The sequence below is a fragment of the Equus asinus genome, chromosome 18 (genome assembly GCF_041296235.1).
Source record: "Equus asinus isolate D_3611 breed Donkey chromosome 18, EquAss-T2T_v2, whole genome shotgun sequence".
Taxonomy (NCBI): domain Eukaryota; kingdom Metazoa; phylum Chordata; class Mammalia; order Perissodactyla; family Equidae; genus Equus; species Equus asinus.
The window spans coordinates 16067539-16139627 of NC_091807.1; the positions used below are offsets into that span (position 1 = coordinate 16067539).

Genomic DNA, 72089 nt, shown 5'->3' on the forward strand with positions numbered 1-72089 from the left:
AGCTGCTGCGGGGTTCAGGATGGCAGTCTGGGGGACCTGAGGGTATAGTCAGCGAGAAGGCTGTGAAGGGGGCTTTGCTCCAATCGTCTCCATGGTCTTTCCTGTAGAGCAGCAGCTCCATTTTCACATATATTACTCTTAGTTGTTTTTGAAGGCTTTTTTTTTTTTTAGGAAAGGACTCTCCTAAAATAAAACAAACCAAAATCAAATCAAATCAAAGCTGAGACTCTTGAAAGCCCCTTTAGCGCCACATATTTCATGGTTTCCTATGATATTTATATATCTCACATGCTGGTTCACATTGTTCTCTGAGGTGAGATCAATCTGTGCCAACCTGGGACAGAAATCCCACCTGGACTTTGGTGAGAAGCAGTGTCGCCCTGCGGGAGGTGGATGTCTATTGGCTCAAACTTTGTTCATATAGGTGTGAAGGTGAGAAGAGACGGAGTATGCAAAGGAAATGTGGTTTTGCGCGTCACTAGCTCCACTCCCCTGCATTTCCTTGCCCGTGAAGTGAGGGGATTCCCCCCAGTCTCTCTGTGGGGCAGCAGCAGTGCACGGGGCCCCCAGGTGTTGCTGATGCTTTTGTGAGGAGCAGTGTGGTGGCAACAACAGAGAAGCTTCGCGGAGACCCGGATGCTTCCTTTTCTAGAGCTGTCTGATTAGGACGGAAAGGAACAAACTCCCTACAGCGATAAAGGTGACAATATTTACCCAGTTTGTCGTGGGGAGCTCCAGAACTCTTCTGGCCCCCAGGACTACGTAAATTTGTTTCCCGGACTTATGCTTTGGACTGGTGGTGGTCAGGACTGAGTGCTTTCTTTCTCTGACACAAAATGACTCTCTGGATAGTTATTTGTGGGGTGGGAGTAGGAGGCAGCAAGCAGAATAAGAGAGGAACAAACCAAACATTCAGTATTCTAAAACCTTCCATAATTTATCTAAAATTATTGGGCATTGAATCTAAAATTATTGGGCATTGAATTACCTCTTGTATAAAACCCAGTCTTCAAATAATTTAAGACCAACACTAGACTAAGAGAAAAAAGGATAATTAAATAACTGTCTTTGTTACACGAAGGATTATTCAAAAAGATAAGGAAAAACTGCTTCTCTAGGCCCTCAGGGAACACAGGGAAAAACTGAGAATAGTGTGATAGCCTCTTGAGTGCGGTTCCTTCTCTGGAGGTCATTCGAGCTGAGCTGAGGAGTTTCGGGGAGTGCTGCTTCGAGGCCGCTGTCTGGGTGAGGTAATGCCAGATCCGTGGTTTCCGGGCTAACCAAATTTATGGTGTATTAAAATAAAATTAAAAATAGAGATCAACTGTAATGGTTAATTTTATGTGTCAACTGAGCTACCTACCTATGGTGCCTAGTTGTTTGGTCCAACACCAATCTAGAGGTCGCTGTGAAAGTATTTATTAGATGTGATTAAGATTTAAATCAGTAGACTTTTAATAAAGCAAATTACTCTCCATAATGTGGGTGGGTCTCATCCAATCAGTTGAAGGCCTTAAGAGAAAAGATGATATATATATGTTATATATAGGATATATATATATATATATATATATGTGTGTATGTATGTATGTATACCTCCTATTGGTTTTATTTCTCTGGAGAACCCTGAATGATACACCAGCACAAGATTGTGGTTTTATTTTTTACCAAGTAAGGACTCAAAACTAAACAAAGAAATAAAAATGAAAATCTACCATCTACTATTATTATCACTTCATGAAAGAAAGAACAATTTTCTATTCCCATAATAGGAAAGATGAACTATCAGAGTAAAGGACAGTTCTAGTGATTGAATAAATTGTGTCCCACTCAACAGCTGATCACACTGCCATTGCACTTTTCATTTTCCATGCACGGGGGAAATGTCTGAACTAGGCTTCAGGAGCTGAGCTGTAGGTGACCCAAGTTCTGATTGTGCAGGAGAACCATCCCACTGTTAATCCTAAGAAAGCAGCCTCCTCAAACATTTTGATATGAGAATGTGGGAGAGTGATAAGGTGTCAAGACTTATGGTCCCTTTATCTTTCTGCAATCTGGGCGCTCTTCAGCAATACACAGAGAAGCGTACAGCTGTTTATGAGCCAGGAGGATTCTGCGGTCTCTTCTCTTTTGTTACAGATGGTCACAGAAACAGCTTGCTGTAAAAGCGCCTCACAGGTTCTTCTTAAATGAAGCCACACTTCCTTTATGTCCTCTCAGCTCAGTTCTGCTGTTCATACAGCGGCTGGGAGATTTTCCATTACAGGTTTCTCGAAATTTATTATCCTTACAGAGTGTTAGAGCTGGAAGTTCTCCCAAAGATCATAAAGTTCAATTCCATTTTTTACAGAGGAGAAAACAGAGGCTAAGAGCGATAGATCAGCGCCCAGGAGTGGCAGAGGAGGGGTGAACCCAGGTTCCCGAACGTTGTTTAGCAATCGCCTTGCTCACTGTGACTTCCTCTTCTGCCTTCATCACTTTCAGTTCAGTTGCCTCGTTCCCCTGAAGAGCCCCGTCCTTTTACGTTGCCTTTTCTTGGTTTTGAAGATACAGATCCCAACCTCTGTGTTCAGCCATGCCTTGGCTTTCTTCCACATTCTGAGTCCTGCCTGTCCTCGCACAGACCTCCTTTACCTAGGCTAGACACTTCCCCACTTCCCGCTGCTGAAGCTTGACGCAACTCACCTATAAGGGCTTGGCCCTCAGGGCAGAGTCTTAGTCCACTCTGACCTGTAGGACCAATTCCTGAGAGGACAGATGACAATAACTGCTTGGAAATTATTGCTTAAGTTAAACCTACAGAATTCATTTTTGTCTTCACTTTACTTGCAATAGCTTTTCAAATGTCTCATTTTTCCTACACTTGAAGTTTTACCTGTTAGGTAGGGTTTCTGTGAATTTTTGAGCCACAAATTTATCTGAGTTTCAGCTTCTAATCTATTTTCAGTAGTGCTCTCAGTTTAATTTTACTCCAATTGCAAAAATACTCCTTCTCTGTATGTATTTCTAGCAACAAAATCTGAGTGCAAACTCAGAGAAACTCAATAGGTGGTGAGTCACGGACCCCAATCTGCACCTCTTCTAAATGCAAGTCCAGCCACCCCTCCTGGTGTAGCCAGGGCCTCTCTCATTCCTCCGGAAGCATCTGGTTAGCACTTCACCACTTCCCTCGAGCCTCTGACCTCATCATCTTTTCCTTCTCTCTCATAGAAAATAGAAGCAGCCAGGTGGGGACTTTCCTAGGCGTCTTCAAAGACAAATCATTCTAGCTATGCTATCCTGTTCCGCCTCTTCAGTATTTTACTCCTTTGATTACTGCTCTCTCTCCATATTTAGTCTTTCCACTAGATCTGTCCTCTCAGTATTTATTCATGTTCAAGTACTTCCAAAAAATAATCTTGTGCCCACATCTTGACTTCAACTTCACTTTACGGTTAAACTTCTTAAAGCTCACATTCCAAATCCACTATCCTACCTCCCCACTCACACCTCAATTCATTCTGATCGATTTTTGCTCCCATAGGTCCATTAAAACTGTCCTCCTTGAATTCCTAGCTGCTAAATCCAATGGACATTTTTCAGTTCTTATTTATTTAATCTCCGGGCAGAATCCTTTTCGGTTGACCAACAAAGTCTTGTTGGCTTTTATCTCTTGGACTCAAAGCCTACAGGGCTTGTTAGAGTTCCTGGCACATAGCAAATTCTCAGTTTGATGGAGAGATTAAAATGGAAAATAGGTAGGTGGGAGCCAAATGGTGAGGACTGATTTTTATTCTCTGGGCAATGGTAATCTAGAAAAATCTTTGAGCTGGGAAGTAGTATTATCACATCTTTTGGGAAGTAACCTCTGTGGCAATGGATTGTTTGGAGCAGCGGTTTGCAAAATGCTGTGTAGACCAGCAGCACCAGCATCACTTGGGAATTTGTTACATGGAAATTCTTGGGTCCCACTCTGACCTATTGATTCAGAAACTTCTGGGGTTTCATGAAACTCAAAGGTAGAGAACCACCGGTTTGGAGGAGAAATGGAGACAGAACAAGTGCAAGTTAGCAAAGGCCTGAAATAGAATCATGGAGGTGTGTGGAGTGAATGTGTAATATTCAGTCACTGGATGTGAACCTCAGGCATTTTTTTAGGGTAGCTACTGATTTACTTTGAGAGGACAAGCAATCCTGGTGCTGCCTCTCAAGTTTCTCATTCGTTCAACTGATGTTGACTGAGGCTTGGGAACGAGGCAGGAACGAAGGGGATTCATCAGCCGGAGGTCATTTAGTATCAGCAGGGAGCACCCAGGCCAAGCCCAGAGCTACGTTATGATCACCTTTTCAATTAGACCACCTCCTCCAAGATCCTGGTAGATACAAACTGTGAGCACTTTCAGTGATTAGTGGTGGGTAGTGGGAAGTGCTCCAAAGTCAGCCCACCTGTGAACCATGAACACTTCCAACAGAACTGACATCTGTATTACTGAAAGGTTTAATTTCTCTTCAGAATCTTACCTATTTGTTTCAGCTCACCCACCAGGCAGCCCGTGTGGTCCTGAGGGATAGTTTAGATAAGTGGTGGCTCTTAGCAGTTCACTTTTGGAAACCAATTTTGTAAGATCTCTGAGCAGGAGAGCATTGGATGTGGACCCGGGCATTAAGTGAGGTGTAACATTGACTTAAGCTGAAAAGAAATTTATTCAATGGGCAGAGATGGCCCAGAGGATTGGAAACCAGGCAGGAACGAAGGTAATTAATCAGCTACTAAGTTCACAGCCAAATTCACAGAGCAAGGGCTGCTCAACACCAGATGCCAGGAACTCATCCATTGCCCCCACCAGATGCGGGATATGGGATGTTTCCCCCATCGATCATTAGACTCTGCTGCCCTCAACACGGATCCTCTTCTACCCAATTTCTTTGCTTCACCTAGCAGGGTGAGGTGTCCCAGGTGCAAGGGAGGTTAAGATGGTGAGCATTTGCTTCTAGAGGTAAAGGTGGTCTGTGCCATTCAAACACTGGAATGGGATTGGGATTGAGATTTAGAGCACCAAAAAAAAAAAAAAAAAAAGAGAGAGAGAAGAAAAAAAGCCACTGGGGTAAACTGCACTTGCAAGTCAGGTGAATTTGAGATAGAAGGGATCTAGGACATCATCTAGATCAGATTCCAAAAGTAAAACCTAAAACCTTTTTACGAATAATTTAGAAAACCAATATATAAATGATATAAAACGGGGTTGTCTTGCCTGCAGCTCCCTTTCCTTTCTATCCAACACACTTGCACCTGCTTGCCAGTCTCTGTGACACCTGCAAAGAATTCAGAGTCCTATAATGACATTTAAAAATAAGGGCGAGCAAACCATTTTACAAATGGTTTGAGAATTCCCCAGAAGGCTGGGAAACTGGGCAGGCACAGAGGTGATGCAGCAGCACCAGGCTTCCATTTTACCAACTGCTCCGGCTCGGTGAATTCAGGCTTAGAAGTGACATATTTCCCATAACGTCACACAGGAGTTACAGCTAAAAAGGAGAACCACCTCATTTGTGATCTGGTGCTCTTTCCGGCACTTTCTCCAAACCAGACGCTCTTGGCCTTCATTGCCTTTTCTGGAAAACATAGTGGTCTGACTTAGACTGTTAGACTTTGAAAAGACCTTCAAGGACGATTAAGATTCTCTTTGCAACCTAATAAATGTTTCAATTCTCACATATCTGTTATTTTGTAATCTGCCGCTGACCTTTTGCATAACCGTCTTTCCTAAAATTTTTTATTACAAAATTATAAAAATTACCTTAAAAATCATTCATAGAAAAAAATGGTAATTTAATAAATATTCAGAGTGATAATGCTAACCACAAGTGACCTTGAATACTCTGTTATATTTCTATGTTTAATAATCTTTTGGAAGCCAATTTAAAAATACTCATAACAGCTTTAATTCATTTTAGCCCCAAACTGGGAAGTCAAATGTTCATCAAGTGAATGAATAAATAAATTATAATATATTCATACAGTAGAATACCAGTCAACAACAAAAGAAGGGAACAGAACTACAGATCATTGCGCTAATATGGATGAATTTCAAAGCATCCAGTCGAGTGAAAAAAGCTCGAGGGAAATGAGTACATCCTGTCTAACACTTATATAAAGTTCTAAAGCAGGCAAATGCAAAAATGGAGACAGAGATCAGAGCAATGGATGGAAGGGAAATGGGGAGTGAAGAGACTGGAAAGGGGCACCAAGGGGTCATTGTTACCAGTTGCATACATTTCTTAAAACTCAAACACCACACTTACAATCTGTATTTATTGCATGTGAAGTATACTCGTTAAAAAGGTGCACAGACATCCAGAAAGTCACAGGAATCTCACTTTCTGCTTCTGGACTCTTGGGACAGAGAGAATATAAACTTAAGTATCAAAGAAATTTTCAGAAGAAACTATTAGGATAAGAAATTGTTAGATAATTTTAAGTACAGGCTCCTTAAATCTGCAAAACAAAATGCTTTATATAGGTCAAACTATTTAAAAAAATATAAGTACACTTAAAATATTCTCTGAAGCCAACAGATAACAAAATATTTATTTTATTGTAAAAATTAAAAATAGTAGACAAGCGTATGTAGTTACAGTTTCAAAGCAGAGCAATACAAATATATAAATTATTGCAGTTTTAAAGGAAAAGTATAACACCAAGTAATGTCTAAAGAAACTTTTTTGAAACCAACTTCGTTTTCACCACCGCAGTTTCACTTTATTTTTCCAAAGGTCTTAGCGCAACTTTGTAAAATAAATTTCTAACACCAAAGAGAGATTAAGGTCAATGACCATAGTGTACTCTACTGGGATTTAAAGCAAGGTTAACCCCCACAGACAAACTGTTAAAGAAGGAATGGCATTGAACAGGGCCCTATTGAACACTTTCTAAACTGCCTCTTCTGGAGGTAGCAGAATGGAAATAAACATTCTACATGTTTGAAAGAAGAAACATTTACTAAACTTCCCTTCGCTTTATGTGCAGATGAGGGAAATTCAACTTTTTCGGAGGGAGGTTAGAAGGCAATGCTCATCTCCATGATTGTTTTGTCTGACTTCGGTAAGCTTAAAATTGTGGACTAATTCAGTATCACTAAAATGCCTTAGTCATGTGGACTCAAACTGAAAAGAATAAGGAAAGCATGTTACAAACTAGGTGCTAAAAACATCTTAACGCTAGACTTGCTATGATATGGTTCCCGGCAAGGTGGCCAAGTTGTTTACTAGGTTAGACTAGATTTTAACAAGGGGGAATGCGAAAGGATGAAGTGAATGAAAACACTGGGACACAAGACAGAACCTCATTACTCCAAACCCAGCGCTACAGCCTTCCTCTGGTAAACAGACTCTCTTACCCCTCCACCACAAAATGTAACTTGACAAGAATAACCTGTGGAGTTTTACCTCCTACTTATTTTTTCACCACAAATTTCCTCAAATAATTATTTTCACCAACCTAAAGTTAAAAATGCAATTAAACACTGAAATGTTATCAATTATCTTTGCTTTACAGCCACATCTGAACAAAGATATTTAAAAAATTTTGTAGAGTACTACACTTTTTAATAAGTACTTCAAAATACTCAAATGTCTTACTTTAGCATGAGCCATAACATCCGTCAGGAAATCAGAAAAAATAACACTACAAGAACTTTACACTGTACCATGTACATTTTCATGTCATGTAACCTAATTTCATGGTCACTAGCTTGAACCTCTTACTAAGCTACACAAATAATTTATTCTTTAAAAAAGTTCCTACTTAAGTTTAGAGCATACACATCTTGTATTACATTTTATAACATTTTATAACACAAGATTTCTTCTAAAACAAAAAACAAAATCCCAACTGGTAAACATTAACACACACAAATAGATCCAAAAGAATTATTTTAAAAAAACTGGCAGAAATTGACTGACAAGCCTCAACAGTGTAAACACCAAGGTAAAAAATACACAAACAGAAAGAAAGCACTTTAAATCATTTTCAATGAGAAAGAATATGGTTAAAATGAAAATCTCAAGAAATCTCAAGATGCTTGTCAAGATGCCAACAAAACAAAATACATTTTGACTTTATTTCTTAAATCACTTTCCAACATGAACTTATTTTAAAAATAATCCTTAAATGTAAACAAAAATGGGCACTTTGTGGTGAAATGAACATATAATTTGAAAAACTAAGAACATTTTTTTGCTCTAACATTGTGCATAAAAAACTACAAAGTGGAACAAAACACTATTCTGCTGCCTGTATCATCTATTATTGGAGTCTTAAGTGCATTTTTTTTTCAAAAAAAGTCTAATTTTGATATTAAGTACTAGGATCAAAGGATGATAATCTTAACCTAAAAACAACTGTTTTTTAGCTTAATTAAAAGGCTGAACAGATTTTAAAACTTTAATCTTTAAAGAGAACAATCTTGTGTGGTCAAAATCACTTTCAACTTGAAGCTGATTTTTTAAACTCAATTCAACTCGTCTAATTATGAAATCTAACATGAAAAAATATTAGTCTTATTTCACCCCCCTTAATCACATAAGCTCTGGAAATGTGAGCAAGAGCTTGATTGGCAGTCTCTTTTTTGCCATTTTTGAAACTAAAGCTATATATGAGATTTTCTTCTGAGCTTCCTCAGAAAGTACTAACAATTGTAGAGAAAAATAGCCAAGTATGGTAACCGGTATTTGCATCATCATAAATACTTGTGTTCTCTCAAGTTAGAATCAACTCTGTCCCTAATGCTTATTTTAACATATACAATAAATTGCATATTCAATCAAGAATACATATGAGTATATAATAAGCTTACCAAACATTTGGATAAACTGTTGTGCAAAATACTTCAACAAAAGTTTTTTTACTAGAATATTCATCCAAATAGAGTACTAGTGAGTACCAGCACCACAGATATTTTTTAAGAGCACCCTTCCTTTGACGAGCTTAAGTAGAAATATCTAAATGGAATAAATCAGACTCCTGGGTTAAGACCTTGGTACATGCTCAATCCCACCCAATAGTTCCAAACTCATTAGCAAAACTACACATTTGCCAGAAACTGTTTAAGAAATAAGCAAACACTTTCTTTGGATAACACTGTTGTCTTCAGGACTGCACCATATGGCTCATATTCTGGAAATATGCTTCCACTGATATCAAATGCAACACATCCCCAACTTTTATGACTGTCCCTAAGTGATCTAAATAGAAGCACAAATGTGTGCAAGCACACTGGCTGGTAATGTTCTTAATGAGTTATGCCAAAAAAGAGTAAAGTCAAATTTGAAGATGTGACCATAACAACCAAGCGCTAAGATACTTGCTGGCATATGAGGAAATGTCTGTATTCAACTTGTAAATTTACAGAGATTTTGATATTGCACACATTCGACTCAAAGCTTCTCAAAACTAAGGCAACGCATCCCCACTCTCTGGATTTTAAATTCATTTTGGATGACTCAAAAGAATCAAGAGTAATTGAAAGCATCTTTCAAAAGCTCCCTCCAAAAAGGAGTTACACCATACTTCAAAGAAAACAAAATCGATATCAACTACTATTCAAATTTAACACATCTTAGCATTACAAAAAGTTGTTTTCTATTAGATTGAGGTGTTTCTTTGCTTAGTCAAATACTGTTTGTGTTCAAGATTAAAATCTGACCCCAGCCAGGGCAGGCTGCCAAATTTAAGGCAGAAGTCATTCCTATCTTTATGCAGGAAGCTGCCAAGGTAATGGGCTATTCTGTAAACTCTCTAAGCAAAAGATCTTACCTCACAAATACATTCTAAGCACCAACTGAAAACAGAATTTCGAGCCCATTTTAACTCTGCATTGGTTATAGCTTTTACTATAATACATTATTAAAAAACTCACCTAGCTCTTTGAGACAACCTATTAGTTCAGAACTCTTTGGAAACATAAGTCAACTTATAAGCATATCTTTTAAAAAAATGGGCTTAGTTTTTTGAATCAGAGTTTTGTTTTTGTGTGTCAAGCAATCTTCTCTTTTCCTTTAAAGTTTAAAAAAATACCTCACAATGCTTTCTTTGGGCACTACTTTCAACGATGCTGATAACAGAATTTGGACAGTTCAAGGCTTCCTGGACCTTTATCCAAAGTGGCACGTAGAATAATTTTCATTTTTTTCAAAGACAGGACAACAATTTCACAGCACATTCAATCTGAAGATGGATATTACATTTGACTTAGAAGTGAGGCCTGACTTACTCTGTCTGAATTCTAACACACCAAAGTCATTAGAATGAAAGTAATAATGAAGTAGGAGAGGCCTTTACTTCTACGGAGACAAGCTGACATACAAAAAGTAGATTAGCATTTTCTTCCTGAACTGAGAACTGCTTTTGTTAGAAAAAAATAACGTATTTTATTTTCTTGGATATTTGCTTTAGAAAGTTATTAACTCTGCCTTCATTAAGAGTTATTAGAAGTCAAAACAATTCAACTAGATAGATTTCTACTCCAAAATACATTTATCTTTGGAAAACAATAGTTGTAAAAACAGTGTATTAAGAGAATAAAATGCAGTGATCTGAAATATGAGTGAACATACTCACACATGAATATACAGAGCCATTCAATACATTTATAAAGAGAATGAAAAGGTACCTAAAATAGCATTTTTATATATAAAATTTTCATATTAAAATATTGCTCATAATAAATAAGAGGTGATATTATGAATTCCATTTCCCTCTTAAAAGTTATCTTTAGTAGTTGAGACTAATCTAAGGAGTTTAACCTTCTACTGTTTTGACAGGTGAATTACATTAAAATATGTTTAATAAAAACACACTGTATATTTAAGTAGTCACGTGTGGTAAAAGTCAGGGAGGGCCATTTAATAATTATGGGAAAAAAGATTCCCAAAATGATTAACCCTAGAAGACTAGAGTGTAATGATCTGCTTTATTTGACAAGATGTTAAATACTGCCTTGAGCTTTGCAAATTTAATGACCGTAAAAAAATGGGCCAAGACTTTCTTCATCTTCTTCCAAGTCTGCATGCCTGGCAGACCAGTAACTGGTAGGGCATAAGGGTTTAGGAACTAAGTGTAAGTTTAGTTCAGTTGTTGATGGGAAGGTGTGACTTCATTCCTGTTCGCCCCACTTGCAGACATGGTAACTTGGAATAGTTCTTGAGAAGCTGTTCGATGGCAACGTGGCGGACATGGAGCTGCGAGGCCAAAGAATCTTTTTCTTGCACTTGGTGTGTTAACTCTTCAAAAACTTCTGTAAAGATTTAAAAGGTAGTTTCATTTTTAGTACAGAGAAAGCTAACCCTACAATTTATGTTTCAAACACTGTGACCCAAGTGAATGCACTGGGGGAATGTTCGCAATGCAACTGATCTGACACCAAGGAAACAGTTGCATTTTGACCATCCTTGGAAGTTGTATACTCTGCATAGCCATCTGGAATACTGCATTCTTCTTCTCCATCCAGTGCAAATTGAGAGACAGAAGCAATGACTATAGAGAGGCACAGCAGAAGTGGCAGTGACATTTACCTCTGAGACACTTTTCTCAATTTGAATATATAAATAGGTTCAATCATTGTCTTATATGATTTACGGATAATAAGTGCTCAACAGTACTCGGGTCTGGAAACCCCTCTAAGAGGCTTTGGAATCGGACTAACAGGATTTTTGAATCCTTGTTCCTACTCTTAAGAGTCTCAGGCAAGTAACTTAAACTTTTAATTTCCTCTTATGTGATAACCTCAATAATGACAGTACGCAACTCAGATGGTTACTGTGAGCATTAAATCAGATCACACTTGTGAAGTACTTACCACAAAATAAGTACTTGATAAATGTAAGTTGCTATTACTATTATTATTGTTATTATTTTATTATCCTGAGAGACTGTGTGCTCAAGAAAGACCACTAGCTTTGCAGTTAAGACAGGGGTTAGAATCCTTAATCTGTTATGGACTGAATACATCATCTCTATAAGCAACTTAATGTCTCCAAAGTAGTTTCCTCAGCTAAATAGGAATAATTTGTAAAAAAAAGAAGAGAGAGAATTGGAAAATGTGAACACTAACAGTGTCAACCTCAAATTTGATGATATTAAAGAATTACTAGCCACGTGTTTTTTTTAGGTGTGATAATGAGGTTCTGAGTGCCTAAAAAAGAAAGTTATCTTTTAGAGACAATCCTGAAGTACTTATGGACAAAACAATATGGTGTCTGGGATTTGCTTCAGAATAATCCATGCCGGGGGTAGGGGTGAGGCAAGGGGCGTGGGTACAAGTAGAGATGAAGGAAACTAGCTATGCTTTGGCACTAATGAAGCTGGTGAAGATGGGTCAACGGGTTCACCAGGCTCTCTCACTACTTTTGCGTTTGAAATTGTTCAACTTTCCATTGAAGGTGAAGAAGGGATGTGAGGCTGAAGACGGATGCCTGACACTCAAACTAAAAAACTATTTCAAACACAAAGGGGCTGAAAAACAACAGGGCTAGTACCACCTGCCTTAGAGCTGTCTGGGAGCATACCCACAGGCCTGGCACAAGCGTAGGCAGGCAATAAAATGTTGAGAGGTAGAGGTTAAGTTGTAGCCCACATTTCCACTTAAAAAAATTGAGAAACCTCTTCCTCTTGCAGTTCGTAAAGAAGTTTTCTTATTCTTTTTGCTCTGGAAACTTTAACAGGTTCTAATCCCATTTCCAAACTTAAATGGAGAGGAAGCTAACGGTGACCTGTCAGAGGGGATTTTCTATATTGAAATTTTCACACGCAACAATCATGCAGGCTGATTCTTTACCCTGTATCTGCTGTCGGAGCTTTGCAGTCAGCTGCTTTACCTCACCAAGAGTCATCGAATTCACTGAAACACGAAAATACATCCATTATTACCACCAAACCTGGGGAAATAAGCTGCCTACATCACTAACGCAAGATCCGATTTAAAAAAATATGTGCGCTTATCTGCCAACATAACATTCAGCAGTACCCTGGGATTCATTCCTTAACTCCTGCAGTGGGGAGATTTCAATCCTGACCACAACCCACATAACAAACATATTGTACATCACTCCCAGGAAACCTCCACCTGAAACAAAAATGTCGCCAAAAAATACTATTAGGTCCACTGGATTCTGATATTGCCTATTCTATTTCAGTTTTTAAAAAGTGCTAGTCACTATCCATCAAATTAATTTTGCTTACGAACTATACAGTTCATGATCTGCACTTTGAAAAACATTACAGTACTGTTGAAATAGTTTGAAAAATCAATTTGTCTGTCTAGTTATACAACCTTGGACAATTCCTATGTAGAAGCAAGCAGTTGTATAATATACCCAAGGTCCCTTCTAGCTCTAAGATCACTTGATTTTAAGTCAATTAAAATTATCTCAGCTTCTCTGAGTTTTTGTCGAAATAGATGCAGACTAAGTCACTTTTCCAACTTTAAAATAAGTGCACACATTACCTTTGGCCTTTAGGAAAATGTCAGATTTTTGCTTTTGAAATGCCACCTCAGTTAATTAGTCTTGTAGGGATTAGCAACGTGACAGCGTGTGTTAGTCAACACTTGAGGCTGTACTTCTGAACTATATGAGCCCTGAACTTTCCAATTCAGCCTGTTAAGTCTATTGAGTTTAATAATTTAAAATGACAGATGATGGGACTGCAGAATTCCAATACTTAGGACATACTAAGGACTACTGCAGAATTGATGGAGAGTTTCAAGACATCTCATTTTTGGTAGGGTGAACATGCCATTTAAATACTGTATTTATCACATCTATAATTCTACAGCAAAATTCTTGACATACCATGCATATATAAAAACATGAAAAAAAAAAAAAAAAACAACAAAACTCCAACCTTCACCTCTCCCATTTTACTTACATTCCTCTCTGCTGTAATGTGCATGCTGGGTCTGGACATTAGCCTCTGGATTAGAGACTGTCTCCTCTTTTTTCTGTGCCTGGCTGTGACTATGAGGCCACAGTACACTATCATGGCATAAAGTGGCACCTGAATCTTGTAACATAGCAAGCCCAAAGTCTGTATTTTCCCTCTGCTCCAGAATTCTTTGTGTACAGTTTGAGAGGCCACCTGTACTTCCGTCTATCCATTTTGCAGAATACTTTGGTACTTGAGAGTCAAACTGTGGGAGTAACTTTTTATCAGGTTTATGCCGGAAATTAAACAGGTGATGCTGGGGATTTTTAGAACATTCAGAATCTGAATCCAGATCCTTATTTTGTGCATACTGTACAATCCAGTTTATCTTCTTACTCAGAATGGTTTTAACTTCTTCATAGGTACTTTTTGAAAGCTTAGATCGAGGACAATCCTGGTTTGCAATCAAATGGAATTTTTCAAAGCAGTCCTTATGGCCCCTTAATGATCTAGTGTGCAAGAGATTAGATTTTGGTACCCCTATAGGAAAAAAAAAGAGAAACAGAGATTTGAGAAAATTTTGTTTTTTAAATTGCTTTAAGAATACACAAATCTTAGTAAAGCACGGAGTCACTGACAGTTTGTAAATTAGAGGAAAAATGCCAAAGTATATTGGTATTAATGATATAAAATATGGTCTAATAATTCCTGCTTCAATTTAACTATATATTCAGTGATATTAAATTCTAATGAATAGCAAAGCCTTTCTAAGGACTTCATGATTCAATTTTAACTTAGTTGAGAGAGATGTTATTGCAAACAATATAAAAAAATACTACTGAACCAGCAATTTACATTTACAGAATTCTGGCCTTTACATTAGAGTCCCTTCTTCACTAATCCTCCTGAAGTACACACTTACCAAAATTTCTATTACAAGCCTCAATAAGAGAAATGTTTGACAATTTTTTTCCAACAAAAAACAGTAAATTGTATTCTTAAATTATTAGTTATATTTCACCAGGGAAAGATAGGCCAGAAGTAGAACATACACATTAGTAAAAGCCTCAAAAAGTCAATGAACTGTTTAATTTTTTTAAGAAAGGGAAAGCATCTAAAATTTTTCACATTTCTGTTTTATACTTACTACAACTCTACCAAGATAATGTTATCTTCTAGAAGAAATGCATTACACACAATTATTTTTCATATAGCAGTAAGTTCAATCTGTCAAGATACAACAGTCAGTATAATTCTTCAACTCACAAATGTTCATTACACACAATAAATAATGGAAATATTCTTATTACACTTTTATATCTCCCAATTTTTCAGTACAGCTTAAGTATGCTATCTCAATTGTCTTTTAAAATATAGAATACATTTCAAATATATAATACATTTCAAAATACAGAACACATTCATATATTTTCACGCTCAAGCCATACTATTGAAGTCAAACAGCAGTGCTTTTACACTAAAGGTGAATAAGGGATGTGGAGCTGAAAATTGATGCCGGCCAGAACTAACCAGGCTAAATCTGCTTAGCTTTGAAAACAGAGTAAGTGGAGAGCCACTCAGGTGCTAGGCTAAAAAAAAAAAAAAAAAAAGTTTTAGCTGACTCATCAGAAAAAATTGCCTTCTGTATTCATCCTTTGTTTTAAAAACTGAAGTCGTAACAATTTTATTAACTGAACTCCAAATTCTGGCTAATAGTAAGATAAGGAAGTATTTGTGCTTTAGTGGTATTAAATCAGGTATAAAAGAGCTTGTGAATATTAATTTGTTCCAAAACCATATAACACCAGCCAATAGTGGGACCTGCTGAGATTGTCAAAACCAGTGCTCAATGGGCTCTCTATCGGCTCCCTCATAAGTAAGCTGTGTGGGCCTCCTCCAGAGCACTAACGTTACAAGCAGATGAGAACCACTGCTCTCATGGGGTAAACTCAAACATCGCAGCCTTGTTTCTTCCACTGAGCGCAAAACTGAATTTAAACAGAATTTCATACACATTCCATTTACCACTTTGCCACTTGTACTGCAACTGTGTGCGCGTGTATTTTTTTTTACCAGTTATTGTCGGATTAGATCAACTCTCCAGCAAAATTAAAAGACTTAAATACAAAACCTCAAAGCTCTATTTGATAACACAGTGTACACCTTCAAAACTAGGTAAATTAGCATAAAAAGGAAGTTCACAAACTTTACTTACTAGAATAAAAATATTAAAGTTTTGTTAAAAATGTTTTAGATCGTAAATAAGACAAAAAGGCAGTACGAGTTACAGACCAAGCAGCTCCATTGTGCTGTCTGATTCTAAGCCTTACCGGGCTGGGTAAACAGTGGGTAGGAGAGAAGACTTGAAACCTGCTTACTTGACTTATTTTGAAAAATTTATTAAAGAGCTTCCTTACTCTCGTAAACTCTCTTAGGTCTCACTGCCAACAGATGGCTGGCCAACCCCCTGACACAGTGAACGGTTTCATTCTCAGACCATGGCCACAGCTCTAACCCATGTGGCAATGATTTAGCTGAATCTAAACATAGTAAATTGTAAGTTTTTCTTTCAGTCTATATGAAGGAAATTCTTTAGCATATAAAAAGGGTTCAAACTAAGCTACAGAAAGTAAGCAATTTTTGTTGCTAAATTCTGTTTTTTGTATTTATTTAGAGACTTCAAAAATTGTATTAAAGAAAAGATTACAAAATTGTATGAAACAATGAATTTCCTGATGTACCCCAGAGCTTCAACAGGTCAATATAATAGATGCCTACTTGAAGAATAACGTGGGCTTCAAAAAATTTTTTTATCCAACATTGCTTCTTAGTAATTCACATAATAGAACATTTCTTTCTCCAGAAATAATTTTTCTTTTAATTTTTACTTAAATCCCAAAATGAATGCCAGGAACCCAGATAAACACATGATTATAGGCATATAAATAATCTGATGAGATGAACAGCAAATCAGAGAACTATAATACTCAATTTACTGTGAAAACACATAAACGCAACATAATCTTTTAGACTTTCAGGAGAAAAATTCCCTAAAAAACATGTGAAGAGAGTGTCCCGGGCAGGAAGAGTTCTGAATGCAGCGGACATTTCCATTTACATGTCCCAGGGGCTCCTCAAACTCACTGCTTAATGAAAATCTTCCTCCATCCTCCCCACCCAAACCCCACACCCGATCCTCTTCTGCGTCTGGCACGAGCAACTGCTCAAGGAAGAAACCTGGGTGTCCTCATGACAGCTCCCCCATCCATCCCAGATGTTTTGCTGTCCATCTTACTAGAGTTTTTCCCATAAAATCTAGCAGTGAAACATCTCAAATCCTACTTCAGTCCATTACCATTCCCACTACACTATCGGGGTCATCATCATCTCCTGTCTAGCTCTCATTTCCTCTCAGAAGCTTTTCTAAAGCAATGCATCTGAGTTACTTTAGTTTATCATACCAGATTTTACAATTGCCTCTTCACTTGCCTTTATCTCCTGCTAGAAGGTAAGTTCTGCGAGAAAGGGCCCATACCTGCTTACACTCAACCTCAGTGTCACACTGCCTGGCACATAGTGAGGACTCACAAAAAAGTAGTTAAATGAATAAAGGAAAATTAAAATTATACTAAAAAGACAAAACCAAAATTATTACCAATTATCATTTAAGGTCTACCAGAATGAAGGTGTCCCTACTAAGGGAACTAGGAGTGCAGTTTCACCAGGCTGCTCAAGGCTGATTCACACATCTCACAGTGAAGTTACTCCTATATTTAGTTTAATGGGCCATTAGTCTGACGAACTGATGAGTGGCACTAATAAAGATGGCATTCCTGTGGCATCATTCAATCTGCTAAGCAAAATCACGAACTTCTACTAAATAATGTATTTTTAATGGAAAGTTACATACAGTGAATATACAAGAGGGTTGTTTTATGTAAACTGTAGCTCATTCATCCAGATCTGTACCACTAATTTCTTTAGCTCACTGAAAATTTAAACTTGACCAAGTTTTAAAGTTCAATGTGAAAATATTTGTTTTATAAACATGGTTTAAAATATCCCATGCAGTAGAAGAAACAAAAAATTCAAAAAATACATTGACTACTTCATATACTTGAACAAATTACTTTTTAATCTAGAAAAGAATGTGAGTAGCCCACTTAATTTGTATCAGCAATATATATTGTCATTTTATAAACCCTTGAAGTGATTTTGTTTTTTCCACCTCATCAGTTTGAATTAATATAAGAGAAACAACTATTGCTATTATCAGAGATCCCAATGAGTTTTCCAACTGACTTTTCAATTTTAATTGCATTTACAAGTGTAAACAGCTCTGAGCACTAATCTGTTTCCTCAGCAGCTTTTGAAAGGAAATGAATCTAAATGCAATTAAATGAGCTGATACTGTTGAGGAGCTGAATTATAAGGAATTTCCAAACCTGTTCAACAAAAATTGCACTACAACTTCCTAATAAAAACTTCGAAGGCCAATGTAACCGATATCCTAACTATTATGAAAACTTCTTTAAAACATACCTCAAAGATGTCCATGTAACTTTTTTTGTCATGGGGTCATTATTATTAGAGAACCAAGACTTTAACTGACAACCATAATTCCTAATTTTTTTGTAAATACTAATTTCTTCTGGATAGAGGCTGTTTAGAAATTTATGTAGGCAGTAGATTTCTGTATGAACAGTGGTATTATAAAAAGTTAAGCTGTTCCTATTCAATAGTTTTCCTTCTTTTTTTGTCTTTTCCCACTTTTATCTCTGATTCTGTTATACCATTCTCACATACTTTGAAAATCCTTCCAGTGGCCCATCTGGCATGCTATCCCCCTTTCTATTCTTTAAGTCCCTCTTAAAATCAATTTACTTTAAGAAAACTTGGTTAAACCTATAGAAGAGAAAAAGCCACTCAAATGTAGATCTGTTTGTCTGCCTACCGCTGTCACCCTTTTAAAGTAAGACCAATATTTCCATGCTTATATTCTGCCTATCACAGTAATACAGTTTTTTTCCCTAATAAGATACTCCAAATGGCATTGAAAATAGCCACAAACCCCAAGACACTTAACAAGTTCTATCACATGTCCGAACACCCTCAGCTTTTACCCCTAACCTCTTGAAGAAGACCTTCTTTATGACTGGTGGCAATGAGGTAGGCTAAGCAATCTCTTCCTGATGGCTCACCAGCTGGCCCTGTCAAATAGCACCGTCTCTCAGCTGACTACACTCCCGCTACATGGCTTTATCCCCAACACATTCTAGCTATCATCTGACTGCCTAATGCATGTTTACTCTCTGTCAATTAGACTTCATTCTGAATTTATTTACTACATTTCATTTCCCAGTTAAAGGAATGGCTTCACATAATTTGGTGCTCCATAGGTAGAGCAAATATAATACAACCAGTAGTTGGATGGAAAGCTGTAATACACATGTTATCCCGTCAGGAATAGATTTCAAGCTCTAAGAGAGCAAGCACTTCAACGTTTTCAAACTTAAACCAGAATTAGAGAACTGGCAGTATTGGTTTTCCAAATGGTGGTTTTGAGTGTTCTTTCTTAATATTTAAATAAGGCAAGAAAATTTAGCTATGATTTAAGTTCCAGGTTGTTAACATGCTGTGAAGAAATTTTAAACATATTGCCTTCAAACATGACCAACATTTGTGCAACAATTCATGCGGTACTGCTTCAAAATCTTTCTTATGGAGGCTCACATTTTGCCCAGCCTAAAGAATTTCCCAAGGGTTGAGGAGTTTTTCTTTTTATGATGATCTTATCTTGGTTGCTAAGAACAGGAGAACAAGACCTGCATGTTTATGTTCTGCCCATATTAAGAAGTAATCCTCTGCTTCTTCAGGCAAGTGTTAATATAAAAATGGGAGGACAGCTAAACCTTGTTGTACTAAGAAAGACTACAAGGATTGAGATGCTATTTCTTTGTTTTTGAGGATCAGCTTCCCACTTCTGATAAAAGGATAGAGGAAACACTGTAAGTAAAGTGACAGACCCACAGCCTGAGGTCTGGATCCAGACTGCATGCAAGTTTTTTTTTTTTTTTTTAAAGATTGGCACCTGGGCTAACAACTGTTGCCAATCTTCTTTTTTATTTTTTTCCTGCTTTATCTCCCCAAACCTCCCCTGTACACAGTTGTGTATCTTAGTTGCAAGTCCTTCTAGTTGTGGGATGTGGGATGCTGCCTCAACGTGGCCTGACGAGCAGTGCCATGTCCACGCCCAGGATCTGAACCCTGGGCCACCACAGTGGAGCGTGTGAACTTAACCACTCGGCCACGGAGCCAGCCCCAGCATTCAAGTTTTGTTTAGCCTACAAATGTTTTAAAAGAAAACAAAAATTAGATCCACTTACAATTTTCAATTTCTTGGTTTCTCTTAAAAACAAAATCAGAAGATCTGGCAGCAACTGGCTAGCAATGAAAAGCAGCTACTGTCTGAAAATATTCAAACATTTCTTACCATTCCCTTCATGAGTGTGCAGGTACCTGTGACCTCGCAGGCTCCGCAGCCACGTCACTTAGTGTCTCATATATACCAAGCCTGTGCAATGAGGGAGGCCTGGATTGTTTCTGTGTAAATACTGCTTGTCCCAATGATGCCTTGACACCCAACTCGACCACACTACTCTGCATTTGACGAGCAAGCTGCAGTAGCCAAGCCACGATTCAAGAGTTATTACCATTTTATCTATTGCCAATCACAGCCACTAAGTGGGAGACAGCTTAGATTTCTCATCCTGTCATGGGATAGACAGAGACGCAGAAAAAGATACCTAATTTCCTTCAGGTTGGAAATTAGACCAAAGATGGGAAGGCAAGGATGGATAGCTGGAGCACCTACTTGCTTCCTAGACCCACAATAAGACAGGCTTCTATCTCTTGGAAACATTTATCGGTAGTCGTATGTGCCTTAGTTTCTTACTGTGATAAACAGTGCTCCATTCCCCTCCCCCACATGCCTTTAGTTAACTGAAGAGTCACTTAGAGTCTGTCATGTTCAAGTACCCAACATACTGTTTAAAAGTAATAGGTAATTGCTTATCTCTGCATTGGTAGCAGATGGAATTATTGGCAACTACACTAAGCCAATATACAGATGGGTTCAGCAACCTCCTTTTCCACATTTTGAAAATCACCGCCCTAAAGAAAGATATACTAACAGGTGGTCTTTAGACAGGAGATTTCAGCTAAGAGACTTTATTCCATTTTAAAGTTTGTGTGCTAAGAGAAGGATTAAGCAGTTAAAGCAGTGTAATCCAATAAGTGATTTATAAGGGTAAATTTCTGTGAGCAAAGAGTTCAGAGAGATAATGTTAAAAGATAAACCTCAATCTCAAATAACCAAGGAAGCCACGGTAGAAGTGAGTTCCTGTATCGATAGGAGATGCATAAATTGCAAATGACTTGTCGAGAAGAAAACCTCTCTCACAGAATTTTACTTTTTCATTCTAACAGTTGGAAAATTGGGGAAACACACCTACATAACAACTGTTTATTACTAACAGTGTACAAAAAATAACAATCCAGACTCAATTCTATTTCCTAATTTAGCTATCTGTTTTTTAACCAGCAACGTCCAATAGAACCTTCTGTGATGATGGACATGTTCTATATCTGTGCTACCCAAGACAGTAGGCCCTAGCCACATGTGGTTATTGAGCATTTGAAATGTAGCTAGTGTGACCAAGGAACTAAAGTTTGAACTTTAATTTTAATTAACATAAATTTAAATAACGACAATGTGGCTAGGCTACTAAATTGGACAGTGTGGTTTGTCCATAGGTTATTAAATAAGCAAAAGGGTACTTGGAATGAGAACACGGATAGAGGCTCATAGCAGCACAGAATATAAAAAGCTAAATTTGCTTTTCTAGTACACTAAAATATATCAGATTTAGACTATAATTTTCTTTTTTGGTGAGGAGGAATCACTCTGAACTAACATCTGTGTCTATCTCCCTCTATTTTGTATGTAGGTGACTGCCACAGCATGGCTTGACGAGTAGTGTTAGGTCCACACCTAGGATCTGAACCCACAAACCTGGGCCGCCAAAGTGGAGTGCGCCAGACTTAACCACCTCGCCACAGGGCTGGCCCCTAGACTACAATTCTTAAGTGGTACAAACAATTAAAATTATATTATTAAAAGTTATAGGTCAATAATCCAACTGACCCAAGTAACCCTCTACTTGTACTTGTTCAATTTTCCCCCTAAATAGCTCTGTTAAATGTACTAATATTTATTCTGAAAATTTTTTTGTGCATGAAGTTGTCATAACAGACTCCCAAAAAGCCACTCAAATTAACTATAATATAATTGAGCTATCGGTTTTAAATGATTACTTACATGTGGCACATGGAGACACTAATTTGCAGGAAAAAAAAATCTTCCCTGAAGTTAGACAAGGTTAAAAAGATACATGTTACTTAAACAAAAGAGAGCCTGAAAAGAAATTCCTTTATAGTAACACCAGATGAATGTGGGCAAACCCCTATGACAAAATAAATTTCTAAGTTGAAAGTAAGAAAGGTGATAGCCATATGAACTCTTTGCCCTTCATCTCCTGGACTGCTGTCCACCCAGTTGAGGTTCTGAATGATTTATTTTGTTATCAGTAAGAAAAACAAAACAAAAGCCATCCTGCAGCTATTTGAAAACCTCAGTTTTGCATTGCAACTTTTTTGCATATATTTGAATCACTGTTCCTGAAATTTTAGTTGACTATTCCTTAAATAAATGCTTTACAGAAGCATCTAATAAATAGATAGCCTAGGTAGTGATTTTGAAGACATTTACAATTCAATTACTACTACAGGTAGTACCGTAGTCACCCCCTTATCCTCGGTTTCACTTTCTGTGGTTTCAGTTACCCATGGTCAACTGTGGTCCCAAAATATTAAGTGGAAAATTCCAGAAATAAATAATTCATATGTCTTAAAACTCAAGCCATTCTGAGTAGAATGATGAAATCTCCTGCTGTCCCTCTCTGTCCAGCCTGGGACGTGAGTCACCCCTTTTTTGTCCAGCGTATCCACACTGTATATGCTACCTGCCCATTAGTCACCTAGCAGCCATCAGTTATCAGATCGACTGTTGTGGCGTCTCAGAGGTTGTGTTCAAGTCACCCTTATTTCACCTAATAACGACCTCAAAGTGCAAGAGCAGTGATGCTGGTAATTCTGCTATGCCAAAGAGAAGCCGTAAAGTGCTTCCTTCAAGTGGAAAGGTGAAAGTTCTTGACTTAAGAAGAAAAACAATCACATGCTGGGGTTGCTAAGATCTATGGTAACTTTTATTACAGTATATTGTTATAATTATTCTATTATTAGTTATTGTTCATCTCTTACCATGCCTAATTTATAAATGAAACTTTATCATAGGTATGTATGTATAGGCAAAAACACAGTATATACAGTGTTCGGTACTATCTGAGGTTTCAGGCATCCACTGGGGGTCTTGGAACGTACTCCCCTCGGATAAGGGGGGGCTGCTGCAAACGGTAAAAATTAAGGCTGATGGGAAACAATCAGTGTAATTCATCAACCATTTGATAAGAAAAACTAAAGCTTGGGCTAGCCGGGTGGCTTAGTGGTTAAGTTTGCACACTCCACTTCAGTAGCCTAGGGGTTCACAGGTTTGGATCCTGGGTACAAACCTGCACACAGACCATTAAGCCATGCTGTGGTGGCACCCCACATATAAGATAGAGGAAGACTGGCACAGATGTTAGCTCAGGGCCAATCTTCCTCACCAAAAAAACAACAAAAAAGAAAAAACTAAAGCTTAAAAAAAGAGCAATAGGGCCAGCCCCATGGCCAAGTGGTTGGGTTTGTGCGCTCTGCTTCGGCGGCCCAGGGTTTCGTCGGTTGGGATCCTGGGTGCGGACATGACACTGCTCATTAGGCCACGCTGAGGTGGCATCCCACATACCACAACTAGAAGGACCCACAACTAAAATATACAACTACGTACTTGGGGGATTTGGAGAGAAAAAGCAGAAAAAAAAAAGATTGGCAACAGTTGTTAGCTCAGGTGCCAATCTTTAGGAAAAAAAAGCAATAATAATCAATGACTCATATTGCACAAATGGTAGAACAAACATTGTGACTATATGTTATAATTGCATCACAGCAATTCTAGAGTAAAAAGAACTTTGATCTAAACAAACGGGTTGCAGAACTGACGTACAAAATTTTTCCATCACGAAACAGTTTTTTTTGATGGTAGATTACATGGTATTAATTCACTAATAATGGAAGACATTAAAACAAACAATAGGATTGCAAATTGGGACACGCTTCTGACCCAAAAGTCTACATCTTGGAATTTAAACTACAACAAAATGGGAATTTAATCAGACATGCGAAAAAGATGCACATAGGAGAGTGTTTTAGTACTGGTAAACTGAAAGCAAGCTAAACATTCATCAGTGAGATACTGGTTAAACAAATTACGGAACAACAGGATGCAATCTTTAAACAAAAACAACATGGTAGAATTTTACCTACTAACGTGAAAAAGATGTTCCTATTAAATTAAATGAAACGGCTGGTCATTAAATGATCTCTATAGCCTGATTTCATCTTTTAAACATACCACACATGTTCATACGCACACACACACACACTCTCCTGCAGAAAATCATTTAGAAGAATATACCAAAAATATTAAGATTATCGCTAGATAGGTGAGATTATGAATCTTAACACTTTTTGCTTCCTGTATTTTGATTTTTCTAAAACAGGCATAGTTTGCTTCTTCAATGAAAAATCTTTAAAAACTGCCTGTAAAAAATACATTTTGGTTTAGGAAAGAACATAGTGTTTCTCAGTCCAAGACAAATTGGGCTTTAAGTATTGTACTGCATGTTCCAAAGAACTAAGTGAAACAAAAAAGACTAAACCATTATTGAAATCTTAAGACCCACATACCTAAAATTCTGAATTTCTTTTAAGATCGTGAGAATTTTCTTAGGCTAACAATGTATCTAGCAAAGAAAAGTATTTAACTTTCAAATGAGAGCAGTTCCCCTCCGCCAAGGCAAAGTCAGAACCATGTTATAGTTTTATCTGGCAACCTCTGTGGAGACCCAAAGGGAATGAGGGACAAAGACGCTGATAAGTGAACACAATTTGTATTGTTGATAAAAAAGAAACTGTGGTGAAAGGATTTGCTGAGCAGCTGCTACATGAGGGAAATGATGGCAGCTGGAGCAGAAAAACCTACGGAAACCAAATGCTAGAAAGGTAAACTCAGGATAAATTCAAATTTCCTCAACGTACATGAAACATTAAATTATTCTGCCAAGGGAGAAGCTGTTCAGGACAATATAGAAACCAATCACAGCAATCTTTTCAGTAGTATTTCATCTTTTCAGATGAGAAGAAAAAAAAAGGCTTCTATATCTGAATTTAAACACTAATGCTTGCATCACAGCCTGTATCTACCATAGGGCTCCTACATTCCTCTGTTGTGATCCTCACAGCAGCCTTGTGAACATAGGTAATGATATTATTTATCATCACCTCTATTTAATACACGTACTCCAAAGTTAAGCTATTGCTACCAGGAGGAAGGAGAAGTCAATGGTGTTTAGAAGAGTGGAAACTAGATAAGCAAAAGCATAGGAGTGAGAAGGAACAGGAGGGAAGGAGACAGAGAGTGGGCACATGAGTGGCTTGGAGAGTGTCTTTGGAGGGTGATGAAAGATGAAGGTGCCACTTAAGCAGATCCCTGGTCATCAAACGTCTTACGTGTCATGGTAGGGAGTTAACCTGAAGAAAATGGCAAGGAATCAATAGTGAGCTCTAAGACGATGAATGGCATGATTAGATTTGTACTTTTAAGACCTTTCTGCTGATACTGAGGGAGAACTGGAGGTGTGGGGTAGTGAATGAACAGAATGAAGTGGGTCTTGGGGTAATATTGGTAAGAAGAAATAAGGGCCTGGAGAAAGGTGTAGCAGTGGGAATGAAAAGTAGGGAAGACTGGAGAGAATCAGTAAGACACAGGGACAGATTGCGGGGAGAAGGTGGGAATTAGTAAGGGCCGCTGCTAACCCACAGGCCAACCTACCTTTGCAAACTGGAAAGCCATCCCTGCCAGGGCACACAGCCTGAAAAGCAGAGCTTAGGTAAGATTTCAGCCCTAATTCATCACTGCACCTACACAACTCGACATGGAAAGTCCTGAAGAATCTGGAACCATTCATTCACTAAGGGCAGTTTTTCAGTTTAGTCCCTGGATCACCTGTTCAAGAGTCGGCTGGGATTCTTGTTAAAATGCAAATTCCTAGACTCAACTCTCGACCTTCTAAATCAAAATCTCTGGGATACAGACCCTGGAGTTTTATGTGAACCAAAGATGAACGAAACAGAAAATGTCTATGTATATGGAAGCAAGGAGATAAACTGAGTTTGAGAAACTTAAACTCAAGACACCTGTAGACTATCTAAATGGAGAGGTCTGGCGGGCAGTTGGATATACAGGTCTGGTGCTTAGAAGAAAGATTTGGCCTGGTGCTCTGTTTGTATAGTTGAAGCCACTGCAGTGAAAGAAACAGATGAGTGCAAAATGAGAAGAAAAGAAAGACAAAGACAGAATTCAATGAAACACTAGTATTTTAGGGACCTGTAATAGGCTATGAAGAAGACAGAAAAGTGGGCAGAAATAAGAGGCCAGAGCTATTTTATCACAGAACCCAGGGAGCTGAGTGTTTCAAGAAAGAGGGAAATGTTAAATGTCAGATTTTGAAAATGGCAAGAACATGAAACTATTTACTGCATCGACTACTAGGAAGTCACTAGTGAAAGCACAGAAGGTTGGCAAATTATAAGGGTGTTGAAGAATAAGTCGTAGGAGAGAGAGAGGAGACCTTGAATGAACACCGTGTTTCAAGAACTGTGGTTTACGGGAAGGAGAGGAAAGCTTGTTCCCTGGATTCTTTCTCTTCTTTTAAATATGGAGACGTGAACATTTCTGCAAGCCTAATCATCTTTTTGGTCAATGTGCCAGGTTTCAGAGAACATAACTGTAAGTACGCGAGATGATGAATCAGTAGAAGGTAAAATGAATGGAGGGGAGGGTCAGCAGATGAACTCAGAAGAGTGGGTGGTAGAAAGGACAGGCTGTAAGAAGCATGAAATTGTTCTATATCCAGTATCAACTAAACACAGAATCGTGAGATTTTAATTTCTTTCCCAAGACACTTATGACTGATATTTATCAGTCATATTTGGTTAATAAATACACTTACTGGTAACATAAAACTGAGTTTTCTGGAGAACTTTCTGATACAGTATGTAGGAATTATATTTTATCTATATTGTATTTATTTTACTTTGTAGTAGAAATATAGCCAAAATCTCGCTTGACATTGAATTGAAAATTGATTGTTGATATATTGAAAATAATCTGGTAAACCAAAGTAACATGGTCAAGATTATGAAGGATACTTTGATTACCAATAACAGAAATGTTCTCAGGGAAAATACTATTAACAAACAGTGTTAGTGAGCAAGCACAAAGAATACAAAAACTTTAAAATATTTTACATTGTCCCCAATACTTAAAGATACCAAAGATCCTCTTCGATGTTTGAAGACAGAAACATAAAAGTATGAGTAAGAGAGTATTTCACGTTAATTTTGAAACACTCCCTCCCAAGAATACCACCAAATTTCAATACATGGGCTCTGTTTCCAAAACAGACTAGCAATTATTGATCATTAAATTCACTGGGGATATTATTCCACCAGTTACCATGAGTTTTAGACATTAAAAATGTCATTTAAGTATATTTGCTTGGAAGATGCTTTTACGTCTATTAAATTTAACTTAGTTATTATATAGGAAATGAACATTAAGTGTGAATTTTAAATAAGGTAATACATGAAAAATATATCACAGATTGAATTTATACCTCATAAAGGCAAATAATCCTATATCACTTCCCAATATACTATATAATTTATTCTGTTGTCTTTTCCCTCCTTTCATGTAAGCTTTATAATTGTGGCAATGTACGTTTGTTTTGTTAACCGTCTTATCCTCAGCTGCTAGAACAATTTCTGGCACATGGCAGTTAATATTGACTGAACGAATGTGTTTAAAAATTGTTATGGACTCAACCACATGGCTTTAATTCTGAGATTGAGATTTTGATGGGTACATTCAAATCGTTATTTTGCCTTACTGATATACAGTTGAGACACCAAGGGCAAAAAGCTACCAGAAACAGATATACTAGCTTAAAATTATTTGTAAAGAAACAGACACTGTCCTCTTGTTACAAACTAAATCCAAGGCTCAGTGTTTAAGGGGTTTATTCCCCTTATCAAAATCCTAACAGATGGCGTGCCAAATTGGATTACAATAATTTAAATCCACTCTAACTAGAACTATAGTTGATAACATTTTGATAATTCTGCAATGTTAGCCACTCTGATTTCAATCACTTATATATTTTTCATGTATTACCTTATCTGGAATTCACACTTAATGTTCATTTCCCATATAAAGTGGAGATTAACTTTAAGGTGCCGTAAAAGCCCCTTCCAACCTCTCAAGTGCTATGCACATATAAAGTTACGTTGTCTTTTTACTATACTCAGTAATAAACATTGGAAAATTTTCTTAAGTTTTATTATTTGATTGTCAACAGAGGGATGATATTTCTAAATATATTCTAAATATTTCTAAAATGTTCTTACTGAGTTAAGTTTAATATTATTTTCTAAACTCAGAAAGTAGAAAATTCACTTCATAAACCATCTGTTTCTTTCTCTCTTTCTAGAGAGTGCCCCAGGATCAGCTACTGAGGCTGAGGAGCAAAAGGGAGCTGGTGTACAACTCCAGGATTGCTGCTGACATTTTCACTTGTGTTTACACTGGTTGCCTCCACTTACTCAGAATCCTATTCCCTCTTGAGAGAGAGAACAATCAGGGTAAGTATGTTAGCCAGCAGTACCTGAACGGCTGGAAGGACAGAAAGCAGAGTTAGAACCACTGCTTCGTTACTGGCTGACACCTGCATAGTTCTGTAGCAAATGTCAGTCTACCGTTCAACTGGCTTGTTCCTCCTGGGTAGGAAGAGGGAAGACTGTCATGTGTGTGTCCCTTATCTTCCCTTCTCTCTGATCATCATCAATCCGATCCAGATAGTTTAGATTACAATCTAGACAAACTGCATCATCCCCCTCTCTTGGGTCATCAGAAATGTGTATTTTTTGCATATTCCACCAAATATGTATTAATCAAATAATATCATGGGTAGAAATTATTTTTAAAAATTAAGCGTGTATTGGGACGCAAATTTTGTTCCTTGCTTGAATATTCACATTTGTGTAATTCATCTCTAACTTTGTTCAAAGGTGTCTTAATAGCTCCTAAATTCCTAATCGTCCATGTAATTTTTTGGAAGCAGAAATGTTTTAGACACTTGGGCTTTTCAGAATCAGAGAATTTGTGTCTGAACTTCTAGGCTGTGTGATTTTGGACTAGTTACCCAGGCTCTCTGCTCACTTTCCTTATTCATCAAATTCGGATGACATAGCACCTACCCCATATAGCTGTATTAAGAACAAAATAAAACAATGCACGTAAAGCACACAATATCTGACAAACAATACCTGACTATTGTTTAGATAAGTCACTTATCTCAACATGTAAATCCCTTATGTGTTTACTGACAGAGGAACTAGCTTCTCCCAACGAGAGAGTGATATTTCACTTCTTGCAGAGCAGAGGCATAAACCTATCTTTGTCTTCTTTCTTCTCAGGCCAATACTATTTTGCATGTAATAGAAAAATTACCTTTATTTCTGAATAGCTGATTTGTCTTTATCAGCTTTCCAGTAACAGTTATTATAAATTAATTCAATCATGAAAATTATATCCCTTTACTGAGAACAGATAATTTTGACCTAAGTACCAAAGATTTTCAGTCTAAATTTAATGTTTCCATATGTCTCATAAAACATTTCTTTTCATCTTTTGTCAACACATTGGGATGACAGAATCTTGAATGTGACCCAGAATGTCATTACGTAGTCTAATAAATCTTTTTTTATTTATAATTATGATGTTCTTATTAATAAGATATTCTGGGTTGTATATTCTGCTTGTTTTCAACTTTCAATCACTGATTTAAAGAACATAATTTTATCACTGATTTAACAAGCACTCAGGATCATCAGCTACCATGGGGTCATCATTATGGGCACACACCACTATGTTGGAGTGTCTGGGATAAGAGCAGCAGTATGTAAGACGAATCTAGAACCTCCTATTCTAAACAGAGTCATGTCAAAACTTCTTGCTCTGTGTTTGGAGAAAAATACTGTCTGCTTTTATCCTCCTGATTGCAAAACAACATTAGATATCACTGTTTTACTGGCTACATTATATTTTTCTTTTGAATACGATACAAAGTTCTTCTATTTCTAAGATTCATAAAACTTTTAGTAGACTCCAGAAAGATCTCATCAAATACTGTGAAACGGCAGAAAAAAATTAAGAGTTTCACTGTGGGCAAGTTTAAGGGAAAAAACACAGAAAGACAGTTCTTTAAAATCTCCTTTAGATTGATAGGTTTTTCACTCATCAATCAATTATTCGCTTATTACTCTTTGCCAGTCCTTGTGCTATGGATTATACACTAACCAATTATACAGTAGTAAATAAAAGACTCTAATTCATGTCCTTATGGAATTAGAAATGAGGGGCAGCACATTACACAAACACACAAGCAAATAACTACAGTAACTAATTTTAACAAGTGCCAGGAAGAAAAGGGTGCTATGAAGGAAAGAACACTGGGGTGGGCAGTGTGGTGGGGAAGGAGTGGGCAAGGGCAGGAAGAATGCTTTGAGAAGTCACTTTTTAGGAACGAGGGCAGGCAGGTTCTCTCCGTGAGCTCCTACACACACTTTCGCTAGGCATGTGAAGTCTAACTTCTCCATACTTCACTTCCAACCCTGATATTTTGGGTCGCAGGATAGAGGGGAATTCACATCCCTAATCTTATTTATTTATTCATTTTGAAAAGAGGTATGGGTAGGGCGAGAGTAATAGTTTCACTTCAGACACGTAGTCTGAAGTACTTATGGGCTATACAAGTGAAGATGTCTGAATATTAGCTGCATGTATAGACGTGTAGCCTGGGGGAGGGGGAGAGGAGGCAGAGGGAGGAGGTCTGCTAATTATCAGCGTATAAAAGGCCATAAAAGCCCAGACAGAGCGAGGGAGGATGGAATGCCTACAACACAGCATGCCAACATTAAAAAAAAAGGAAAGAATAAAGGACAAAGAAGATTAGCAGGACTCATCAGAGGCATTAGGAAAACCACTGCATGAATGCTGTCATCCTAAGGGGCTAGTCTACAATTTAAACTTTCAAAATACGGCAAAGGTCACACAGAGAAACATCCATTTCCCACAGTGGTTACAATAGCTCTGACATGAGCCACCCGATCTGAATCCCTTCTGCATCGCTTGCTTACTACGTATCTTTGCGACTTCAGGGCAACTTTACTTGACTTCAGAGCCTTCCTTTCGCTGCGTATAAATGGCGATCCTACTGCTTACCCCTCAGTCCTGAGGAGACAGCTCTATAAATGTTAGCTATGAGAGACGCTCGATTATGCTTAAAAATCGGTAAAGTAAGGGTTTCCAGCCTTCCTAGTCATTTCTATAGGCATTTTAGCTATTCACTATATCACTAAATAGGAGAAAGTAAATATTAGTCATTTCCTATTTAAAACTTAGATGGGCATATATATAGCTGAACTGACAGAATAAAACACATAAGTAACCTGCCCAAGGTCTCAGTTAGTAAATGGGGATTTGAATCCAGATAGTCTGCCTTTGGAGTGTGTGCCCCCACGTGGAGTTTTTGGACCTTCGGGGCACAGAATTAGGAACTTGTGAGCCTAATCACTATCCCTCAGCTACCCTGCAGCTTCATTCTGAGCATCAAGAGCAAACATCAATCTGAGCTCTGCTGCTTAGACTACCAAGTATTCTTCTTGGCACGAATGGCAACAACTGGAGTTCAGCCCTCTTGAATCAGATTCTGGCACAACGATTTCAAGATTAAAAAATAAAAATACAAAATTGCTCTTACTAGTAACATTTCAGAACCAGTATGACACTATAAACTTAAGTATCTTGCCAGAAAAACCCAACTTTAGTGGCAGGGTCAAGATTCAAGGCCAGGCTGAGTCTAGGGCCCACAAGCTTAATCCCTAAGCAGAAGTGGAGCAGTGGCAGATGTGTCCAGACGCAGAAAAGCAGTCTTCCCTGTAAACATACGAGGAGGGTGTTAGTCTAGCATGAACACAGGCTGGGAGAAAAAAGGGAAGGGCTTTTCTAAGTTTATAATATCTAACTCATTTAATCACACACGTTCTGACAGAATAAAAAAAAACGGGGATGTCTTTATGAGCAGTTGCATTAATCATTACATTTTTACATACCGAGATGGGTCAGAAACTTGAAAATTCTTACAGCTTTCTGGTAACAAGTGCCTATGAGATCTGGCTGCATGCCCATCCTCAGACCACAATCCCTCGTTTTGCTAAAATCCCTTTCAGTTCAAGCTCCAGGATTAGAAGACTCCCCAGGACATTACTTGATGGTCTTAGGTGCAGCTCAAATAGTTAATCTTCAGTGTGGTATCATCTTTAATTACTAGATAGTCTTCTCGGTGACCAACTTTGTTACCTGCCTACTCAATGTCCTTTGTCCCTTTCTTTGTAAAACGCTAATTTTATCTGGCGCAGCTTCTCTTGAATGGGCAGTGAAATATGTAAGAAATTGTTAGGTGGGACTTCAGGAAAAGCTCCTTTTTAGATGCAGGACTGTTGGCATGCACCTTTTGTCAGATGTCCTTTCTTTTTTGTCTGAGAATAGAGAAGCAATGGTTGGAATTCCAAGAGCCACCTTGGCTCAAGAGATGGCTCTGAAGATGGAAAGCGTGTGTTAAGGAAGGTGGAATCCTGATCGTGGAGCTACCATACCAGCTCCAGACTCAACTTTGTTTTATATGAGAGATATAAATATCCATTCCATTTTATTTCATTATTATTTGGATTTCCCATTACATATAGCCAGACCAAATTCCTAATGGATATTTCTTCCCAAATGAAACTTGTGTATGATCCAGACTTTTAATTCATCCTAGACTTTAGAATTAGAAAGCTTAACAAAGTTAAAAGGGAGGGAAAGTCAGGAGTAACTGAAATGAGGCTGCCATAATTTAGGTAGGGATAAGAATCTAGAACCTGGCTCCTCATATATGGGTGTTAGTTAAGTCAAAAGTCTTAACTACATGTGGTTAGCCTGGTTTCAGTTATTTTTCTTGTAAACTATTCTATAACTTAAATTTATCACCAATTAAACCCATTTTCCACTTCCATCTTGTCCTGTTTCTGTCCAAACAATGAGGTTTTACTATCAGAGCCATTCTGAAAGTGTTCAAATTTATTTAAACTGACATTAAAAGGCAGTTAAGGAAAAAAGAATTAACCTTCCACCTGTATTTCCAAGTATATCAAAGATAGCTGAGCCAAAGTCCAAAAGTTAAATTAGGCTTTGTATTTAAAAGTGCTCTTTTAGTCAACAGCACTGCACGATGTTTGCCACTGTGGGACAGAGGCTAAGGCCAGACTGAGTTAGTTATATACAGCTTCCCCATCACAAGTGGCAGGCCTCTTTACTTTAGTGGAAAGATGATGGTGTGTCAGAAACAGGACCCAGGAAGAGCTGTTGACAGACTTTGAGTAGTCAATAACCAGTCTTGACTTCCAAACTCAATCAAAGATTTCATATTGAGATTCAGACTGTCCCCTGACTACTAACCGTGTGAACACCGTTTCGGTCAAAGACAGAGAATCAAGGAAGAACGAGATTAAAAGTAAGCCTTGTGTACACCAGTGCCTTAACCAAGAGAAAATACCTGAAAATTTCTGTTGCTGGAAAGACTACTAAGGATCTGAATTTGGGTCTCCTTCTAGAAAAGTTCCTGGAAAGTTCAACAAATTAAGGGAGAATGAAGTCTGAGATGGACTATACAGTCTGAGATGGACTAGTAAATATTAGTAGTGCTTACTAACCAACTAGCAAAATCAACTTAAACTGAAAACTTAGCATAAGAAGAATGGACCCCGTCTTATAAAAAAGTTTATCTCCATAGAAAAGAAAGAAACTCAATTATCAGAGGAAGGTAGAAATGCTTTAAGAATTATTTGCACAGTATTTTGGCACAAAATGAAAACAGTATGAAGTAACAGACTGGAGTCCTGGATCTTTGCCCCCTCTAGTTTCATCTGACTTTGCTACATTACAACTGAGTTTCATTCCTGGCTCCAGATCACCCTGGGCTACCTTCCTCCCAGCCTCAATAGTTTTGGGAATGGTGGTAATTTGGTCACTAAATAACTTTTGAGATTTTAGCATAATAAACTATGATGGTTATTAGAGTATTTGATCATACATGCATAAAAAAGTTTATAGTGTCCTAGGGCCAAGGAGAGACCATAAGTATTAGGAAGTTTATGCATTTCTTTCCTAGTCCTGCAAGTAGACAAGTTATCCTAATGGTGAATTATAGGTAGAAAAAAAAAATCAATCTTGTGAACATCTTAAAGATTTGAGTCCTCAAAGTACATTTCTTAGGTCCTTGGAATATATCACCTATGGCTTGGAAGTATATAAAACGCAAATACTCTTTTCCTTTTAATTACTATAAAGTCACAGAAAAAAGGCAACTTATAGGCATGCTCAGAATACGAAATTTCTCTGACAAGATTGGATTGTCTTGTTATTCTCTTTCTTCTTTTGTCCTCATTTTATAAATACATGCATGCAGACAGCTTTTAAACAAGAGGCCATTTGATTAGACCAGTTTTGAGTCAACGTAATCAACAATGCAAAAGGTGTAAAATATTTTTGTTTACTACAAATGTGTGGACTAAAAACTAGCCAAATTGTTACTATTCCTCAAGAGAATTTTTAACTAGTCTATTAGCAGAGAAAAAAATAGAATGCTTTAGAACAAATTTAGCAATTAGTAAACTATGAAACGAGGCAACAGCAACACTGCCATACTTCAACCAAGTTATACCAAACTAGTAAAGTTAAATGTCATATTTTTTAAAATTCCTCTTACATTGTGACATTTACTGACTGGCACTGCATTGAGAACTTGGTAGGAGAAAGAAAACTTCAAAGACACTTAAAAAAGTTTACTGACATAGACAAAAAATATACCTTATTTTTTAGGTATGTGATTATCAGTTTTTTTCACTGATATTTAAAAACCTGTATACTGATATGAAACATGAAATTTTGTGGAATTCACATTTTTATTTCCTTCCTTTTTTCCTACAATAATCTTATATTACATTAAAATGGTTATAATGCACTAGACTGTCACTGTAGTAAATATGAAAATGTATATATTTGCAAGAACTGACATCAGATAAATTGAGAAGAAATTTAAATTCTAAAATAATATTTCTCACAAAGGTTTAATTGGCATTCTAAAAGATACAACCTTGAGTGTATAGAGAGTATAAAATGAAACAGTTCTAATTTAAACTGAGAACTGCTTTTGTCTTTTAAAGATAACCATTATTTCAACAACAGAGGACTTAGATCACACTTATACATCGAGATAGATGTTACCAGAGATGAAATATTTATAAAGATGGTACCTGAAGAACATCTGTATATTCTCTATCAAATAACTGAGAACCAGTTAAAAAGCATACTTAAAAAAAGGGCTAGAAAAGCAATTATGAAAGTTTAGGTTTCCGTGGAAAAATTCTATCACAGCATGAACACCACTAATGATGATTTAGCAGGAAGCACTGCTTAGAAAAAGTTGGCTGACCTAAAAGCAAGGATAGACAATTAGGATTCAGGAAAACAAGCTGCTAATATTAGCCCTAACAATTAAAATAACTACTGACAGTAGATCAATGGAATTGAGATCACATACACCAGAACCAGATGGTCAGGCTTCGAAGCTCAGCTCTGTCAATTACTGTCCTGCTACTTCAAAGCCCATGTCTTAGGTCTCGGAGGTTAGGTTCCATTACGTTTAAAATGGATAAGCTACCCCAGAGCTATTCTGAGTTAAATAAGATAATCCACGTAAGGTGCTTAATACAGTGCCTGGCACAGAAGTGCTCACAGTAAATGCCTGGCACACAAAAACAGCTTGCCATCACCACGAGAGCAGCTGTGAGCAGTCCTACTATTCAGCCTTCAGTTTCCTTCCATGTAAAACACAGGTTTGGCTGGATCATTAATCTAAAATTAAAATCCACAACGTAAAAGAATGCACAGGGCTAACTCTACTTCCAAAGAACATAAATTTAGATCTTTCCCTCAAATGTGATTAAGGACATGGTAATTTAAGTGCTAGAAGAATCGTGCTTTTAAGTCATCCCTTTGAAATTAGTTATCCATTTATTAAAGCCAAAGTTATATGTATTCTATGTAACCCATAGGAAATCCATGATCTCCCGTCAGTTATGTTCACCAACTACAACTCTTCAAGAGAGTATATAATGGCAAAACTATCATAACCAATATGATCTTAAATGGAAAGATGAATGTCCTGTAGTAATTAACTCTATTATGTTTTTAGTGGTCTACTTATGGCTATTATTTGACTTTTACTATAGAATATCTAAAGATACTAATTTGGTGCCTACAACAACTTCTGAAAAACAAGTCCTTATAGGAATCTCAAGGCAGATAATCCTAATTTTTTTTTTACTATAAGAACATTTCATATCTCCTACTTAATAAACAAAAAAGTAAAGATAATAAAATTTTTCAAATACACAATCCAGGAAAAAGAATGAAATGCTGCTTTGAAACTGTCCAAAATCTAAAGGTCTAACAAAATTTCTCTATTGATACATTACAATTTAAAATTCAAAAGAAAGGCAAACTTTTTTATTGCAGGAATATTAAGATTCTTTTTAGTGCGACTCAAAAATATTTTTTAAAAAATCAGAGTTTTACCATCACAACATCAAGATTAAAGAAACATATCCTACTTCTTTCTTGGGGGCAAACTACTGATACCCATAGACTGATGTTAATATACAGCTACGTGCACCAAATCCAAACCAATACATTCAATACACACACATTCAATGACAGAGATTTCTAAAATGTCTGACGAACACTTCTTCATATACTCTTAGAGATACTATCAAGAAATTTTAAAAACCTTCTTAGTTTTTAAAAATTATTAAAAGTGTGTGTGACCGCTGAAAAGAGGTTATCTAAAAACTTAAAAATGGTTTTCCAAATAATAACATAACCACTGGGGAAAAAGAGTTCCAGCTCACCTCAGTCAGGTACTAGTGTGGTAGGCCAAAGAGAAGAAATTACATTTGTTCATCAGTGTAAATGTCTGGTTACCATAGTTCTTAACATGAAAAAAAAACAAAACCATACACACACACAAAGGTCTGTTAAACTCTGACAACTTAATAAGCTCTCAAACCAGAAAACATGCTTACCAGTCAATACTCATACCTCATTTTTCTATTAGCAAAAATGGGTTTAGTACTGTGGGAGTTAAACAACAACAAAAAAGATACGTCTTAAATTCATAGCTGTGTTAATTTTAGCTTCATTTCCAGAAACGCTTAACAGATCTTCACATTTCACACGCTTGGCACAATTTCCAATCATTCAAGAAATTTTAGTTTTACCTTAGAATAGTTCAGCATAAAGTAGTTGAGTAAGGTTCATGCATAACATGAATCTATACTGTGTCCTTACCGTCAATATTTAGCTCAAAACAAACGTGGCAGAAGGAGAGTGTTTCCTCGTCTGTTCCCAGTTTACAAACACTGCAAATGTTGTCATCATTCAAATCAATGTTTACAAACTGCTCCTCTTCGTTCATAGTGCCCCTATTAAGAAACAGAAAAGGAAAGTTACGCAGTTCCAAGAACTTGCCATTACGGCAATATCAGGAACTTCTAGGAAAAGAGAGATGCTGTTCAGTTGACCTAATACAACCAGCCCCATCAAACAGGCATCGCCATAATTGCACCTCAATATCATACTTGGTGCAAAGACACAAAGCTAGTAAAACTTAAAGCCTGGCCCCCAGGGACACTATGCCCAAGTGCCTTTTTGGTTCCATCTCTCACATGGTTAAGGGGATCTGAAGGAAAGCAGTCCGCAGGTATTCTAGTCCGCCCCTTCACCCGCGACCAGGCACAGAAGGAGCTCAGCAGCGAGGCCATTTCAGCAGCCGGGGGCTGTCAACCTACTTAACGCTGTTCAAGGCAGGAAGAACGACCTGCTAGGGACACCGCTTTGCTAACTTCATTGTGGGAACCTCAGACGCGTTTCGCTAACTCCGCGTAGCGAGGTTTCCCATCCGAGATCCGGGGCAGGAAAATGCACGTGGAAGAGCGACCCCCGGAGCGGCCGTCCCAGCGGCATCCACAGCACCCGCATGGAGGGCCGGGCAGCGCCCCGGCAGACGGCGCGGCCACGCAGGGCCGGGGGTCCCGGAGCCCGGCCGGCGGAGCGCCGCGTCCCCCCGCCCCAGGCTCCCTCCCTCTCCGGGCGAAGGCGTCCGCGGGCCACGGCGGCCGGTCCACCGGGACCCGGCGCCTCGGGGGACCCCGCCCCGTCTCCTGCGTTGGGGGCGCGCCCCCGCTCCTCAGGGTGCCGTGGACCCGTGTCCGTCTCTCCGTCGGGGAGCCCCGCGCGGCGCGGAGGAGCGGGACTCAGAGCGCGAAGGCGGCGGGGCCGGGGGCCGGGTCGGGGGCCGCGGCGCGGGGGTCTTTACCGTCCGGCTCCGCGCCCGCCGCAGCCGTTCCGCGCGGCTCGGGCTCCTCCACTATTGTTTCCGGCCGCAGCGGAGGCGGCCGCAGTGGAGGCGGCTGCCGCGCGCCGGGCCCCGCCCCCTCCGGCCGGCGCCATCCCGCGAAGGCTCCGGAGGGAAGGTGGCGTGGCCGAGGGCAGAGCTGGTCGTTCGCACGGCGGCTGCGGGCCCTCCTCCTTCCTCCCGCACCGATGCCAAGTGCCTGACTCGTCTTTTCTCGTGATGCCGCCTCTCTTGGTCCGGGTCTTGTCCCGTTCTCTGGAACATGGCTCCTCATCCCCCCCTACTCGAGGCACGAAGATGGAGGAGTCCGTTACCACCTCCCCCTTCAGCGTAGTGGAAACTACTGCCCCGGGGTGGGGGCCGCGAGGAGCGGGGCTGAAGTGTCGAGTGGGTGTCAGAAGGGGACAGAGATGCGTGGGTAGGACTTTGAAATCTTGAGACTGAAGCAAAGTAGTATCACTGAATGTCATTAGGTGCCAATTGAAGTCTTTAGTGAGGGAAAAGTTCATGTTTCAAGTTTCATAATTTAGAGGTAATTTTAAGTACAGAGGCTTATTTTTTACAGATTATTTTTAAAATGGGGCACCCCTCCCCTATAATATGGTACATTCCATGCACGCTCCCGGGTATAATCCCAGAGCTCCACCTCTTATTTTAGGTCCAGCTCCTTTTAAAAACTTTGGTCTTTAGATGTTTTGCTCACCTTGCTTGACATTGTAAGTTTTTTTTTTTTTTCCCCTTAGTTTATGGTTCATGCAATACTTTCACTTACGTTTTCCCTTGTAATCCTCACAACAGCCTAGACAGGAAAAAGGGGAACAGTTCTCTCATTTTGCAGTTTAGGAGTGACTAACTCAGATTATCAATTGGTTAGCAACAGAGCTGAACCTAAGGTTGCTAGAATCACTGTCATTTTCCAGAGCATCATAAGCACCTGTACTGGTTACAGTCACAAATAGGGGACAACGTTGTCAAGCTACGTGTAACTGATGGTAGGAACGGATTCTATAGATCTTAGGAATTTCTGCACCAAAATGGCGTTTGACATAAACCATCAATACCTCAGAAAAGTGATCTGCGTTCTTGCTACTCACAGCGTAGTAGATGAACCAGCAACATCAATAGCGCCTGGTACCTTGTTAGAAACGTAGAGTATCAAGTCTCATCTAAGACTTCCTGAATCAGAACCTGCGTTTTATCAAGACTTCCAGGTGGTTCCTAAGCACATTAAAGTTTGAGAAACGCTAATTGAAATAGTAAAATCTGTGCTTTCTCTTTCAATATCTCATTCCAGGTAAATATGACTAAAATGCTTTGCATCCTGGATTCTAACCATTTTTTTCAATAAATGTTCTTTCTAAAATCACTAAGAATTTCCTTGTAACAAAATAGTTCTTTTCAGTTCTGGGTTCTCTCTCTGTGGCATTTTACCTTGTTAACTCTCCTTAAAACTCTCTCCTCTGTTTTTTTTTAAGTGAACTTATTGAGGTATACTTTACAAAAATGATATTTTCCCATTTTAAAAGTACAGTCGATGAGTTTTGACAAACGTATACACTTGTGTAACCAGCACCCCAATCAAGATATGGAACATTTCCACAACTCCCAAATTCCCTTGTTCCTCTTCCCCAACATCTGATATAATTTATATCACTAAGGGGAAGTTTTACCTGTTTGAAAACTTCGTATACATAGAATTAAACCGTATGTATTCTTTTGTGCTTGGCTGCTTTCGTTCAGCATGTTTTTGGGATTCACAATGATGTTTTCTAACGGTAGTTCCTTTTTATTGCTGAATAATATTCCACAATATGTTTATCCATTCACTTATTGATGGACACGAGTTATTTCTAGTTTGGGGACTATCATCATAAAGGTGTTATGAATATTCATGTAAAAGTCTTTCTGTGTACTTATATTTTCTTTCTTGTGGGTAAATACCTAGAAGTGGAATTGCTGAGTCATATGGTGAGTATATATTTACTTTTAAAGGAAATTGCCAAACTGCTTTCCCAAGTGGTTATACCATTTTACACAGTTAGGACTATGTCTTCTTGATGAATTGACTCTTTATCAATATATAACTTTTCTTTTTGTCTCTAGTAATATTTCTTCTCCTGAAATCTGCTTTTGCCATTATTAATATAGCCACTGCTGCTTTCTTATGATATTTCCATGTGTATCTTTCCCCTTCTTTTTATTTTTACTCTCTCTCTGTCTTTACATTGATGTGTGTTCTTTGTAGACAACATAGTTGTGTCTTGCTCTTTGAATCCAGTCTGACAATCTCTGTCTTAATTGTTGCGTTTAATCCATTTACATTTAACATAATTATTGATATAGTTGGAATTAAGGTTACCATCTTGCTATTTGTTTTCCATTTGTCCTGTATCCTCTTTGTTCCTTTTCCCTCTTGTTATGTCTTCTTTAGAGTAGTGGAGGGGTGTTTTGGTTTGTTTTTTTTTGTTCAGTATTTTGTCTTCTCATTTTATCTCCTCTGTTAGCTAAATTTTATATATATATGGATCGATGGATATATTTATGTATTTGGGGGAGGTAAAATATCTGAGGTTTAGTAGATTCATCTTTAACTTCTCACAGTCTACCTGAAATAATATTATGCCATTCCATGTAAACTATAAGAAGCTTACAATAATAAATTTCCCCACTCCAATCATTTATTGTTGTTATATATTTTACTTCACATGTGTCATATACTCCAAATACATTATTTTTTTCTTAATCAACTATATCTTAAATAAATTTACAAAGAGAATAAAATCTCTTTTATATTTACCCACATATTTACCAATTCCAGTGTTCTTCATTCCTTTGTGTATACCCAGATTTCATCTAGCATCATTTTACTTCACCTGAAGAACTTTATTATTTTTTGTAGTTGCACTCTGCTGGTAACAATTTCTTTCAGTTACTGTTTCTCTGAAAATGTCTTTATTTCACTTTCAGTTTTGAAGGAATGATTCTGTAGATATAGAGTTCTAGGCTGATGACTGTTTTTACTTTCAGCTTTTTAAAGGTTTTCTTCCATGTTCTTTGGGATTGCACTGTTTCTGAGTAGAAGTCAGCAATATTTGTTAACCTTTTCCCTTGGATATAATGTATTTCCCCCCCTCCCCTGCATGTGCTTTAAGATTTTCTCTTAATTATTGCCTTAGCCAATTTGATTATGATGTGTGTTGCTTGATTTTCCTGTGTTTATCCTGCATGGGGCTTGTTGGGCTTCTTGAATATGGGGTTGATATTTTTCATCAAACATAGGAAAAATTGGTTTAATCTTCCCTGATATTCTGGGATTGCAATTACACATATGTTAGATTGATTGATATTATCCCAGAGATCACTGAGGCTCTGTTCATTAGGTTCTTCAACATTTTCTCTCTGTACTTTAGTTTTGACAGTTTCTATTGACTAGTCTTCAGGTCGACTGATCTTTTCTTCTGCAATGTCTAACCTGTTCTTATATTTGTCCAGTGAAAATTTCATTTCAGATCATGTGTTTTCAACAAAAGAAGTTCTGTTTAGTTCTCTTTGATAGTTTCCATTTATTTCCTCAGTATCTTTGTATTTTCTTTAAAATATTGGATATATTTGTAACAGCTATTTTAAAATTCTTACCCGCTAATTCCATTATCTCTGTCATTGCTGCCTATTTCTATTAGCAGACTTTTTCCCCTCATGGATATGAGTCATATTTCCCTGCTTCTTATCTGATATGCTTTGAATGGATGCTCAACATTGACAGTTTGATATTGTCGAGTATGGCGGGCAGAATAGCTCCCCAAAGATGTTTATACCCTGGTGCCTGGATCCTGTAAATATGTATGTAACATAGCAAAAGGGACTTTGCAGATATAATTCAGTTTATGAATTTTAAGATAGGGAGGTTATCCTGGGTTATTGGGGTGAGCACAATCTAATCACATGAACCCTTAAAAGCAAAGAACTTTCCCCAACTAAAGTCAGAGAGATGCAGCAGAAGGAGAAGTCAAAGTGATTGGAAGCATGAAAAGGACTTGAGCCACTCATTGCTCTAGGAACAAAGACTTGGACCCTGGCTGACAGCCAGCAAGGAAATGGAGATTTCAGTCCTAAAACTGCAAGGAACTGAATTGAACCAACAAACTGAACGGGTTTGGAAGTTCATTCTAACACCCTCCTGATACCTTGATTTCAGCCTTGTAGGGTTCTAAACAGAGGATTCAAGTGAATTACGCTGTGCCTGCACTTCTTACCTACAGAACTGTGAGATAATACATGGGTATTGTTTAAAGCCATTAAATTTGTGTTAAGTTGCTATGGCAGCACTATCAAACTAATACATTGAATGTCTGGGTTTTTCAAGAGTGTTGGGCTTTGTTTTGGGAGGCTGTTACTCTAGTAGTTGGTCAGCTTGGTCCTTTTGAAGCTTTTTTTTAAACTTTGTGTGAGTCTAGACTTTTTGTTACAAAGATTTTCTAGTCCTCTCTTAAGGAGTGGCTTAGGCTTTCTATTATATATCACGGGTCTTCAATGAAGTTTCTGTACTCTAGTTGGGTAAAACTCAAATGACTCCTTTCCCTGTGAGTTCCAATAGTTGTTCAGTTTATAGTTCCTCAGCAATTCTTATTTCTCTGGTAGTTAATTTTTGCCCAACCTCTTGGTGTCTCACCCAACATGCACACAGCTTAGTATTCAAGCAAAGACTTAAAGAGTATTCTGAAACTCTTTCTATGTATAGTTCTTCCTTTCTAGCACTCTTTACTGCAAGTTCCAGACATCGCATACTCCCTAAACTCAATCTTTGTCCCCTAACCCACCTTTCCTTGGCTCTCCCTATGTGGACCGTGGTCTGAAAGTTGCTCCAGGTAAAAGACTGGGGTGATTGTAGGGCTTACCTCATTTGTTTCCTTTCTGTTTGGGATCACATTTTGCTCTGCCTATGTTCCAGTGTCTAAAAATAGACAATTCATACGTTTTGCCCTTTTTTCGAACTTTTAACAGCTATTCTGGTATTCTTTACTTCATCCTGGCTAGGATTCCTTGTTATTTTGTTGGTGGATCCTTCATTCACTGAACAAGAGCTCCTTCACAGATCTCTTTGCTTCCAATGTAGTTTTTTCAGTCCATCCTTTACAGTCCATTCTGAAACAAACACGGAGGAAATCTCCTTCTCAAAAATTTGTCATGGCTTCTTGCCTTTCTCATAACAGTAATACATAAATCTGTTTAGCATTAGACAATTACAATGGACTTTCCAGTTCACTATTTCATTTTATAAAAGCTAACTTATTTACTTGGCTAGTCCAGGATTTTCTCTTTAACTAACTGCAATACTTTCTAATCTAATAACTCAGTAAAATGTGCAAAAATGTATTATAAACTGTATGGAGATATACAAAGATTAGTTGTGTAATTGGTTCTTGATCTAAAATAAACATTACTGGGCCGGCCTAGTGGCACAGCGGTTAAGTGCGCACGTTCCGCTTCTTGGCAGCCCGGGATTCGCCAATTCGGATCCCGGGTGCGGACATGGCACCAGTTGGCATGCCATGCTGTGGTAGGCGTCCCACATATAAAGTGAAGGAAGATGGGCATGGATGTTAGCTCAGGGCCAGCCTTCCTCAGCAAAAAAGAGGAGGATTGGCAGCAGTTAGCTAGGGCTAATCTTCCTCAAAAAAAAAAAAAAATAAGTAAAATAAAACAGACATTACCTTGACTTTAGGCTTAAATCAGTTAGGAATCCCTTCAGATGCGAGTCATAGAAAACCTGATTGATAGTATCTGAATCAAGTAAGGTTTTATTTGTTTCACAGAACAAGATCAGAAGAACCAACTGCTGGCGATGGTACATAGCTCGTTGTTGTCAAGACTACCCTCTCCATCTCTCAACTAGAAGGACCTGCAACTAAGATATACAACTATGTGCGGGGGGGTTGGGAAGATAAAGCAGAAAAAAAAAAAAAAAGAAGATTGGCAACAGTTGTTAGCTCAGGTGCCAATCTCAGAAAAAAAAAAAAAGGACTGCCCTCTCCAGAACTATTCTGGCTTTCCTCTCCAGAGTGCAGAATGGCTGCCCTACAATTAAGCAACATATTTTCTTCCAGGCAAGAAGACAGAGAGGGAAGAGGTAGGGAGAAGTGGAAGAGGAAGCTGGCTTTTTCATTTTTGCAAGGAAGGAAAAGCTTTCCTGACAGACCCCAGCAGATTTCTGCTTATATCTGATCACCAGAACTTATATGACAATAGTGGATTCTAGAAAAGTGAGTATTTACTTTTTTCAGCCTCTATGACAGAAGGCAAGGAAAAGGGATTAGGTAAGTAAACCAACAATGAGTGCTGGAGAGTTTACATAATTTTCTTTATATAAAAAGTGAAAATCACTTTTATATCTGCTATGGTGAAAAAAATCCTTATTCATCATTCAAATGAATGTCTACTACAAAAATTTCTCTAATCTTCTCACTTTTCTAAATCCCCGCAACTCTTATTCATGCCACTACTATTTTTGAATTTTTTTTCCTGTTATCTTGGTATTTTCCCCTGTCTTTGCTTCTCTTCATGTGTTATCTCATTCTCTGCTATTGTGGTGTGCTTCATCATTTTAGCCTGAAAGATTGGTACATGCAGCCCTCAAGGCTTAGAGCCTCCTAGTACCATAGCCTTAAATTCACCAGAAGCTCAAGTTGTGTGTATAATCAATTGCATTATCATTTCCACTTCTTCATACCCTCCCTCTGGCATGCGACCTTATAGTTCACTACAGTGGGCAGAATATATTTCCCCACACCAATGGAATATTAATGAACATGACATGAGCAGAGACCTTAAAGGTGCTTGCATGGTTGAGCTTGGCTTCTTGTGCGTCTGCCACGTCATGAGAAAAACTTCCCCCAGATAGTTGTTGACCTGAGGAGAACATGAGACATGGAGCAGACCTGGGCCCAATCTGCAGCCTAAAGCTAGGTAGGCCCTGCTGACCTATAGACCCCACGATAGATGTTTGTTGTAAGCGCTAAGTTGTGGGTCGTTTTGTTATGCAAAATATTGCACTGATAGCTGTCAATACAGTGGGATTCTAAATGGCCAAGTTTAATTAATATGCTCATTCCTGAATCAACTGTGATGGCTAATAGTTTAATTGGCCAGGCTTGGATTACAATCCCACCACTTCTCCAGAGAACTGAGGTTGGCTCAGCAATGGGGCTACAGGGACTAAAATGTGATCTCATGATACGAGAGAAGAGTTTCTCCAAAGCAAAGAGGTTGTTGTTACCAGAAGAAGGGAGTTGGTTTGAAACATAGTAAATAGGTAAAAACTATCTATCATAGTCCACTCTGGTGCTCTTTATACTTCAGTATTCATTGCTAAATTTTTTTTTTTCTGCTTTATTTCCCAACTCCCCCCCGCCACCGGTACACAGTTGTATATCTCAGTTGCAGGTCCTTCTAGCTGTGGGATGTGGGACGCCGCCTCAACGTGGCCTGATGAGCGGTGCCATGTCCCCGCCCAGGATCCGAACCCTGGGCTGCTGCAGCAGAGCGCGCAAACCGAACCACTCGGCCATGGAGCCGGCCCCCCTCATTGCTAAATTTTAAGCTGGTTGTGTGCTGGAACTCTGCCATGCTCATCTTATATGTATTTCAACACTTATAATATCTTACAAGTTGTGCCTGTATCAGTTAGGGTCAGGTTTCACCGCAAATAATATAAAACCCCCAAATAACAATGACTTTAAAAGACAGGATTTTATTTTTTCTTTAGCATTAAAGTCTTGAGGTGGGCAGTCTAAGGTGGGTGTGGTGGGTCCTCAGCCATGCATGCTGCTTCTAGCTTTCTGCTCTGTCACCCCCAGGATGTGGGTCTCATCTTTGTGGGCAAGAGATGGTCCCTTTTATTAGAACCACATTCCAAACAGCAGGGTGGAGAAAACTGAGAACACTGGGGAAAGGATAGAGACCAGCTGCTTTTTAAGAATATTTCTCAGAAGCTGCCACATGACATCTTTGGTTACACCCCACCCTTGCAATGGTAAGAACCTAGCTGAAAGGAAGGGTTGGGGATCAGGTCTTTATTCCAGGCAACCATGTGCCCAGCTACAAATCAGGGCTTCTAAAAGAGGGAGCCTGACAGCAGGCTATCTCTGTCACAGTGCTCAGTAAATATTTCTTGAATGAATGTGTGAGTGAGTGAATTAAAATTAAAATTGGTTAATAAACAGAAGACTAAATTTTCAATCTTAGATTCAATGCTGGTTTAAGGAACATATTTGAGGTTAAAATACCTATTTAAACTATATTTCATTGTTAGTAAGCAAGAAAGCAATAATTGATTGTTTCAGGATTCTTTTTGCTCTGCACTCAAATTGAACAGTGCGGCAGGCGTATTTCAGTTTTGTTGATCCATTTTCTGAAAGTCTAATCCTTCCAAGAGTCTAGACAGAGTCTAGTGTTGCTCTATGGGAATCCTAAAGAAAATACCTCTCTTAAAATTATGTCTCCTCTTAAGCTTAGACAGGCATCCCTTTGAGATTTTGAGATACAAATATTTGCATTAAAGAGATTTACCACCTATAGCTTCAGTAATGTTGACATTATGGGCAAGCTGTCTGCTGATCCATTGTCCTGTTGTGCAAGCAGGACAAACCAAACCTATTTCCAGTCCATGGATAAATTCACTGTTGGCATTGCTGGGAGGAGATTGGGAGTTAACTACCAAGCTATTGATTTTTTTTCACTGTGGGCCAATTCACTCTTTAGTAATGTGGACAATTCCCACTGTTAAATTCAAGGTGACAAAAGAAAAGTTTAGGATTGATGTCTGAAGTTAGAAAAGAGTCTGTTTCATAATATTTTACCAGAAGTTTATTTTTATATTTCATTCTATAAATATCAGATGTCTAGGTGTGGAATACTCAAGCTAAAAGTTGAAATCCAGACATATTTCTGAGTTAGCTATTGGTGTACCCATCGAGTTAGAAATAACATTTAAGATTTCAGAATTTTAAATTTCCAGAATTTTCTGTAATTCAGAAAGGTTTGTTTATGAGAGGTGATAGATTAAGGGTAAGTGGAAAAGAATACACATTTTTGTTTTTTGAATTTCTACTGAACATGTTACTTCTCCACAAAAGTTTAATTAAAATTTTAAATATTTTTTCATTCACTCAATCTTTTGTTTATTCACTCAACAACTTTTTATTAAATGCTTATTATGTGTGACATACTGTGCCAGATATTATAGAGTAGAGAGCAAAACAGCCCCGACTTTTGAGAAATTTACCACCTAGTGTAAGAGAGAGGCATGAAGTAATTGCTTTCGGAACGGAGTTTTTAATGGCATTGAAACGTATTTGCATTTTAATTGCTGTAGCACTGTAAAGATGTCTAATACCACATTGGCAAATAACATTTATCTTCTTGCTTTTTTTCCATTATTCTGCTAAATCTTACATATCAAGTATAGTAATGATTCATTTATCCATAACCTGTAGGAAATGAGGGGTTCCATCATAGTTCTTTTTGTTTTTTTAATAACTGGAAAATGATAGTTTCAAAACTTTAAAAATTTTAGCTCTTTTGAGAGAAAGCTGCAATAGATTTTTATGCCCCCCAAAATTCATATGTTGAAATCCTAACCCCACACTGTGATGGTATTTGGAGGTGGGGCCTTTGGGAAGTAATTATTTTGTGAGGGTGGAGCCCTTATGAATGGGATTAGCGTCCTTAAAAAAAAAGAGACCCCACAGAGCTCCCTTCCCTTTCTTCCATGTGACGACACAGCAAAAAGATGGCTGTCAATGAACCAGGAAGTGACTCTCAGATTCAGACACTGAATCTGCTAGCACCTCAGCCTTGGACTTCCAGCCTCCAGAACTGTGAGAAATAAGTTTGCATGGTTTATAAACCACCTAGTCTATGGTATTCTTTTATAGCAGCCCAAACCAACTAAGACAAAAGCTTTCTAAAATGTATTATATTATTTTATGCCATCTTGAAATATATAGAAGATAATTTCTGCATTAGTCAAGGAGTTAAAATTCTATGTTAGAGTAGACTAAGTTGTAAAAATAGATTTATAAAATCAGTGGCAATGAACAAGAGTATTTCTCCCTCGTGTAATAGTTGAGAGTGCTCCAGGTTGGTAGCAGCTCTCCTCCACGTGGTGATTCAGGAAACCAGGATTCTTTTATCTTGTGACTCCTCCATCCTTTAGGGCCTTGTCACCAGGGGCACTGTGAAGGCTTGGTCACCACTACATCCAGGTTTCAGCCAATGGAAAGGGAAACAGTGTGAAGGAGGCACACCTCTCTTAAAGACCCCAGTCCTGAAGAGGCAGGCACTATATCACATCTACTCACATATCGTTGCTGAGAATTTAGTCATATCGTTACATCAGTCTGCAAAGCAGACTGGGAAATGTAATCTAATTATGCACCCAGGAATAAGGGGTGGATGAATATTGGTGGGTGGCTGCTGTCTCTCTCACAGCCTGAAACTCTAACTGCCAAGTTTCTGTGTGTATTCTTTTCACACTCATCCTCCCTCCAAGCAAGGCACATAGAGCACACTCGGCCCTTTCACAAGGGAGACAACCCGTATTCCACCCAGTTGCTATATTCAGCTGAGACTCCATGATTCCTGGGTAATGTTGAGTCCTTTCACTCAGGTCCAGATGTAGCTCAAGTGGATCAGGGTGGATCAGATAATTAAAACTCCTATTGGGAGAAGAGAAAAAGGAGACACACAGCAGTCCCTGGTCCATAGCACTGATGGAAACCAGCTGAGCAGGAGTGTCAACGACCTCTACTCTGGCAGCGAAGGAAGTCCCTTGATTGGACCCTGTTTCTGCTCCCCGGGAGGAAATTCTTGTCCATCGCTCTCTGTGGTCCCTTGCTCTGCTCTCTGGAAGGACCCTCCTTGTCTATTATTATTCTTGATCACATCTGAAATGGGTTTCAGGAATATGTTCTCCTTGGGGCTGCAGATACTTTGCAGCTGTTTCCAGGCTCATAGGTTGTTTTAAGGCTCAAAGAATCACATGGCTCTTTGTTCTTAGGCCATATATTCTTTAACAACACAATTTCCTCAATCTTAGTAAGCTCCTGGTTTATTTCCTTCCAGTATGAAGGCATAACCACAAATTTTTCTGGATATAATCTATACAGTACTTCGATCTGTGCTTTCTGGCTCTTCTCCTGACATGTTCTTTCATTTTAATGGCAGTTATCTTGAGGCCATCAGAAATATTTGGCTTGGCTGGGAATGCAGCAATTTGACCTTCTGCCATTTGAGATCCAGAATAAGTCAGTTTTTCAGGCCCAAGGGCACTTAATCTTTGGCTTTTTCACCTTCAAATCGTTGTCACTTTCTCAGGAGACCTTCTCTGATCACACTACTCAAAGCTTCCACTCAGTCCCACCTTACCCTGATCTTAAAACAAAACAAAACTCTTATCACTTTCTGTATATGAAATCTGTATCTATGTATATACGAAACATATATCTTACTATTATTTATCATATTTATTGTTTCTTGTCTGTCTTCCTCCTCTAGAATGTAAATTACACTAGGTTTGGAATGCATCCAAATGTCTGATGTATCCCAGGGATGGAGAATAGTGCCTGCCACATAGTAGGTGCTCAACAAATATTTGTTGAGTGAATGATTTGAGGGTGTGCTGACTTTTCAGGATCTGCTGTATATCACGCAGTTTGTTAGTTGTGCCAGTACTGTGGGTTATAGCCATTTCTTCCTCTAACATGTAAACAGAGTTCTCACTTTGTTCGTTTAGTAGTAGGCCAGGGAGGTTGCATTTTTATTCTCTCTCTCTTCTCTAGCCATAGAGAACTATTCTATGCCAGTTATGGAAATTCCATTCTTCTTTGTCCAGTCTAACAGAAGACAAGTGGCCTAGCCTTGGCCAGTGAGAGGTAAGCAAAAGAGAATGGAGGCAAGCAAAAACAAAATGGTGATGGAGGACCTATGGAAAGAAAAAATTTTTTTATGATTACTTCCTTCTTTATTCTTGTAATGATGTGATATTGAAGCTTTAGCAGCATCTTGTGACCATGAAAACGGACATCACTAACATACTGAGGTTGGATGAGTGGAAAGATAGAAAGAACCTGGATCCACATGACATAACTGAATCACTGTACCAACCTTGGAATCACTTCTTTTTTAAGTGAGTTAATAAATGTCTACTTCATTTAATCCATTTTTGGTCTGTTACTTTTTGATTGCAGCTGAAAACATCCTAACTGATAGAGTAGCAGTATCTTCAGTAGCTGCTGACACTAATTGGCCACCATACTGCTACTCATTCAACCATTTGTTCATTCATTCATTTATTGAGTAAATTTACTGTATACTAGGCTATACGCAAAACTTAGAGTAAAAAGATTAATAAGATGCAGTTCATGCATATCCTCAAGGAATTGACAAATAATCACAGAGCTGTCTGTTTAGCACGCTATCACAGAGCAAGTGCTTATTAGCATTCACATTCAGTATAACTAGTAGAGTCGATTAGTCTTCTAGGCATACCAAGATGCATAGAGGTAGTCTAGTCTGTCATCTCTGCAATGGGTCCACCCGGATGCTACTCTCATTCACCATTTGAGGGAGACTTTCTTCTATTGCCACAGAATGGTACTAATGTGGGCAATTTGGGTCATATTATTTGTTCCTCTCTATTCAGACATAAACTCATTGGGAGAGAAGATTATAGGGTTAAGGAATCAGGTGAAACAGTGTGCCTCTTTTCTCCTTCATGCCCATTGTGGGTCCTTCTTAAACACCCAGAAGAATGGAACTAACTGTGGTTAGAATGTGTTGATCAACTGGTGGCAGCTTAAGGATGCTGCTATAGGCTATTGGTAAAATTTGCATGCATGCCTAGAAAATAAATTACAATTGCAGATTGTTAAATATTTCAGCTTAATCATCTGGAAAACTATAGTGTCTTTTTGTCTTCAAAAAGAAGACAAAGCAAAAAAGCCCTGCAGCTTTATCATCCCAAAGTAGCTATCTAATCACTGATATATGGAAGCATTTTTTTTGCGAAGCCGTTCAATACGTGCAGATGGTAATGTTAGCTGCCAAAAGAGGATGTGGGCTTTACACCTAGAACTCAGTAAGGGAAGTTGAGTGTTCCCAGCTCTTTTTCATAATTAAAGTTCAAATGACAAATCATGTATGCTCAGGATGATCTTAATCTCTGAGTGTGTCATTTAATGTTGGGTTCGCTGGCTTACTTTTTATGTTAGGCTCATTAAAAGCTCATGTAGAAAAAAAGTTTATATAGCAAACTCAAGAAAAGGTAGGGACTCAGGGCAGTACACTGATTTCTGACAGGCCTAACAAGTAGATTAATTTCTATGCCCATGGAAACCATTCAGGAGTCCCTCTTAGTTTGCTTTATTTATTTAATGTTCATGTCAAGTTCCTTTAATTAAGTATCCTTAATTTTTTTCTCTCTGCTTGAGAATGCTTTGGGGATTTCCGTTCTTTGTTGTTCTCTGCTCTCTGATCATCAACTTCTCTAATAGTATTTAACTCTTCCCTTTCTTTGCTTTTGGTTTGTGATACGTATAATGGCAAGGTGCAGTTAACCAGATGAAGAATATAATGTTCATTTTTGATATATGTAAATTTAGTTTTATTATTTATTTATTTATTTTTTGCTGAGGAAGATTTTCCCTGAGCTAACATCTGTCACCAGTCTTCCTTTGTTTTGCATGTAGGCTGCCACCGCAGCATGGTCTCCGATGAGTGGTATACGTCTGTGCCCAGGAACCAAACCTGTGCCACTGAAGCACAGTGTGCCAAACTTAACCACCAGGCCATGGGGCTGGCCCTATGAACTTATTGTTTTAAAAAGAGGAATCACTTATGTGTACATCTGTGAGGAAAACAAAACAGATTATCAAAAAAGTCAGAGGAAATAAAGCTAACAACTGTGCCTGTACTGAAGCATATTTTGATTGTTATAACACCTTTCTTCTAAGGAGATCAAACTATTTCATGTATTATTTTATGTTTGTGACATTCCTACTATTGCACAGGAATAGATGTCATCTCCACTTTATATTGTGGGATTGAAGAGTGACTTATCCATGGGATGGAGATGAGAATGACTTCAAGAGCAATGACTTTCCCATCAATCATGAAAGACATATTTATTCGCTACCGTTCCATATATGGCATCCTGTATTGTGTACTGAGTTATTGCAATGCCTACCAGGAAATCTCTAAAAATTCTGACTCATAAGACTTCCATGGGGCACAGTTGGCATCAGATTCAATTCGAGAAATATAGGGCAGGAAATGCAACTTGTAGCCATCTTCACACCAACCAAGGGACTAATCTTTGGCTTCCAAGTTGACAGTTCAGGTGCAAGGAGATGAGACACGTACACATGGTCCCTCTTGGCTATAAAGCCTCATGTCTCGAATAGAAACTAAAAAAGCCGACTTGTGAGATTCATCACACTCATGGAGCCCAAAGCTATGGTTTCCCACCAGGTATTTATAGTTCATATAGAGTCTCTCTCCTGCCAGATTCAATTTGTGATTTTTTATCATGAGAAATATTGCCTAGTAGCACCCCTTCCATTCTACCTTTTTCAGGTTTCCAGGGAAACAATGCTATAAAGTTAACCCAAGGTCAAGTTTGTTCATAAAGGATAAAAGGTTTTGTTAATGCTTTATCCATAGTTATGTAGCCTCTTTTGTACCATTAAGACCAGGTTGGAGGCTTAGTAGATCTTGGTTACTGATCAAGTGATACACTTTCTCTGGTCCTTGAGAACATGGAGTGGGTTACATTTAATTTTATAGCTAACAAAAATACTTTCTAACTTTGTTATTTTATAATAAAATCCTGTTATTACTATATTTTGTATTCACCACGATAGGTATAGATAGAATTAACTCCTGGCACTTGCCCAACGCTTTAGATCAAATGTAGCAGAGAACACAGCCCCACTGCTGGGAATTCCCATGGAGTTAAAAAGTAATTCAGGATGAAACAGCCTCCAGCACATAATCTGACTCTTTACTTACATCTAAAAAGTCACAGATGAGGACAGTTTTTTCCAGCCATTCAGGAAATGCAGGCACACCCCAACAGACGTTCTCCCAGTTTAACATTTTCCAGTAGACTGCCTGTGACTTTTAATACTCAAACATCTTAAAGTGTACATACTTCTCAGCTAAGTACATTTAGGAAAAATTTACACTTATACTTCTAAAATGCAATGTGATGTATATTTTTCGAAGTAAAATTTACATGTAGTGAAATGCACAAATTTCAAGTGGACACTTCAATAATAAATACACCCATGTAATCCACACCATTATTAAGATATAAAGCATTTCCATCACCTTGGAAAATTCCTTTGTGCCCCTTCTTGGTCAATCCCCTTTCTTTCCCTCTACCTCAAGGCAACCGCTTTTCTCATTTCTACCAATATCAATTAGTTTTGCCTGTTTTGAACTTCAAATAAATGGAATCATAAAATTATGTACTCTCTTGTGTCTGGCTTCTTTTGCTCATCGTGCTTCTCTGATTTGTCTATATTGTTGTATGCATTGGTAGTTTATTCACTATTGTATAAGTATACTACAATTTGTTTATCTGCTATGTGTTGTTGGACAATTGTGTTGTTTCCAGTTTTAAGCTGTTATGAATATGGCTGCTATAAGTATTTTTGTATAAGCTTTGGGTGCACATGTTTTCACTTCTCTTGAGAAAACACCTAGAGTGGAATTGCTGGGCCATGGATTAGGTCTGTTTAACACCATAAGAACCTATCAAACAATTTTCTATTGTGTTTGTACCATTTTGCATTCTCAGCAATTCATGAGAGATCTGGTTACTCCACACCCCTGCTGGCATTAGGTGTTGTCAGCCTTCATTTTTAGCCATTATAGTGTTTCTGGAAGAGAGAAACATGAGAATATCTTTGTGACCTTGAGAAACGTAAATTTTTCTTAAATGCGCATAGAAATCACTAACTGTAGAAGAAACACCTGAATAATTGAATTCATCAAAATTAAAAGGTTCTGCTCTTTGAAAGACACTGTTAAAAAAATGAAAACTGGGGAAAAATATTCAAAATACATGTATTTGACAAAGAACTTATACCCAGAATATATAAGCAATTCATCTCAATAATGGAAATGAATGTGATTGAATAAAAGAAATAGCCAAAATACTTGAACAGACATTTAACAAAGGAAGATATATAAATACCCAATAAGTACAAGAAAAAGAGTGCAACACCACTAGTTATCAGTGAAATGAAAAATCCACAAAATACTTTCAACGAAACAACCTATGGGAAAATTTTTGAGTTATTTCAACCATGACGTAAGAGTTGCATGTTGCTATTTTGAAAAGCTCTTGAGCCTTCGGAGAGAAGGTGTTCAGTATATTACTGTGTACCAAACAACTGATTATTAGCTATATTATTTTTTTGGTTACTGAGAAGTAATGTTTTAAGTATTTTACATCCTAACATGATAGTTTGTCATTTATTTATAGGTGTTTTACCGAATTTTAGGAAATTGGCTGCAGGTTTGTGGTTGACATATGCTGCATTATAACTTTTCCCATTTAAAATCATGGTAATTAGGTTCCATGTTTTTGCATAGAACTATTTTAAGATTAAGGAAATTAAGAGATGGCTGTATTTATTTCTTGATTAATTGAATTATACATTTAAAGTAGGAAAGGAAGGTATTTAAAGAATGTAATTTAATTATTTAAGTTAAAATATTTCTTAGACCAATCTGTTGACCGTTTTAAAATGTAAGGTTTACCTTTTTCAAGGCTAATATTACTAGATGATCTAGTAATTTATTTCCTAGTATTACAGAAATGATAATATTGGGCTTCTCTCTCTTATGGACTGCTTCCCTTCCCCCTTTTCTGTCCTTGCCCTGAACCCTATATTTAAATGCTCATAATATAGAATCCAAAATAGACAGATGAGTAGATTGTTATCTGTGTCTTTCTTGCACTAAACTAGAATTAGAACAAAATTTTCCTGAATATTATTATTATTATCGAGAGCCCTTTAAAGAAAAAAATATTTTTGTAACAATTTTAGAAGTTCTGGCCAAGCTGTCCTCAGAATGGAAGATCCTGTGAACACGGAATTTCTTATATTAACAACTCACAGTGATGGGTCAACTTTATGAGGCTACCAGGATTCCTGAGAGTGGGTAGCCTTCTAACTTACCTCTAGAGCAGGTTTCTCAATCTTGGCATTATTGACATTTTTGACTGTTGATTGTTGTGGGCACTATCTGTGCATTGTAGGATGTTTAGCAGCATCTCTGGCCTCTACCCACTAGATGCCAGTGGCCCCACCCTCAGTTGTGATAACCAAAACTATCTCCAGACATTGCCAACTGTCCCATGGGGAGCACCCTCCCTCCTTCCCCATTGAGAACTGCTGCTCTAGAGTTTATCTTAGCATCACTTCAAAACCTAATGCATCTTTTTGGAGACCTCTAGACTTTGACGCAATAATACACTGGAAGTCTTGGAATGCTCTGTACTGAAGAACATTGGCTAGTGACCCTTATCACCTTAGTTACCCAAACCTAGCATTAAATTAGAATCAGAACGTGCCTCAGAGGGAAGGCCAGGCATGAGGAAAAGAGCCATTCACTTCATTAATTTCAATTTAGTATTGAACCATTTCAATCAATGATTTATTATTTTTGTTTATAAAATATGTTGTAGTTCCCCAAAGAGAGCTCTTAATCCTCTTAAGAATGCACTAAACTCCTCCATATCTGTTGTAAGTATAGTTTTCTTGGGCTCTGAAGTCATACATACAAAACAGGTAACATTTTATTTTCCCATAATTGAACTTAGTTTCTATTATATGCTCTATTTCTTCTGATGCTATAAAACTATATCTAGTCATTACCAGGTGAACACAGTCTGTCGTGCTTCTTCAGTCACTTCAAGTTTAAAATCATGTCGGTTCTGACTTTCACCTTCCTTTCCTCCTCTTCATGGTGACACTTGTGTTCCAAGGGTTATTTATAATAATGACTGGATGGCGGTTGAGGGGAAGTTCAGGGAGGAATGCTGTCTGCTCTTTAGTGGTCATGGTATTTGGCACTCTTCCAAAAGGCCACCTCTGAAATCTCTGCAGTTCTGAAGCCTCAGTTGTACGATTCACACTGGCATTTGGGTTACAAATTCAAGTCCCCTTTGGCTCTCAGCTGTCTCCTTCAACTACCATCTGAGCCCTGCACAGGGACAAGGGGAAAGTCTATTTGTCCACTTCCCACTGGTGAGCTTAAGGTAGAATCAGAGCTGTCATCAGAGCCTCTTTGTTCTCTAATGTCACAGCCAGCCATGTCTATTTGTTGGCCCAATGTCATTATGGTGCAGAGAGACCCACCCCACCATTTCTGTCCTGATGCTGGGGTACCAAGCTGATGTGTAGGATCTAGAACACCACACTTTTCTCCAACCTTCTCTCTTCTCAAGCTACATACCTGGCAAGGAGGGTCACGTTCCAATCCTCCCTACGTATGCATTCAACCCTTTTGCTTTCCCCCATGACTTCTTTTCATCCTAATCAGAAGGCTCTTATCTACTGGGCATAGGAGCTTGAGTGGAGAGGAAGGATGTCATCTCTTTCTGCAAGTACTCTTGCTACATCTTTGTTGTCCTAAGGACATTGCTTTTGAAGCTAAAAGCAAAGAATATGACATCCTCTTCTCCTGTTCTGCAGGAATTTTTCTTTTTCTGAGTTAGAAAATGCCTCAGAATGAAGCGGAGGATGAAAAGTTCTTGGGGGCAACAAGGAAATTGCCACAATTAAAACAAAACATGTACACTTCAATTCATCTTTTTTGTCACTTGACGTATGAAAATATTCCTTCCTCTCTTCCTTCTCCACCCAGAACCAATCAGGGTCTAGCATCTTTTTAATTTTATCTTATGTGTCTGACTCTTCTCTTCCATTGCCATGGCTACCCCCTTCCAGTTGCATACCACTATTTTGCAATAGCCTGCCAGCTAAGCTCTAGTCTCACTCCCTTTTTTGCATCCTACACACTGATTCCAGATAAATCTTTCTAATAAGCAGTACTCAAACCTTCAGTGGTGCTATATGGCCTTTGAGATAAATTACCTTGACATCTTGCATAATCCGACACCAACCTATTTTATAAAATTCACGTCCTATTTCTTCCTTAGTGAAATCTTTGGTTTATTTGCATAGAAGCAAACACTGAGTACTTACTATATTCCAGACACTGAGGAATGGGTGAAAGATTTCATTCACTCAGACTGAAAGAGTCTTAATGGTAAGAACTGAGACCAATGAGGAACAAAGGAAACAATGGGAATGCTAATTACTTTGTAGGCTCATGCCTCCATAGGTTTTTCTACTTCCACCAAGTTTGGGGAAAGGGGAAGTTGGAGATTTCTGAGGGAAGGTGAAGAGAAGTATTAAAGTCGAAAAGAATGAGGATGTGTTTCAGGTATGATTCTCAGCATCAGTAAAGCAATGAAGTAGGAAGCATTATGGTGCATGTAATAGCATTTGCTTTTTTGTTTTGATGACCCAGGATCTGAACACCCTTCCCGTGTTGAGGAATTTCTTATTTTATTAAATAGAACCCATCTCCATTGTAGAGGCTGAAGATACCAATGTGAAGCAATGGGCACGTGACTTAGCCTGCGTCAGTCAGACGCACTCTCTCCAGACTTTGAATTCAGGCTAGTGATACCAACAAACATGAATGACATAGAATCCATTCTGGTGGGCCTGGCAGCGGTGGGAGCTACGTGCACTTTCCAGAGGCACTAGTGGCAACCCCCATGTCCAGCAGTGCAAGCTGCAGTTTCTGGGTCTGCAGGCAGGGGTGGCCGAGGTTTCACTGGACCAGTCCTATGGCTTTGATTTGAGGCCATATATTATTTAGATTTTGCTGGGTAACAAACCACTCCAAAACTAAATAGCAAGTAACACTCTCTTCTTGGCTGAACTTTAGATAGGCTGCTTTGAGCCGTCTTTTCAACTAGGCCTCAACTTTGGCCTATAAAAGCTGCAGACTCTCAGCACAAATGATTTTGTCCACTCTGGCCCCCCCCCCAACCTCCCTGCCCTTTATTTTACTGAATGAAGTCTATTCTTACCACTTTAACTAGTGTTCAGATTTATCTTTGACACAAGCCATCTCAAAAGTTGGTTGCCTATTTAGCTTCTGGTTCTCTGGAATCAGCAATTTGGACTGGATTTTACTGGGTAGCTCTGGGCTCACTCATGTGTTTGCAGCAGCTGCTTGTCAGCAAGCCAGCTCTGTTTCTGTGATTTGGCTGATAGTCAGCTGAGGCTATGGGGTCAACTGAACTACCATGTCCCTGTCACCCAGCAGGCCAACCTGGGCTTGTTCACATGACAGCTCAGCAGAGTTCCAAAAAGGACAGCCTCATGAAGTTTCCATTCAGACTGATACAACCATTACTTCTGTAACTTCTGTTAGCCAAAGCGAGTCACAAGGCCAGCCCAAAGTCAAGAGTTAGAGAAGTGCACCCTACCTTTTGATGGGAGGAGCTTCCAAGTCCCATCATCAAGGGATGAGGATGCAGGGAGGGCAATGATGGAGCCATTTTTGCAAACAATCATCTGTAGACCCTGTACCTGGCTTTGCAGCCTCCACACTTGGTTCTTTGGATTCGGTTTTATAGCCTCCTTTCTTTAATAAAATCTTTCTTGCTTTTACAATATTAGCCTAAACTGTTTCTGTGGCTTGTAATTAAACATCTTGTTGAATATGCTGAGTAATATACACATTCTCTCTCTCTATTCACACTATGGCTCTTTCTCATAATTTCTAGAGCAGTGCTGTTCAATAAGTATAATACAAGTCATTAATGTAATTTAAAAAGTTCTAGTAGCCATATTATAAAAAGTGAAAGGAAACTAATGTTAATAGTGAATTTTATTTAACCCAATATATCCAAAATATTATCATTTCAATTAATCAATATAAAAATTATTAATAAGATACTTTACATCCTTTTTTTATTCTAAATTTTCAAAATCTATTGTGTAGCTTACACTGTCAGCATCTCTCAATTTGGACTAGCCACATTTCAAGTCCTCAGTAGCCATGTGTGGCTCGTGGCTACCACATTGGACAGTTGCGTCTAGAGCATTGTTTTGCCAAGAGTCCTTGACAAGGACCAGAAAACTGATTCATCAGTGGGGTGAATGGCATTTATGAGGAAATGCAGGAAAGTGAACCATCATGTACTAACCACATATTATGTGCTGGGCTCTGTTAAAAGCACTGTACATAACATCTTAGTTTGGTTTTCCCCCAAAGCAGAGTCTGAAACAAGCATTTGGGAGAAGGTCATCTATGTGAGAGATGATTCCAGGAAGCCAATTAAAGATGCATTATTGAGCCAGTGATTGCTGTGGGCAATTGATGCTCAGTTCCACTGGGGACCCTCCAAAGTACTGTGTGGAATGGGTTTCAGAATTGTTCCTCCAAAAAACAGAAGACTGAGGCATTTGTCTACTGACTTCCATTCCTCATTGGTTGAGGGTTGCCCCTGTGGGTGTTTACTCCCCAGTGTTTCTAGAATGTCTTGCATAAAGCTGAAAAATCTATCTTCAGAACAAGTCCTGCGGCAGACAAGCTGAGCGATAAAACACACACTCCGGTGGAGTTTTGCTGTAAGCCTGGGAATTGTCTACCACCAGCTGGAATTACAGTCAGTGATGGGTCAGGCATGTGGCAAAGCTTCTAGTAAGCATACATTATACAATACTTGCTAAATAGACATTATTATTTCCAGTTTAAAGATGAGGAAACTGACAATCAGACAAATTCCAGTTCTGTTCAAGGTGACATACCTCTTAAGTGATAAAGTGTGGTTCTACACAAAAATGACTCACAACCAGGTCCACAAACGACATATTTTTGGGAATTTTTCTTTTTTTAGGACCAATCTCCAGAGATTTTTTCCTTTATTGCTTATTATTTATTGTTTCAGATATTTAGACAAATCTATGGTTTTAGTTGAAACATCTTTAACCAGTTCTTTAAAAGGATAGCACCATAAGCTTTACGTCAGAGTCCTGTAAGAATATGATATACTATTAAAAACGTACACATTTGCTGTGTGCTTGATATATTCTCTAACCTTCAGAAAGAAATTTCCAGTAAATTTTGTAAGCTCACTTATGTCCGCTATTCACTGCTGAATTTCTAGTGCAGAGCTAATTTTCAACTCAATTATTAGTACATCAGCTTCTCCTTAAATGGAAGAGACTGAACACATCACAGACTGGACAGCTCCTATTATCGGAAGTAGCCATAAGTGGCTTTAATGTGAGAGATTTGGTTTAAAGGATTGTCATCTTGGAAGACTGGCTGTGGTTGTTTGCGAGGCAGAACAAATTGTAAAATGATTATGGCTTCAGAGATGTATTTTTCTAAATGATTGCTTCACCAGTCCATAAAATGTTTGCCTGTAAAAAAACGGATGAAATATGAGAGCCTTAAGAGATTAGACCATTGGGGTATTATTAAAAATGTCTTTATAAAGCCTGGATGCAAGGCCATTGGGGTATATAACTTACCAGGAATACTGACAGGAAATCATCAGCATAAAGAAAGAAAAGCAAGTTTAAAAAAAGAAAAATGAAAAAGAAAAGCCTTCAGAACAAAATAGTAAATAAACCTAACCTAGAAAAACAGTTGAAAGGGTACCACCTAAACTGTTGATTGTTCTCTTGTGCAGAGGACTGTGGATTTGGGGTCCTCAGCAGTGAGAGAGGTAAGACAAAAGGAGCCTTTTCTTTTTCTCTTTATGCTACTGTATTTACTCGAATTTTAAAATATGCAAACGTGTCATGTACAATTTGTACAACTAAAAATAATCTTAAAAGAGAATGTCACTAATAGACTTAACATTTCAGTTTTATCTTGCTATTTCTGCCTCCAATCTAACATTCAAGTCTAATAACATGCAGGAAATATTCACTAGGCATTCCCTGAAGAAGGACGAGACTCTTCAGAATTTTTGATGTTGTCAACAGTTCCATTTTGCAGTTAGGGATACATTCCAGCTTCTCAATATTTTCTTCAAAAATGTAAATTTTACTGTTTAATATGATTTTATGGCTGTCAGATTCATTCAATGCAGTGAAGGACATGGCGCCATGTGCTAATAGGCACTCAACAGAAGCTTTTTAGAAATTGTAGTGATGAAAAACCTACCTGAAACAAAGGAGGAATATTTGACAAAAAAGGGGAAAGTAGGTTTTTAACATTTTGTATCTCCTTTTGACCTCTTCTTTATACGTATTTATTTTAAAATATTTGTTCTTATTATGTCATACATGCTTTTAGAGTTATATCCGGGGTCCTGCTTGGCCTGTTTCATTGGAGTTACCTCTCTCCCTGACATTCAGCTGAAGCAACAGGATTGGGTGGCCGCCATAATTTGACCAGCTGACTTCCATTCCTGGTTCCAGCTGATTGAACCAAATGAGTCCCAGTTCAAGCTGAGCCAATCAGCTTTGCGTCTTATGGATTTTATCTTCAGAAGACAAAGATTCATCTAGGTAATGGTGGTCTCTGGAACGATGGGCTGAAACAGGAGCAGCCATATTGGGATCCTGTGCTTGATCCACAAGCAAAGGGAATCAAAGGGAATGATGTAATACCCAGAAGGAAGCAGGAGATGCTTGTGCTCAGTGAGAGCAAGAGATGCTGTGGTCCATGAGAGAAGGGGCAAAAAGAATCTTTGTTTTGTTTTATTACTTTCAGATATAAATTTCTTGTGAGACTTGGCCCTACTCCCTGCCTTTGGTTATATGGGGTAGTCCTGAATACTACCTTGTTTAAGATAGACTGAGTGAGCTTTGATTTTTGTGAAAAATTTAGAGAATATATAAGAAATTAAAATTGCCTGTAAAACCATACCCATGTATAAATTTCCCTTCAGTCTGTTTTGTTCGTATGAAAGTGTTATTGTCGTGCTCTATGGAAAAACCTCCTATTTTTCTTTTTTATAAAATTGTGAGCATTTTCCCCTTTTGTTAATCCCAGCCCTGGTTAAAGCTGACTCTCAGCTTATCAGGGTCTACCCCTATATGGCTGAACAGGTCTGGAGAAACACACCACTTTACTGACTGGTCTCTCTTTCACGTCAATGGCACTAACCACAGTGGGCACATAATACTGTCTGGCAGTCATCCTGCATTTCTCCAGTCCTCTGCCCACCCATTGCCCAGAGACTATTTTCTTCTTTCTTCTCTCTCCTTGGTGCTTCCTTCTCTATCCTTACTCTATGCTGAGACCTTGTTTCCTATTTTACTGGGATATTAAAAGCCAGTAGAAGACACCTCCATCGTGCTCCTGCCATCACATCTACCCACCTCCTTGCTCTGTGCCCACACACTCTGCCTTTTATTACTGCAGGTGAACATCCCCTCTCCTGTGTTCAAGGATGTCCTATCAGCAGTTGGCTTCTGTCTTCTGTAAAAATCATGTTTTCTCTGTTCTGGCTCATTTTCATGAGCTTATACAGTGCTATTATTTCTCCTATCTTAGGGAGAGCAAAATTTTCCAGACTCGTTATCCCCCTTCAGTTACTGGATCATTTCTCTGCTTCTGTGAAAAGCAAATCTTCTCAGTAGTTGTATCTCCTTGATGTCTGCAATTTGCTTGTCTCCTATTTTACAATCAGGCATTCATTCTTTTGGCTGCTACAAAACAGCTCTTGTAAAATTCCCATTGACTTCCAGATAGCTAAAACCAATGCTGTATCTTAGTTTTCACCTTATTTGAGCTGTCGGCAGCATTTGAAAGAGATGATCACTTTTCCCTTAAATATTTCTTCCCTTGACTTTTAGGACACTGTACTCTTGGTTCTGTTCCTATTTTACTGGCATCTCCTTTTCTGGCTCCTTTGCTCTGTGCCCTGTGCTCTGGTCCCTCTATATATCCCCAACCTCTAAACATTGGTGTGCCCTGGACTCTGTCTCATGTCCCCTTTCTTCATTTTGTACAGTTACTTTCTAGGTAATCTCACCTAGTACAAGGGTTTTAAATACTATCTATATAATAAGGATGCTCATGTTTATTTCTCAAGCCCAGACATGTCTCTTCATCTCCAAATTCACATACTCAACCTCCTACTCAACATTTCCTCTTGGATGTCTAATAAGCATCATAAATCCCTAAATGTTCAAAGCTCCCTGGACTCAAAACTTGGAACTCTCTTTTATTTTCTTCTTTTCTTGGGGTAGTATTATTTAGATATAATTCACATAGCATACAATTCAACCATTTAAAGTGTACAATTCAATGGCTTTAATATATTTATAAGGTTGTGCAACCATTACCATGATCAATTTTAGAATATTTCATCACCCTCAAAAGAAACCCCATGCCCCCTACTTTTCATCCCCCACTCAGCTTTCCTTCCTAGCCCTAGGCAATTGCTGCCTTTATAGATTTGCTTATTCTGGACATTTCATTTAAATGGAATCATACAATATGTGATCCTTTGTGACTGGCTTCTTTCACTTAGCATAATGTTTTCCTGGTTCATCCACATTCTCGTATATATCAGTACTTCCTTCCTTTTAATTTCCCAATAATATTCCATTGGCTGGATATACTATAGTTGATGGTCATTTGGATTTTGTCTACCTTTTGACTGTTATGAATATTCCTGCCATGAACATTAGGGAACAGTATTTTTTATGGACATGTTTTCATTTCTCTTGGCTATATACCTAAGAGTGGATTTGCTAGATCAGAGTTTAACTCTATGTTTCACCTTTTGAGGAATTGCCAGACTATCTTCCAAAGAAGCTTGGAAGTCTTTTCTATTGATGCTCATTCTGGTGATCTCATTGAGTGCATGATTTTAAATATCATCTATATGCTGAAGACTTGAACACTTACATCTGAAGTCTAGAGCTTGCTCCTGAACTCCAGACCCATATGACCCAGTCATTGCCCATTAACACATCCATCACTGAACTCCTACTTTCCTTTCACCTCACGTCCCTAACTTCAAGCCTGCTTTACCTCTTGTCTTTTTCTTGATTAGTAATGATTCCCTTCTTCCAGTTGCTTAGAACAAAGACTCAAGAGGCACTCTTGACTCCTCTCTTTCTGTCCCAACCCACATCTGATCTGTCAGCAAATCCTGTTGGCTCTACTTTCAAAATACTTTCCCTACTTCTCTGCGGTAGCCCCTTTGCTACCATCTCAGTCCAAATCACTGTCACTTCCCTACCACATAATTGCAACAGCCTCCTGACTGGTCTCCCCGCTCCAGCATTGGTTACTCTTCAGTATATTTTCAACAGAGTATCGTGAATGAACTTTTAAAAACCCTCCAATGGCTTTCCATCTTATTCAGAGCAAAATTCCTGTCTTAAGACTGGCCTAGGAGGCTCCATGTGATCCAGTTCCCCATTCCTTTTCTGACCAACCTAGTACTACCCTAGTACTCACTAGTACAACCTAGTACTCACTCACTGTGCTTAAGCCATGATGGTCTCCTTGCTGTTACTGGACATGACCAGCAGGTCCTCACCTTGAGATCTTCACAGTTTCAGTTCTTTCTACCAAGAATGTTTTTCCATTGGTATCAGAATTCCTCACTTCCTTGCCTCATCTTTGCCCAAATGTTGTCTTCTCCATGAGGCCTTCTGTGACCATCCTATTCTAATCTGAAATATCTACCCCCAATCTTGGCACTCCTATTACCATTCAAAACTCTGTTTTTCATTATAGGATTCATTACCTCTAACATAAAAACAATTTGTTGATTTTTTGGCTATTTATTTCTCTCTCTCCCTTCTAGAATGTAAATTCCATAAAAGAAGGGATTTTGTCTATTTTGTTCAGTGATCCACAAGTCCTTGAATAGTGCTTTGCACATACTAGGTGTTCTGTTAATTAAATATTTGTGAATTAAATGAATTATAAAAAATTTCAAGGGCCAGCCCTGGTGGCCTAGTGGTTAAGTTCAGCACACTCCACTTCAGTGGCCTGGATTTGGTTCCAGGGTGTGGACCTACACTGCTCTGTTAGTGGTCATTCTGTGCTGGTGGCCCACATACTAGAAAAAAAATAGAGGAAGATTGGCATGGATGTTAGTTCAGGGTGAATCTTCCTCAGTCAAAAAAAAAATTCAAAAAAATGATTGTTATAGGCAATGCTTGTGTCCTCCTTAAATCCTCATGTTGAAGCCCTTATATTTATCCCCCAATGTGATGGTATTTGGAGGTGAGGCCTTTGAGTGGTAATTATGTTTAGATGAAGTAATGAGGGTGGGGCCCCTATGTTGGAAGTAGTGTCCTTACAAGAAAAGGAAGAGAGACTAGAGCTTTTTCTCTCTCTGCCATCTGAGGACACAGCATGAAGGCAGCCATCTGCAAGCCAGGAGGTGGGCCCTCACCAAGAACTGAATCTGCCAACACTTAGATATTGGACTTCCCAGCCTGCAGAATGGTGAGAAGTAAATGTCTGTTGTTTAAGCCTCCTAGTCTATGATATTTTGTTAAGGCAGTCCAAGTGGACTAAGACGCTCATTTTTAATGACAACTTGTAAGTTGTTTCTGCCATCACTGCTTCATTTGTATTCTTTTGCGTTCACTTTTCCCATACATGCTGATGGCTCCTGTGACTTTCTGCCCACAGGCTTTGTTTGGATACAGGCATATACTTGCCAGCACAGGCCAGAAGTGCCAGGGAGTTCACATTCCCAGGATCAACCCTCTCTGCTCTCATCCTCACCCTTCAGATGACACTGCAGTGAGGTGTGTTCTAAACAGTGTCCCAGAGGCCCCAGAGGGACTGAGCCCCTTTCGCCTTCTCATTGATCCACCCTTGAATTGATTTCCTTCTCTGCCTTATCTTACTTCCCCAACTCCCTACTGATGCTTCTGAGATCGTCTCATAACTGTTTACTTCTCTGTCTGCTTCTGGGGAAAACCCAGCTAAGATAAAAATCTTTGTAAAGACATCATTGCCTATATTTATATTTCTTAAGGTTATATTCCTCAACAGGGAAATACTAGGTCAAAACATAGATTTTTTACTGACTTTTGCCTACTCAATGTCAAAATCTGTACCTATATTTGGGACATTCCACTTTATGAGTCTTCGTTGTAGGTAAGAGTTTATTTCCCTCTGTAGAGACTAGAAACACCATTTATTCACTTTGTTAGCCTCTTTTGAAACTAGGGCGTAAATATATGACCCAGGTTTGGCTAAGCAGATGGACCTTTCCCAGGTTATGTTTGGGATGCAAAGAAGACAGGATAGAGAAGACTTCTTTGCTGGTGTTGGCTGTTTTAGCAACTTCCAGTTTCTGGAAACCACAGTGGTGCCAGCAGCAATTCTAACATTCAGTGTTGGCAGAGTAGGAAGTGCCAGCTGCAGTGATAAGAGTGGTGCTGTCCAGTTGAAATGTAATGTGAGCCACATATGCCATTTTAAACATCTGGTAGTCTAATCGTTAAAAAGTTAAAAAAAAGTAAAATTAATTTTAAGAATATTTTATTTAACCCAAGTATTTGTAATTTCAACATATAATCAGTTTTTAAAAAATGGTGAACTATTTTACAATTATTTCCTTTGTAGTTCAAAAATATGGTGTAGAGCATGCCTCAGTTTGGACTAGTTACATTTCAAGTGCTCAATAGCCATATATGACTGGTGACTCCCGTATTGGACAGTGCAGGCCTGGAGGTCAGAGGCAGTGGGCAGCCTCATCTTTACATAGGATCAGATCATGCTCTGCTGTGATTTGTGCACTGGTACTGATTTTGGAGCCTCTGAGCCTAGTTCTTCGGTCTCGCTGTTGCATCTGTTAATAAGTTAATATTCTTTCAATATTCTCATTTTCTGAGAGAGTTGGTCTCTGTTGTTTGCAACTAGGAATCCTATTGATCCGTAAATTTAAATCAGAAGTTTGTGTAGGCACAGGCATTCAAAGAAGGGAATCCAGGATTGCTTATTTTACCTTGTTGGGGATTATGATAGTTTGGATTATTATTCAACAGATGCTCACTTTCCTTTTCCTCCCACTGTGGGTGGAGTATTTTAGTCTCCCTCATTGATGTTGAGGTTGGCCATGTGACTTGCTTTGGCTAGTGGGATATTAGTCAACAAAATGTGAGTAAAGATCTGAGATATGTTTCTGCAATGGTTGTCTGTGTTCTTACATTTCTGCCGTCACTATGAGAAAAATATGCCCTAGCTAGCCTGGTGGTCCAAGAAGGATGAGAAGTATGTAGAACATCTTGAAGACCCAATTGAGCTAAAGCTAGATCTGCCAACTTCTACCAGCATAAATTTACAAGAGCAAGAATAAGTGACTATATTAAACCATCTGGTTTAGTTATGCAGCATTATTGTGGCAATAACTAACTGATACACAAATAAAGGTAGTGAAAACTCTTGCTAGTAAGCAATACATCTCTGGAAAATTATGGTACACAGTGGTGACACAGTATATTAAGTTATTCACCTTGGAATGTAGTGCTAATTGAAGGAAGGCTTTGGGGGACCAATTAACTTCTGCTAGAGGCCAGTAGGAAGAGCTATGCAAGACTTGTGTAGTATTTACTGTTAACGTTTCCAAAAAGCTTAAAGAAATGAATTCACTAGTGCCAATTGTACAATTTCCAACTTAAGTCATGGATTGAAAACCAGTGACTTTTTTGGACTCCACAAAAGGAACATCAAATTTCTTGCAGCTACTGGGTTGAGAGAGCCAGAAGAGACTCACATACACTACGTCTGTGTGTTGCCTAAATTCAATGTCAGTTGAATTTATGGCCTTGTCATGCATCTGATGTGAAGTTTGGGTATTGATCAGGGAGAAGTAGAATGCTGAGAAAGTAGATTTTGTTAGTGGGAGGATTTCACCGTCTCCCGTGAGTTTTTTGCTAGTGAAGCAGCCCTCCTTCTTTCTCTGATGACACTCTTTCCCCTTTGCTTGAAGACTCTTAACGAGTCCTTTAATAGGCCCATCTAAGGGATTTACCTGGCCAGGGGAGGCCAATTTTTCTTCTGTCTCGCCCTCATCTCTTTCTTTACCTCCAGAGCTTTAACTATTGTCAGATCCCAGCCTGCTCTGGGAACCAACTTAAAAGCAAATCTGTGAGATGAAAAAAATTTCCACAAAAACATTGCAAAACTTTGTTAATTTATATCAGAATTTTACATTGTGTGTGTGTGTGTGTGTACAGATTCTGAGGGAGTAAGGCCAAAGGGGAACTAATGGTTTGAGATGAGGCTGATTTTAGCTTGATGGGGACACTCACTGAGATTCTGGATTCAATGGCTTCTTCAAGCTGGGAGTAATTCTAATTGTTTGCTTGCTCGGTTGACTTGTCTAAGAAACAAAGCCTCACACTGTGTTTGACTCAGAAACAACCAGTGGCATTATTATTCTAAAACCCAGCAGATGTTGGGAAAGAAGAACAAACAGAACTAATTTCTCCTCGCTCAAAATTCTTATAATATATACAGATTGGAAGAATATAGGATAAAAGGGAAGAGAACATAAATTGGGGGTTTTAGACAATATAGGTGAATAAGATGAGACATATTCATTTAACAATACTATTTGTTTTCGACCCATTGGATTACTCTGAAACAAAATTTAAAACTTGTTAGGACTTTTAGGGGAAAGATTCATTCACTCATTCATTCATTAAAATATATATTGACTATCCAATATGTTCACACAGTATTCTAGGCACTGGAGATATAGTGGTAAACTAGACAGAAGAAAATTCCCTTACGTAACTTACATTCTAGTGAAGGAAGACAGAAAATAAAAAAATAAACTGAAATATACAGTATATTAGAAGGTGACTGTGTAAGGAGAAAAATAAATCAGGATAAATCAAGATTATCAGGGTGGGGAAGTCTTCATTTTAAAAAGGAGTTGTCAGGGAAGGTATAACTGAGAATGTGATGTTTGAGCATGTCCTGAAGAAGGTGCTGAAGTGGCCTTGTGCATAAGACACAAAGAACAAGAAGGGTGAAGGTTGTGAACATGACTGGCTTGATGGCGGAAGAGCGTAACTGGAGTGGAGTGAGCCAAGGTGCTAATAGTAGGAGATGAGGTCAGAAGTATCAAGTAGAGATGTTTTGGATTATTTCTTTACCAATAAGCTGAAAAATAGAGGATTATCCAGTTAAGTAGTGAAGAATTAGAAAGCAGCATTGGTGTTAGACATGGCCTGAAGACCTCCATCAGCAGGTGGAAGGGATATATCCAGGACCGGGTCCAATCCAGCTGTGAAGGCAGAAGTAAGTTGCATAAGTGGTTTCATTAACTGTCACCTTGCCACCTCCTGCTGTGTTGCACTCTACTTTCATGGGAAACTTACTTCGGATCAATTGACTGAAGAGGAAAACATTTAAGTCTGCTTCAAAAATGGGTCTGGACACATTTGCACTAACCAGGAGTAGATTGCTGTGACATCATTTCCTCCTTTAGGAGTGGCCCTGAGGAACAGTGAAGGAAGAAAATTCTCCCGGTGGACGTAAATTCAAACAATTTATCTTACTGTTCACTTTGTCTGTTAGTAGAAAGTCTGGGGTAAGTTATTGATACTGAGTGATGAACAGTGGCTAATGATATAATTAGATTGTCAGGGACCTAAAAGAAACAGAATTGTAAGACTGATCACCAAGAGTCTGGAGGCAGACTTAAATGGATGAACCTCTCTGAACGAGGTTCCAAAGTGTAACTAAATGTATCCAAGGGAATGACTAACAAAAGGCCACTTGTCGATGAAGATTTTAATTATCAGGCAGACCAGATGACTCCCTCCATTTATGCTGCTCTGCCTCTTTCCCAAGCCTCCGTAGTTTTTGATCAATGTGGTTATGGTGACAGGTGGTAAAACACGGACTTTGCCTCCAAAATCCGACTTTGTTGGACTTGCCAGCAAAGCTACCACTGCTGAGCTTGCAGTGTACTACCATATCCTGGGGAGGCCAGCTAGACTCCTTCCACCATGGAGGGGGCTCTGACACTCTAGATTTTAATTTGCCTTTCCTCTCAATTTATCTTCTTTCAGTATCACCATGTGTGGATTGAGTATTTTATATACTATTATGATATTCTACTCAACCTTCCTCTGACCAAGGAAGTTTATTTTATAGTGGAAGAAGTGGGAAAAATGGTAAGGTGCCCCCAGGCCCACAAACAGCTGTGGTCTAATTGGAGTCTCCAATACAGTACAGCTGAGATACACTGCCTTGTGAGGAGAGGACCATCTCGCAGTATCTTTTGAGTCAAGGATCAATATACACTCATATCTTTCATAGATTGAAAATATAGGTTTGGAGACAATAAGATGGAAGTGAGAGTGAGCTTCTCCCAATTGTGCCTAATAATCTACTTGCAAATGTTTTCTCTCCCATTCCCATTCTTCTGGATTTAGTTGGTTTGAATATTTTAGTATTGAACAGCAGAATGTTTCCACCTGGGGTACAAATTCCATCAAAACTGAAGCTTAGACTGCCTCCTAGCCACTTAAGTTTCCTCATGCCACTGGCTAAATGGGCATAAATGAAGTAATTGTTGCTGACTGACTACTCCTATCGAAGGTTTCACCACACAGTTGGTCCAGAGAGAAGCATGGAAAGAACTAAAGTAGTCTTCTGGATTTCCTCCTAGTACTGCCATGCTCACTGGTATAATTTAATGAAAGGCTAAAGCTACCCTTTATGAGCAGAAGAGTCAATAGCTCAGTTACATTAGGACTGAAATTTTAAGTGACCCACTGGTTGAAGAGCCGTGACTGTCCGAGTACTGGTTGAGGGCACTCCATGAATGAGTCATGGAGAAGGGACATCATGAGTGCTTTCCTTTCTCAACTGAAAGCCTTGGAGTTTCTCAAGGCCTCCTTTTCTTTATGGGTCCTAAACTTCAACTTTTGTTCCCCAGCCTGAAGAGACTATAGGAAGCTCTCCTCGTCTTCTGAGCCTCTACCAAGAATTAGCAAATGCAGTAGGAGGAAAAATCACTCTGACTCTCAGGTTTGCCTCTCTGCATTTCCCTCTTCTTTTAACCCCTCAAGCCCTCACAGCCTTAGTAGCATGATGACACATTCAAATATGTTTTTTTCAATTAGATTTTTCTAGTTTACCTGGTGGAATGGCTGGTCTGAAACAAGCTAGTCTGTGTTAGCAGACTCATAGAACCATGTTCCTTTCCTTCA

General features: G+C 38.5%; 1 protein-coding gene across 2 annotated transcripts; it reads right to left on the reverse strand.

Moving 5' to 3' along the window:
* Positions 1–6556: 6556 nt before the first annotated feature.
* C18H21orf91 (chromosome 18 C21orf91 homolog) lies at positions 6557–39154 on the reverse strand. Of its 2 annotated transcripts, XM_014865453.3 has the most exons (5): positions 38773–39154; positions 37746–37879; positions 13904–14440; positions 12813–12875; positions 6557–11273 (listed from the first exon to the last, which is right to left on the reverse strand). In XM_014865453.3, exons 1-5 carry the CDS (start codon positions 38904–38906, stop codon positions 11107–11109), a joined length of 1035 nt encoding a protein of 344 aa, XP_014720939.2. In that variant the 5' UTR covers positions 38907–39154; the 3' UTR covers positions 6557–11106. The 2 variants fall into 2 exon arrangements, with proteins under 2 accessions (XP_014720939.2, XP_070344823.1); XM_070488722.1 differs by lacking the exon at positions 12813–12875 and having other exon boundaries at positions 38773–38928.
* Positions 39155–72089: the final 32935 nt, after the last annotated feature.

What these genes read in the sequence shown, in the direction of transcription:
- C18H21orf91 (XM_014865453.3), bottom strand. Translation starts at nt 38,906, where the DNA reads ATGGCGCCGGCCGGAGGGGGCGGGGCCCGGCGCGCGGCAGCCGCCTCC. An exon ending in TTTTGAGCTAAATATTGACG is followed by an intron (nt 14,441 to 37,745) that starts GTAAGGACACAG and finishes TTTTTCCTATAG; the next exon opens with GGGTACCAAAATCTAATCTC. An exon ending in GCTCCGACAGCAGATACAGG is followed by an intron (nt 11,274 to 12,812) that starts GTAAAGAATCAG and finishes AAATCTTTACAG; the next exon opens with AAGTTTTTGAAGAGTTAACA.